The sequence below is a fragment of the Helianthus annuus genome, chromosome 3, assembly GCF_002127325.2.
Source record: "Helianthus annuus cultivar XRQ/B chromosome 3, HanXRQr2.0-SUNRISE, whole genome shotgun sequence".
Lineage (NCBI taxonomy): Eukaryota > Viridiplantae > Streptophyta > Magnoliopsida > Asterales > Asteraceae > Helianthus > Helianthus annuus.
In genome coordinates this window covers 176,426,210-176,490,873 of record NC_035435.2, presented here as the reverse complement: position 1 = coordinate 176,490,873, position 64,664 = coordinate 176,426,210, and the positions used below count along the sequence as shown (strand labels likewise).

General features: G+C 41.4%; 1 protein-coding gene across 1 annotated transcript; it reads right to left on the bottom strand.

Annotated features, from left to right (window-relative positions):
- Positions 1–16,128: 16,128 nt before the first annotated feature.
- On the bottom strand, positions 16,129–18,633 carry LOC110932668. The gene is made up of 3 exons (XM_035988290.1): positions 16,899–18,633; positions 16,769–16,827; positions 16,129–16,638 (listed from the first exon to the last, which is right to left on the bottom strand). Exons 1-3 carry the CDS (start codon positions 18,631–18,633, stop codon positions 16,129–16,131), a joined length of 2,304 nt encoding a protein of 767 aa, XP_035844183.1.
- Between the last annotated feature and the right edge of the window lie 46,031 nt (positions 18,634–64,664).

Sequence of the window (64,664 nt, the reverse complement as noted above, 5' to 3'; positions counted from 1 at the left end):
ATTACTCGTTTAGGGCTGGATTTTTATAATACATGATCCTTACATATGATCCTAACCAGTGATCCTTGTTTCTTTGGCAGATAGTGATCCTCAACAGAGCTCCAGGATCAGGATCACGGACCATCATAGGATCCTCATGCTAACAGTTGCTTTCATTGAACTTAATGTCATTTTGCAGGAATGTCTAGCAGGATCCGCTCTTAGCATCACAATCAAGGGACGCGTCTTTACAACTTTGGCATATGCTTAATCAGAGATGAACGTTGTGAAGGATATGGAAACTTGGCATGATTTAAGGGCGATAATTTAGGCTAGATTTACTTTTATTTCTAAAGGGGTAATGAGCTGATTATTAGTTTGTTTACCTAAAATAGGCCACTCATACTTGTATATATAACACTCTTCCCCATTCGGAAGACACGACACAATTCTCACACGCTTAGACACTCGAAACTATAGGGATCCTTGTACTCAGCTCATTATCATCCGAAGTTGTAACCATTTTTCTTATATTGAAGTTTGGTGATCGGTAGTTGCCATCACCCGAGGTTTTTTATGCCGGAGATCATACATTGATCAAGGGCTTTTTCCTCGTATAAATCCTTGTGTCACTTGCATATTTCTTACTAAAGTGATCCTTTACTTTTTCTACAAACCAAGCATCATTCCCCGTTTACTTAGAGTTTGGTTGCATTATCCTTGTGTGATTTTTGACCAAAACAGTTTGGCGCCCACCGTGGGGCAATTGGTGCTTCATTCATAAGAAAACTTTCTGTTCGAAATCATTTCAAAGAGTTACATGGCTTCATCATTGAAGAATACATCCACAGCGATGTCGGCAGTCAATTCATCGCTGGATCTCAGAAAAATGCTGAGAAGAGACCAACTTCTATCTCCTCTAAACCATCATCTTCTGCTCTAACTTCTTCTGTTCCCAGTACTAGTGATATATTTACTTTGATTTTGCAGATGAGGGATCGTATGCAGCAGCAGGATGAAACTAATGACAGGATCCTCAGAGAAATCGGAGATCTCAAAAGGCAAAAGAAAACGGCAGAGGATCATTCCCCACTAATGCCCAAATCTTTGAATTTTGATACTCCAATGATTACTTCTCAGCCATCAGAGGTCCCAGACATTCAATATATGGGTGGATCAAGAGGAGTGCATTTCAGCCCAGCAACAATGACTCAGGCATCAGGATCATATTTCCAACCGGCGGGATCCTACGCCCAGCATTTGGGATCCTTCATGAGCTTAGGATCCTCCTTCGTCCCAGGATCATCCCAGGTTCAAGGATCCTCCTTCGTTCCGGGAACATCCCAGGTTCAAGGATCCTCCTTTGTTCCAGGATCATCCCAGGTTCAAGGATCCTCCTTCGTCCCAGGATCATCCCAGATTCAAGAATCCCTACAGATAGCAGGATCCTTGAAGAATTTGCAAACAGGAAGCCTAGATGTCCATCAAGGAGATTTTATTCCAATGCAGAGCATTGCTTCCACTGGTCCATCCATTATCCCAAAATCCCAGCAATATGGATTCACACCCAATGTTCCTGACTTGAACCCGATGGGAGGTAACACCTTAAATAATTATCTTACCACTAACCATGGATTCGTGCAGGATACAGGTATCAATCATGCTATGGCCAGGGAGTTACAGAAGCTGAAGGATATGATCTCAAGTGTTCCAGGGGTAGTCAAGCCTATCCCGGAGATTGCAGATGGAAGCCATAAGGTATCTCGTTTTGCACCACCAATTTGTGATGCAGAGGTACCCAAAAGGTTCCATATCCCTACTATGAAGCTGTATGATGGTACAACGGATCCTGAGGAGCGCATAGCACAATACAGGGAGAGGATGGAGATCAATCCAATCCCAGAAAAGTTAAAGGAAGCATGCCTATGTAAAGGATTTGGATCCACCCTTACTGGATCAGCTCTTAAATGGCTGCTAAGTCTTCCCCCTTACTCTATCACTTCATTTGCTAAATTAGTTAATTTATTCAATAACCAATTCTCTTGTAGTAGAAAATTTGAAAGATTAACTAGTGATTTATATAGGGTAACTCAAAGTCATAATGAATCATTAAGGGATTATATAACTAAATTCAGTAAAGAATCCTTGGACATTCCCAACTTGGATATGGCCACGGCTGTTGAGACCTTCAAAATGGGACTGCTTAAGGATTCATTGTTCTATGATGATCTTGTTATGACACCATGCAGGAACCTAGATGAAGTAAGAACTCGGGCACTCAGGTTCATCCGGCTAGAGGATGACAAGAGGATCCAGGAGAGGCAAGTAGGATCCTCAAAACAGGAAAAACAAGGATCCTCTTTCAAGAACAATAAGTTCAAATCCTACCATAGAAATGACAACCAGAACGTGCATGCTGTTGACCAAGAAGAGGATGACGAGGATTATCCTCCGATTTCTGAATATTGTTTTTCTGTTGACAATCATGAATTAATCCTTGCAATGCAGAATCTAGGAGAGAAAGCCAGATGGCCCAGAAAGAATGACAAACCATCCGGGACTAAAGACAAGTCAAAGTGGTGTGCATACCACGAGGATTTCGGGCATCTAACTGAAGAATGCATATCATTACGAAAAGAAATTGGATATCTGTTAAGCAAGGGGCATCTAAAAGAATTGTTGGGAAGAAAAAAAGCAAAGGACTCAGGATCTTGAAAGGATCCCTAAAAAGGCTCCAGCCCCTCCGGCGAATGCACAAGTGATCAACTTTATTTCCGGAGGATCAGATATTTGTGGTACATCCTTCTCGGCAGCCAAAAGGCATGCAAAGGAAGCAAAAATGGATAATGGAGAAAGACCTATTCGAACATCAAGTGTCTCGGAAGGAAAGACGATAACGTTTGATGAGGATGATCGCATTAACATCCAGGATCCTCATCATGATAGTTTAGTTATTACTCTCTTTATTTCTAACCATTTTGTCCGCAGGATCCTTATCGACGGAGGAAGCTCTGTAAACATTATCCAGCTTGATGTTCTAAAGAAAATGGGTATCCCAGAATCAGACATCACACCAAGATCCTCCGTGCTTGTGGGATTCAGTGGAGAAACGAAGAAAACTCTGGGGGACATCAAACTCCCAATCTACGTGGAAGGATTACATAATTATCAAAAATTTTGTGTTATTGACTGTTTATCTTGTTGCAATGTTATCCTTGGCAGGCCCTGGATACATGATATGAAAGCAGTCCCATCCACCTACCATCAATGTGTGAAACTCCCTAGCCCATGGGGGATAATCAAGATCGACAGTGATCAGCAGGAGGCTAAGGATTGTTATACCTCATCCATGAAGCCAACCTCGAAGCCAAGGGAACAATAGCAATTACAGATTCCTCCAAGGAATGTCTTGGAGGCAAGGGAACAAGATGTGGACGAAATCCTCTTGGATCCTAGTGATACTGAATCAAAAATCTATATCGGATCAGGGATCCTTGGCAAGATGAAAGAAGACATAATATCCTTCCTCAAAAGAAGAAAATATACCTTTGCATGGAAACATGAAGATATGACAGGTATATCTAAGGATATTATCACTCATAAACTTGGCATTGACAGGTCTATCAAACCAATCCATCAAAAAAGGAGGAAGTTTGCACCAGAAAGGAATGCCATTATCCAAGAAGAAGTAGAGAGACTACTTCGAGCAGGTATGATCAGAGAGGTAAAATATCCAAAATGGTTAGCCAATGTGGTTGTTGTCCAAAAGAAAAACGGAAAGTGGAGGGTATGTGTCGATTTCACTGATCTGAATAAGGCATGTCCCAAGGATCCTTTCCCACTACCCCACATTGACTCCATGGTGGATGCAACGGCGGGGCATGAACTGTTGACCTTTATGGATGCATCATCTGGATTCCAACAAATTCAGATGGAACCATCTGACCAAGAGGATACAGCCTTTATGACCCCAACCGGTTTATATTGTTATATTGCTATGCCTTTTGGACTAAGAAATGCAGGTGCAACATATCAAAGACTGGTGAATATGATGTTCAAAGATCAAATAGGACAAACTATGGAAGTATACATAGATGATATGGTAATCAAGTCAAAGAAGGCTGAGGATCACCTAAGGGACTTGGAGGAAGCATTTGATATCCTTGATGATTATAACATGAAGCTTAATCCTTCAAAATGCCACTTTGGTGTTAAAGCAGGTAAATTTCTAGGATATATGGTAACTCAGAGGGGCATCGAAGCAAGCCCGGAGCAAATTAAAGCACTAGTGAATATCAAGTCCCCTGCCAATGCTAAGGATGTGCAAAGGCTAACAGGCAGGATAGCAGCTCTAAACAGGTTCATATCAAAATCCTTAGAGAGATGTAAAGAATTTTATGATATCCTAAGGAAAAACAAAAAATTTGAACGGACTGAAAAGCATGAGAATGCTTTACAAGCCCTTAAAGAATATATGTCCTCAGCACCAGCGTTAATGAAACCCGGAAAAGGAGATGTGTTATCCTTGTATCTGGCGGTATCCTCAACCGCTGTAAGTGCAGTCCTTGTTAAGGATCACGAAGGTACACAACATCCTATCTACTATGTAAGTAAGAGTTTACTTGATGCCGAATCCAGGTACTCGCACCTTGAAAAACTTATTCTTGCATTAATTATGGCATCAACTAAGTTAAGACATTATTTTGAAACCCACACTATTGTTGTTAGAACTAATTTTCCAATCAAGAATGTCCTCGGGAAACCAGAGATGTCCGGAAGAATGGCTAAGTGGGCAGTAAAGCTTAGTGCCCATGATATAAGATATGAGCCTAGAACAGCCATTAAATCCCAAGCACTAGCTGACTTTGTGGTTGATTTCAGTAGTGATCTACAAAAGGAAGCAGAATTGGAAGTCCAGCAGCTGGATGAGACCAAGGATCCTTGGATACTACACACTGATGGATCCTCAAATGTCAAGGGCACAGGGCTCGGGATACTACTAAAATCGCCACAGGGGGACATAATACCCCACTCCATAGCCTGTGAGTTCCAAGCAACTAACAATGAGGCTGAATATGAAGCCTTAATTGCTGGCTTGCAAATTGCTAAGGATATGGGGGTGAAATATCTTAAAGTATATGTAGACTCATTATTGATCACCAATCACTTTAATGGATCCTATGCTGTTAAAGGTGAAAAACTAACCAAATATTTACAGATAGTCAAAGAATTGGCACTCTCTTTTGTCTCTTTCAGCTTAACACAGGTACCAAGGGAGGAAAACACAGAAGCTGATGCATTGGCCAACCTAGGATCATCCTTGAAGATTCCAGAAGATATAAGTATCCCCATCATCCATATCCTGGCTCCTGCTATTGAAAATCAGGTGGCCATGGAAATAGAAGAGGATACTGCAGTGATCCCTAGTGAAGAAGCTCAATCTTATTCAGGATCATGGATCTCACCAATTATGAGATACTTGCAACACGGGGAGATTCCTATGGGAGAAAATCCTAAAGCTTTCAGGATTAAGGTATCTCAATTCACAATCTTAAATAATATGCTATATAAACGATCTCTTGCAGGACCATATTTAAGATGTATCAAGGATCCTGAAATTCAAGAAGTATTGAGAGACTTCCATGAAGGAGATTGTGGAAACCACACTGGGGGCAGGGCATTGTTCTCAAGGATCCTTAGAACAGGATACTACTGGCCAACTATGAAAAGGGATGCTGTAGAATATGCTAAGAAATGTGATCCTTGTCAAAGACACAGCAATATCCTTCATCAGCCAGCTGAATTTTTGCATCCAATACCATCCTCTTGGCCATTCATGAGATGGGGGATGGATATAGTTGGCAAGCTCCCTAAAGCACCTGGTGGAAAAGTATTTATGCTTGCCATGACCGACTACTTCTCCAAGTGGATAGAAGCTGAAGCTTTTGCTCAAGTCAGAGAAAAGGAAGTTATATCCTTTATTAAGAGAAACATTATAACCAGATTTGGCATTCCCTCTGAAATTATATGTGATAATGGTTCCCAATTCATTGGGAGCAGAACCACTAACTTTTGTGACAGTTGGGGAATTAAGATGATAACGTCAACACTAGTCCATCCACAAGCCAATGGTCAAGCAAAATCATCCAACAAGATCATCATCAACAACCTGAAGAAGAAATTAGGATCCAAGAAGGGGAAATGGGCAGAGGAATTGCCTTATGTGCTGTGGGCTGATAGGACAACTCCCAAGAATGCCACTGGTCAAACACCCTTCTCTTTAGTATTTGGGGCAGAAGCAGTGATCCCAACAGAAATGGTGATTCCAACTGCTAGAACAAGTACTCGTGATCCTGAAGAAAATGCTGCAAACCTAGCTCAAGACTTGGATACTATTGAGGAAATCAGGGATCTGGCTAGGATGAGGATGGCAAGCTACCAACAAAGAATGGCTGGTGCCTACAACAAAAATGTCAGGATAAGGAAGTTCCAAGTCGGGGATATGGTGTTGAGAAAAGCATTCCAAAACACCATCAATCCTGCTGACGGAAAATTGGCACCAAAATGGGAAGGCCCTTACTTGATTGAAGCCGAAGCAGGAAAGGGGGCATACAGATTGCTAACCATGGAAGGAAATTTGTTACCAAGAGCCTGGAATGCTATTCACTTAAAGAAGTATTTCATGTGAACAGGATCCTCCAAGCATATGATCCTTACATTGGAAGCATCCTCGAAGGATCCCGGCGATATCAGTGATCCTTACTCTGGTAAAGTCCTTATCTCAAAATTTTTCCGTTTCCTTATTTTTACCTAAGGATAAGGATCATGCATCCTTCATCCTCTTCTCACGAGAATTTGAGTTATGATAGCCCAGGTATCCTCAGCATATCGTTAAAGATCTTCAAAAGCACCTCAGATCCTTGGGTCCAACCCCAGTTATCCTTGGGCTTGTCCCCAGTTTTCGCCAGTAGCGCACGATGATCCTGGTATTGTTCACGTCTTTGGGACCAGTACCCACTTTCGGGGCTGACAACCTCATCGTACTGGCTATACCCGGGATCCTACGTATAATGGTAGACGTACCATACATCCGTTCCTAAGGTTTCTAACGTTTTCACGTTAGCTAAGGTTTTGACATTTTCATGTCACCAAGTTTGGATAGTCGCCAGTAAGGGCCATACTCCAGTTTACATACGATCCTTGGGCTTGTCCCCAGTTATCCTTTGGGCTTGTCCCCAGTGATCCTTTGGGCTTGTCCCCAGTTATCCTTTGGGCATGTCCCCAGCTATTAATTCATCTTTTATATTGGCTTAGTCCCAAGTTATGTTCCATTTTCCAGGTTTTCGAAGTTAAACAAATAAGGATCCTTAATCCTTATTATCCGTTAAAATTTCACTTATGGTTATCTTGATTAAAGGTTAGGATCCTAACTTGGATTCTCAGGTATGATCCTTGACTATTTTGATTATACTTGTTATTTTGAATAACCCTTACACTTTGACAACTAAACCTATGATCCTCGATCATAAACTATTTCTGAAAATTTTCAATGATAGGATATTTGATCTAGGATCATATCCTAAATTTCTTAAACATGATTTGCTCAGCTTTTGTCACTTCGACAAATATGTTTCTAAAATAATTGGACAACAAGAGGATAAATAAAGGATAACAACACGAGATAAGCCAAAAAAGATTAGAGTTATTTTATTAACAAAGGATTTTAAACCCTTTAAAGTTGTCAAAATTGCCAACCCACGTTTCTACCAGCAAAACGTGGCCCGTCCACATGGGTTGGCAAAGGGTGTCCATTGTCTATGCGGTCATAGCAGGTGCAGGTAATTAAAAGCGGCAGGATCACAAAGGCTTCATCCCCCAAACAGAGGATCCCTCCACCATTTGCGATCCTACCTATTGTTCAAAGGATCCATGATCCTTAATCCTAGAAACTATTGTTTAAGTACAGACCATCATTATTTGAAAACATCACAACCACAAAAACCACTACCAAATTTTAAAAATTGGGCTCCGGCCTAGTCTCGAAATATCCATCATCGCCCAATCCTGCAGCTCAAACCATTGCTGCTCCGTCTCCACCCTGATCCTTGCCAGCCTCACCACCTTCCAGCATTGGGATCTCCTCAGCTTCGTCCTCATCCTCCAGCTCTGCCAATCTTGCCTTCCAACCCTCCACGTCCCATGAGCTTTTATCAAAGGCAGGATCCTAAGCCTCCGCAGCCATCTGCAGTTGTATCTTATACATAGCTATTGCGGCAGAGACCTTGGCATCCTGGGTGATCTCCTGCTTCTCACCATCCATGTTGACCAGCATTTGAGCAGCTTCATCCTTTGTAGCCCGGAGTTCCTTCTCAAGATCAGCTATCTTGAGATCCTTCAACACGCCCATTTGTTGGAGGTCGGTGATTTGTTGATCCTGATCCTCGACGTGGCCAAGGTAGGTTTCTATTTCAGCAAGTTTCTGCAGAAAGGGAAAAAGGTAAGTTCAGGACCAGGTGATCCTCAAAGAAGCAGGATATACAGGCAGGATATTCAAGCAGGATATTCAAGTAGGATAACCAACAGGGGCAATGATCCTTACTTCATTAACATAATCAAGAAACTGCTGGCGGAGCAGGGGAAATCCTTGAAGATCCTCAGAAGCCTTCCTCTTCTTTCCCTTACCCCTAATAGGAGCTTTAGGGGCTGAAGCAGAGGGACTAGCAGCAGGGGTCTTCTTCCTTGTAGACTTGACATTGGCAAGCTCGTCAATACCAAACTTGGAGGCAGACTTGACAGATTTCCCAGCACCTACACAATCAAAATAAGATAAGTACTTTAACTAATTTAAAAATCCTACATAGAACTACTTTTTAATGAGGATACTTACTTGACATTGTGGCAGATGCGGAGGATACTTCCTGTGAATCTTGAATGGCAACTTGAAAACTTCTGGTCTCAGGATCAAGCTTTTTGAAGGCTAGAACTCTCTCTCTTGCAGCAGGAGTCAACTTGAGATGAGCAACGGATATAGCTACACAAAAGACAAAGAAGACATTAGTAATCATCATCATAAGGAACAAGTCTGATGGTGATCCTTCCAGGATCCTCTATCCTACCATGAGTAGCCCACTCCTTGGGCAGATCCTCCCCATTAGGGATGGTATCCCTCCTAACAAAGAAGAATCGTCGCTTCCAGTTCGTATCATTTTTGGTAACCTTAAGAACAGGGTGATCCTCCCCAGCTTTCCGTTTCAACAAATATCGACAGGATCCAAACGTTGTGAGATCATACATCTCAGCCAGCTCCGCCATTCCCAAATCAATCCCTTCTTGCTCAATGATCCTTTCCAGGGTATACAAAACCCTCCAGATCATCGGCATGGCTTGAATATAAGACATGCAGGTCAGGGAAAAGAAAGATTGGGTGAAAGCTGGAAAGGGATACGAATATCCTATGGTGAATGGAGTTGCAGGAAAAGCTACCCATGTGTCAGAAACAAAATCGCTTAAAGCAGTGGGAGTGAAAGACTTGAAGATAGCATCCGCCGGAAAACAGTGACGGATCCTATCGATGTGAGCATCGGTGAAGCAGCACCTCTCGGTGGGAGAGTCTTTAATGATCCCTTGACCTTTCAAAGGGCTATTCTTCTTGTGATCCTTATGAGGAGAATTCCGGAGCAACATATTCACGGTGGAATGAAAAGAGAAAGAAAAACAGAGAAAGAGAAGGAAAGAAGAGAGGAAGAATACCTTATCGATCTTTTGGACGAGATTATAAAGGGAGTAGCTCTTGAATTTAAATGCAAATTGATCCTAACTCTATCTCCTATTTATAATGATGATCTGCAGGATTGTCACTTCAATGACGTAAAGGTTGCAACGGCTAGTCCGACTTTAACGGCTAGTTATCCGAGTCGCCCGTTGCAGATAAGATCAAAGCAAAATATAACTCATCAATTTACAATATAACTCCTTATATTTTGGGGGCAATTGTTAGGGCTGGATTTTTATAATACATGATCCTTACATATGATCCTAACCAGTGATCCTTGTTTCTTTGGCAGATAGTGATCCTCAACAGAGCTCCAGGATCAGGATCACGGACCATCATAGGATCCTCATGCTAACAGTTGCTTTCATTGAACTTAATGTCATTTTGCAGGAATGTCTAGCAGGATCCGCTCTTAGCATCACAATCAAGGGACGCGTCTTTACAACTTTGGCATATGCTTAATCAGAGATGAACGTTGTGAAGGATATGGAAACTTGGCATGATTTAAGGGCGATAATTTAGGCTAGATTTACTTTTATTTCTAAAGGGGTAATGAGCTGATTATTAGTTTGTTTACCTAAAATAGGCCACTCACACTTGTATATATAACACTCTTCCCCATTCGGAAGACACGACACAATTCTCACACGCTTAGACACTCGAAACTATAGGGATCCTTGTACTCAGCTCATTATCATCCGAAGTTGTAACCATTTTTCTTATATTGAAGTTTGGTGATCGGTAGTTGCCATCACCCGAGGTTTTTTATGCCGGAGATCATACATTGATCAAGGGCTTTTTCCTCGTATAAATCCTTGTGTCACTTGCATATTTCTTACTAAAGTGATCCTTTACTTTTTCTACAAACCAAGCATCATTCCCCGTTTACTTAGAGTTTGGTTGCATTATCCTTGTGTGATTTTTGACCCAAAACAACTCGGTCTACAACGTTCACATTGGAATATTCGGGGCATCCCATGTTTATAGGAATTTTAGTTTGTAATTCGTTACTATAAATAGTGGGTATATCAGATCAACTAGGACATCACAATCACACTCTCTACACTCTCAACACTTGCTCTCTCGCAACTTTCACAAAATTCATTGTAACACTTAGCGATCTGATCCATATCCTGCACTGTATCCTGAAGTTTAAAGCAATAAGAAGAACTAGGCAACTGCGATTGTCAGCTCCCGAGGTTTTATGCCGGCGATCTAGATTGATCAAGGGCTTTCCTCGTACATCTCGTGTCATTTACTTTACTTTATTGCTCATTGTTTGATCGTAGATACAGCTCAATATCCTGAGCCGTATCCTGAACACTGTCTTTCCAACAAACCTAACAAGCATATTTTCAACATACTTTTTAGCACACTACCTCACTCAACTAATTTGATCACTTAATTGCTTCGGTAATTTTTGACCAAAATAGGAATATTCCATAGTAACGTTGCCAAGACCAAGTCAAGCCTATTACTCCTGCAAAACAATACGAAACATAAACAAACAATCGTTAGTATGAGGATCCTTAGGGTGATCCATAATCCTGATCCTGAAGGTCTTCTGAGGATCACTATTTGTCACAGAAGTAAGGATCACTATTAGGATAACAAGTAAGGATCACTAATTATTAGAAAATCCTCCCCTAACAACGTCTACCATTATACGTAGGATCCTAGGTGTAGCCAGTACAATGGAATTATCAGCCCCTAAAGCGAGTACTGGTCCCACTGCCTTGAACTATACTAGGATCATCATGCGCTACAGGCGGAACTAGGGTCAAGCCCAAATAACTGGGGTTAAACCCAAGGAACTGGATTGCTTTTGTAGATAATAAACGCTTTGCTAAGGATACCTGAACTTTCAAAACTCAGAATCATGTGAGATAAGGATAAAGGACACATGATCCTTATCCTTTTATGATTAAATAAGGAAATGAAATAGTTCAAGATTAGGACGTTACCAGAGTAAGGATCATTGATGCTTTAAGGATCCTTCCAGGATACCCCTAATGTAAGGATCATCTGTGCCATGAGGATCCTGCTCACATGAAATATTTCTTCAAATGGACAGCATTCCAAGCTCTTGGTAACAAATCACCTTCCATGGTCTGCAATCTATATGCCCCCTTTCCTGCTTCAGCTTCAATCAAATAAGGGCCTTCCCATTTTGGTGCCAATTTTCCATCAGCAGGATTGGTGGTATTCTGAAATGCTTTCCTTAATACCATATCACCAATCTGAAATTTCCTGATCCTGACATTTTTGTTGTAAGCACCAGCCATTCTTTGTTGATAACTGGCCATCCTTATCCTAGCCAGATCCCTGATTTCCTCAATAGTACCCAGGTCTTGAGCCAAGTTCTCATCATTTTCCTCAGGATCACGGGTACTTGTTCTAGCAGTTGGAACCACCATTTCTGTTGGGATCACTGATTCTGCCCCAAATACCAAAGAGAATGGTGTTTGACCAGTAGCATTCTTAGGGGTTGTCCTATCAGCCCAAAGCACATAAGGTAATTCTTCTGCCCATTTCCCTTTCTTGGATCCAAGCTTCTTCTTCAAATTGTTGATGATGATCTTGTTGGATGATTCTGCTTGACCATTAGCTTGTGGGTGGACTGGTGTTGATGTTATCATCTTAATCCCCCAGCTGTCACAAAAGTTAGTAGTTCTGCCCGCAATAAATTGGGAACCATTATAGCATATAATTTTAGAAGGAATACCAAATCTAGTTATAATATTTCTTTTAATGAAGGATATAATTTCCTTTTCTCTGACTTGGGCAAAAGCTTCAGCTTCTATCCACTTGGAGAAGTAATCCGTCATGGCTAGCATGAACACTTTTCCACCAGGTGCCTTAGGGAGCTTACCAACTATATCCATGCCCCATCTCATAAATGGCCAAGAGGAGGATATAGGATGTAGGAATTCAGCCGGCTGATGAAGGATATTGCTGTGTATCTGACAAGGATCACTCTTCTTAGCATATTCCACATCATCCCTTTTCATAGTTGGCCAGTAGTATCCTGTCCTTAGGATCCTTGAGAACAATGCCCTGCCCCCAGTGTGGTTTCCACAATCTCCTTCATGGATGTCTTTTAAAACTTCTTGGACTTCAGGATCCTCAATGCATCTTAAATATGGTCCTGCAAGAGATCGCTTATACAACATATTATTTAAGATTGTGAATTGAGATACCTTAATTTTGAAAGCCCTAGGATTTTCTCCCGTAGGAATCTCTCCGTGTTGTAAGTATCTCATGATTGGTGAGATCCATGATCCTGATCCTGATCCTGAATAAGATTGAGTATCCTCACTAGGGATAATTGCAGAATCCTCCCCTATTTCCATGGCCACATGATCCTCAATGGCAGGAGCCAAGATATGGATAATGGGGATACTTATATCCTCCGGGATCTTCAAGGATGATCCTAAGTTAGCCAATGCATCAGCTTCTGTATTTCTTCCCTTGGTACCTGTGTTAAACTAAAGGAAACAAAAGAGAGTGCCAACTCTTTGACTATCTCTAAATATTTGGTTAGCTTTTCACCTTTAACAGTATAGGATCCATTAAAGTGATTTGTAATTAATAATGAATCTACATGTACCTCAAGGTACCTGATCCCCATATGCTTAGCAATTTGCAAACCAGCAATTAAGGCTTCATACTCGGCGTCATTATTAGTGGTTTGGAACTCACAAGCTATAGAGTGGGGTATTATGTCCCCCTGTGGCGATTTTAGTAGTATACCAAGCCCTGTGCCTTTGACGTTTGAGGATCCATCAGTATAGAGTATCCAAGGATCCTTGGTCTCCTCTAGCTGCTGGACTTCTAACTCAGCTTCTTTTTGTAAATCACTACTGAAATCAGCCACAAAGTCGGCCAATGCTTGGGATTTGATGGCTGTCCTAGGCTCATATCTTATATCATAGGCACTAAGCTTCACTTCCCACTAAGCCATCCTTCCTGACATCTCTGGTTTCCTAAGGACATTCTTAATTGGAAAATTAGTTTTAACAACAATAACATGAGTTTCAAAATAATGTCTCAACTTAGTAGATGCCATAATTAATGCAAGAACAAGCTTTTCAAGGTGTGAATACCTGGATTCGGCATCAAGTAAACTCTTACTTACATAATAGACAGGATGTTGTGTACCTTCGTGATCCTTAACAAGGACCGCACTTACTGCTTTTGAGGATACTGCTAGATACAAGTATAGCACATCGCCTTTTTCTGGTTTCATCAAGGCCGGGGCTGAGGATAGGTAATCTTTGAGAGCTCTTAAGGCATTTTCATGCTTCTCAGTCCACTCAAATTTCTTGTTCTTCCTCAGGATATCATAGAATTCTTTGCACTTCTCTGAGGATTTGGATATAAATCTGTTCAAAGCTGCTATCCTGCCTGTTAGCCTTTGGACATCCTTAGCATTGGCAGGAGATTTGATATTCACTACGGCTTTGATCTATTTCGGGCTAGCTTCAATGCCTCTCTTGGTCACCATGTATCCTAAGAATTTACCTACTTTAACAACAAAGTGACACTTTGAAGGATTAAGTTTCATGTTATATCTGTCAAGGATATCAAATGCTTCCTCCAAGTCCCTTAGGTGATCCTCTGCTTTTATGGACTTTACCACCATATCATCTATGTAAACCTCCATAGTTTGTCCAATCTGACCCTTGAACATCATATTCACCAGCCTTTGATATGTTGCACCTGCATTCCTTAATCCAAACGGCATAGCAATATAACAATATATACCGGTTGGAGTCATAAAAGCCGTATCCTCTTGATCAGATGATTCCATCTGAATTTGTTGAAATCCAGATGAAGCATCCATAAAAGTCAACAGTTCATGACCCGCCGTTGCATCCACCATGGAGTCAATGTGGGGTAATGGGAAAGGATCCTTGGGACATGCCTTATTTAAATCTGTGAAATCGACACATACCCTCCACTTTCCATTTTTCTTTTGAACAACAACCACATTGGCCAACCATCTTGGATACTTGACCTCTCTAATCATACCTGCCCGGAGCAATTTCTCTACCTCTTCCTGGATAATGGCATTTCTTTCCGGTGCAAACTTCCTCCTTTTTTGATGGATTGGTTTGAATGACCTGTCAATGCCAAGTTTATGAGTGATAATATCCTTAGATATACCTGTCATATCCTCATGCTTCCATGCAAAGGTAGCTTTCCTCCTTTTGAGGAAGGATACGAGGTCTTCTTTCATTTTGCCAAGGATCCCTGATCCGATATAGATTTTGGATTCAGGATCATCAGGATCCATGAGGATTTCTACCACATCCTGCTCTCTTGCCTCCAAGACATCCCTTGGAGGATACTTTGATTGGTATTGCTCCCTTGACTTCGAGGCTGGTTACATCGATGAAGTGTAGCAGTTCTTAGCCTCCTGCTGATCACTGTCAATCTTGACTATTCCCCAAGGACTAGGGAACTTCACACATTGATGGTAGGTAGATGGGACTGCCTTCATATCGTGTATCCAAGGCCTGCCAAGGATAACGTTACAACAAGATAAACAGTCAATAACACAAATTTTTTGATAAGAATGTAGGCCTTCTATGTATATTGGGAGTTTAATGTCCCCCAGGGTATTCTTAGTTTCGCCACTAAATCCCACGAGCACGGAGGATCTTGGTATGATATCTGATTCAGGGATACCCATTTTCTTTAGAACATCAAGTTGGATATTGTTCACTGAGCTTCCTCCGTCAATAAGGATCCTGCGGACAAAATGGTTAGAAATGAAAAGAGTAATAACTAAACCATCGTGATGAGGATCCTGGATATCAACACGATCATCCTCATCAAAGGTTATGACTTTTCCTTCAGAGACACTTGATGTTCGAACAGGTCTTTCTCCACTATCCATTTTAGTTTCCTTTGCATGCCTTTTAGCTGCTGAGAAGGATGTACCACAGTTGTCTAATCCTCCAGAAATAAAGTTTATTACTTGTGCATCTGCTGGAGGGGCCGGAGCTTTCTCAGGGATCCTTTCAGGATCCTAAGTCCTTGACTTTTTTCTACCCAACAGTTCTTTTAGATGCCCATTGCTCAACAAGTATCCAATTTCCTTTCTCAATGCAATGCATTCTTCTGTTAGATGCCCAAAATCTTCATTGTATGCACACCATAGTTATCGATAGCGAATAGCGACAAATAGCGACAAGTCACATATATGCTACATAGCGATAGCGATAGAATAGTGCCCGCTATTCTGTAAATAGCGATAAGGTAGTAGAAAATTTCAAAAATATTTCATATCAAGCATTAAAATATTGTAGCAACTATAATCCAAAAAAAAAAAAAACCTTCCCATACCAAAATAGCTAATAATACTATGACTAATAAGCTAAATCATCTAAATCTTCATATTCCGGCTCATCATCATCGTCAACAACGGCATCCAATGTCGGCACAAATTGTTTATAAGGCGCAACATCATTTTCTTCGACTTCCACATCATATTCATCTTCATCTATTAAAGTTCTTCTCTTAGGCTTAGGCTTAGGCCTTGAGCTTGACGTCGATGTTGACGTTCCCTCACCCCTTTTACTAGCATTTGCACTTCTTCTAGTATAATGCAATGGCTCTCTCGCCCCGACAGCCGTTGCAACATCACCGTATGTCAAATCTTCACCCTCATGAACAAGTGCATTTTCTTCATCCTCTTCTAACCCCTCTAAAGCTCCCTTCAACCACTCATTTGGATCTTGTACATTTCCATCATCTAAGATAATCGGGTCAATCGTATCACGCATATCATATCTTCTTCGTAAAGCCCGATTATACTTGATGTACACAAGATCATTAAGCTTGCTTTGCTCAAGTCGGTTTCTCTTTTTGGAATGAAGCTACATAAATAAAATTTAATAAGTAAATAACTATTACGAAATGTTAAATACTAAACAAATAGCTTCTTACATGTTCAAATACGCTCCAATTGCGTTCACACCCCGACGAGCTACACGTCAAACTAAGCACCTTGATTGCAAACTTTTTTAGAGCCGGTGCCGTTGCTCCATATTGCATCCACCACTCCACTAATTTAATAGCAAAATAAACAAAAAGTAAGTTAAACTTTCGTTTAAGTTATATTTTATAAAAGATATACCTGGCGCAAGCTTTGCTCGCATTTTCTTTGCCATTGGATATCCGAAAATCCCATCAGCACGTCGATATAGCGGGAGCTCAGTGTTAATCTGTATCTGCTCATCTTCGTTTAATATCAACTTCATAATGCATGCTTGTAACCCACTTATCACCTCAGTATCATCCTCCACCTCTGGATTGTTGTAATACAAACCAGGATTCAAATAATATCCCGCTGCATGCAAAGGTTGATGTAACTGACAATCCCACCTTTTATCAATTATTTTGAAAATGTCTCTATACTTTGCTTCTTTATTTTTGAAAGAGGAAGCAATCAACTCCTTTGCCTTTTTCATAGCATTATAAATATAACCCATAGGAGGCTTTTTCTCTCCATCAACTAAACGAAGCACTCCTAACAATAGATACCCAATTTTCACCGCAAAGTTTACGTGGTTCCAAAAGGTTGGCAACAATATAGTATTCGCTATACGTGCACCTCCAGTCTCCATTGCGAACTTGCTTGTGCTCCACTTTTCGGAGGTGAACATTTTTTTTAGGTTTTGTTTGTTTACCTTGAAACAATTTAGAGTGATAAAAGCGGTCGCAAATCTGGTCTTCGCGGGCCTAACCATATCTTTCTGCCCGGTGAACTCTCTCATCATGTTGAGTAGCAATGTGCGGTTATATATGTATGTGTTCACCGCAATTGCCCTTTCAAGACAACCCTTTAAGTCGGGTAACTTGAAGATGTCTTCAAACATCAAATCAATGCAATGGGCCGCACATGGAGTCCAATATATGTGCGGGTATTTTTCTTCCACAAGTTTACCCGCAGCTACATTGTTACTTGCGCTATCAGTCACAAGTTGAATAATATCCTTTGGCCCAACCTCCTGAATTAATCGGTCAAACAACTTGAACATGTTGTTACCGGTGTGAGAATAGCTAGAAGCATCGACTGATTCAACGAACATACTCCCTCGAGGAGTGTTAACTAGGAAGTTGATTAACGCCCTTCCTTTCCGATCCCTCCAACCATCAGCCATCAACGAACACCCATAGGTTGACTTTTCAACCTCATTATCACGCAAAAGTTTTTTGGTGTGTTCCATCTCTAACTTCAGCATAGGAACACGTACCTCGTGATACGTAGGGGGTTTCATACCGCACCCATATCTACCAATTGCTTCAATTGCGGGCCCCAAACTATCGTACGTCACCGCATTGAAAGAAAGCCCCGCATCATACATCCAACGAGAAAACTTTTGAACTGCATCAAGTCTTAGTTTCTTTTGTGTTTCATTGTGCTCTACGCTTCCTACCAAGTTTCCCCCTTTCTTCCCCGATGTAAGCGATGGCTTAAACATTGCATACAAAGGGCCTTTTGCTTTTTTATTAGCATCACTAGCACCGGCTGATGAAGCCACTCTCTTTCCCTTTGATTGAGATTGAGCCGCTTCTTCATCTTCATCATTTTCTTCTACCTCGACCACTTCATCAAAATGTGGTATGCTGTTTGCCGTCTCTTTTACACGTTTCTTCTTCTCAAAAAGTTCTATGAATAGCTTTTTCACGTCATCGGGAACCTTGGGACATCTCGCCACATCGGGGGAATCCCAAGCAAGGTGATGTTTATGCCTTGTTATCCCGCCAGTTGAGACAAAACCACAAAAATTGCACCTTACTGAGGTCTTGCTTCCTTCTACCAGCGTCCCGTAAGTCCAACCAGGATCAGCTGACCTTTTACTACCCATTCTGTTGTGCAGATTGGATATATATACATCAGAGTATCAGACTAACAGATTCAATAATTGATATATACACATCATATTAACAAACGAAACAGTGAATGCAGATTCAATATATATACAATATATATTAGACTAACATATTCAATAATCGATATATACAATTATTTATTATACACATCAGATTAACATCGGAATTCATATATATACAATATATATTAGACTAACAGATTCAATATATATTAACCTGATAAGTGATTTGATACAATTATACATCAGAATTCATATATAATTATATATACAATATACTTATATGTTATATACATCAGAATTCAGATCAGAAGTCCTCAAGCAGTCAAGCATGATATTTATACTATACTGTGGACTCGACTTGTGGTTTAAATAAGTGTAATAAATAACATTCAATATTGTGGACTTGTGGTTTAAAAAATTCATGCATGATACTATACTGCTGATAGTAAATTACTATTACTGATCATTGAAAATTTTAAAGAAATAACTAAGAATCTTGCTGAAGAAAGAAGAAAGAATCAACAATCAAAGGAAAATCGAGATTAAAGATCATACCTTTAAAGCTGAAACTTAATTGAGACTTGAAAGAAAGAATCGGCAGTAGATCACCAGTTGAAGAGAAGAGACGGTGTTTGTATTACGTGAATAGTTGAATGGCAATTGGCGAATATAAATATACAATTAAACCTAATACGTATATAAGGTAACAAATAAAAAAAATCCTATAATGTCGCTATTTTCCATCTTGACAGCCGCTACAGCAACTTAGCGAGAAGTTTCCTATACGCATCGCTATTCGCAATTGCGGGCGCTATGAGCGCAATTGATAACTATGATGCACACCACTTTGATTTATCTTTGGTTGCAGCTGGTCTGTCATTTTTTCTAGGCCATCTGGCTTTATCACCTAGGTTCTGCATCGCAAGGATTAGTTCATTGTTATCAACGGAAAAACAATATTCAGAAATTGGAGGATAATCCTCATCATCCTCTTCCTGATCAACAGCATGCACGTTCTGGTTATCAGATCTGTTATAGGATCTGAACTTGTTATTCTTGAACGAGGATCCTTGCTTCTCTTGCTTTGAGGATCCTGCTAATCTCTCCTGGATCCTCTTGTCATCTTCTAGCCGGATGAACCTGAGTGCCCGGGTTCTTACCTCATCTAAGTTCCTGCATGGTGTCATAACAAGATCATCATAGAACAATGAATCCCTAAGCAATCCCATTTTGAAGGCCTCAACAGCCGTGGCTATATCCAAGTTGGGAATGTCTAAGGATTCTTTACTAAATTTGGTAATGTAATCCCTTAATGATTCATTATGACCCTGGGTTATCCTATATAGATCACTAGTTAATCTTTCAAATTTTCTACTACAAGAAAACTGATTATTGAATAAGTTAACTAGATTAGCAAATGAGGTAATAGAGTAAGGGGGAAGACTTAGCAGCCATTTGAGAGCTGATCCAGTAAGAGTGGATCCGAATCCCTTGCATAGGCATGCTTCCTTTAACCTTTCTGGAATTGGATTGATCTCCATCCTCTCCTTGTACTGTGCTATGTGCTCTTCAGGATCCGTCGAACCATCATACAGCTTCATGATTGGCACATGGAACCTCTTGGGTATCTCAGCATCACAAATTGGTGGTGCAAAACGAGATATCTTATGACTTCCATCTGCAATCTCTGGGATAGGTTTGACCACTCCTGGAACACTTGATATCATATCCTTTAACTTTTATAATTCTCTGGCCATGGCATGGTTGATACCTGTATCCTGCATGAATCCATGGTTAGTTGTAAGAGAATTATTAAGAGTGTTACCTCCCGCCGGGTTCAAAATAGGAACACCAAATGTGAACCCATATTGTTGAGACTCTGGAATGACCGAAGGGCCAGTAGAAGCAATGGTCTGCATCGGAATAAAATCTCCCTGATGGACATCTGAACTTCCTGTTTGCAAACTCCTCAAGGATCCTGGCATCTGGAAGGATCCCTGAAACTGGGACGATCCTGGAACAAAGGAGGATCCTTGAACCTGGGATGATCCTGGAACAAAGGAGGATCCTTGAACCTGGGATGATCCTGGAACAAAGGAGGATCCTTGAACCTGGGATGATCCTGGAACAAAGGAGGATCCTTGAACCTGGGATGATCCTGGAACAAAGGAGGATCCTTGAACCTGGGATGATCCTGGAACAAAGGACGATCCTTGAATCTGGGATGATCCTGGAACAAAGGAAGATCCTTGATTCTGCTGCGCTCCTGAGTATCCTCCTGAATTCATGAAGGATCCCATATGCTGAGGATAGAATCCTGCTGGCTGGAAATATGAACCTGATGCCTGAGTCACTATTGCTGATCCGTGGTGCACTCCTTTTGGTCCACCCACATATTGAACATCTGGAACCACCGATGGCTGAGAAGTAATCACCGGAGTATCAAAATTCAAAGATCTGGGCACCAGTGGAGAATGATCCTCTGCCGCTTTCTTTTGTTTCTTGAGATCTCCGATTTCTTTGAGAATCTTTTCATTGGTCTTATCCTGTTGCTGTATATGATCCTTCATCTGCAAAATCAAAGTAAACATGTCACTAGTAGTGGGAGTGTAAGAAACAGAAGAAGTTGGAGGTTTGGAGAAAATGGGAGTTGGTTTCTTCTCAGCATTTTTCTGAGATCCAGCAGGTGGTGGAGGCAAAGGTGGAATGCCCTGAGACAAATTGACCGCAGACATTGCAGTAGAGGTATTCTTCAATGATGAAGCCATGTACTTGTATGCAATGAACCGGAATGATCACCAACAAAAAAGTTTCTTAGGAATGAAGCACCAATTGCCCCACGGTGGGCGCCAAACTGTTTTGGTCAAAATCTAATGAGGATAATGCAACCAAACTCTTAGTTACGGGGAATGATGCTTGAAATGAAGAACAATAATAAGGATCACTTCGATGTAAATTGCACAAACAACACAAGGATTTATACGAGGAAAAAGCCCTTGATAAATGAATGATCTCCGGCATAAAAAACCTCGGGTGACGGAAACTACCGATCACCAAGCTCAAATAAATCAATAAATGTTTACAACTTTGGATAGTGACGAGCTAGGTACAAGGATCTCTATGGTTAATTGTGTAAAAGTGTGTGAAAACTGTTAAGTGTTTGCTGAAAGCTTCGAGAGTGCAGTTGTATTAGAGTGTATGTAGCTGAAAATGGCTAAGTGTTCTAAAAATAGCTCGTCACCCCTTTAAAAATAAAAGCCAACTAAGCTAACAAACTGTCCAACTTTTGTGCCATGCTCCCACGTTCTCCACAACGTCCATTTCCATTCAAACGTGTGCGAATACCCGTGGAATATTCCATAGTAACGTTGCCAAGACCAAGTCAAGCTTATTACTCCTGCAAAACAATACGAAACATAAACAAACAATCGTTAGTATGAGGATCCTTAGGGTGATCCATGATCCTGATCCTGAAGGTCTTCTGAGGATCACTATCTGTCACAGAAGTAAGGATCACTATTAGGATGACAAGTAAGGATCACTAATTGTTAGAAAATCCTCCCCTAACACCTATACCTCGCTGTATCAGGGAATGCTGTAAGTGTCGTTCTTATAAAAGACCATGAAGGTCAACAATATCCTGTATATTATGTTAGTAAAAGTTTGTTAGATGCTGAAACTAGGTATTCTCATTTAGAAAAATTGATATTAGCTCTAGTCATGGCATCGACAAAGCTTAGACATTATTTTGAAACACATAGGATCCATGTTAAAACGAATTATCCTGTCAAAAATGTGCTTAGGAAACCAGAGATGTCAGGCAGGATGGCCAAGTGGTCAGTAAAGTTGAGTGCTTATGATTTAGTATATGAACCTAGAAATGCCATAAAGTCTCAGGCTTTAGCTGACTTTGTGGCTGATTTAAGTAGTGATATTCAGGATGAGGTAGACCTAGAAGTTCAACAGTTAGGAGAATCTTCAGGATCCTGGACATTATATACTGATGGTGCATCCAATATAAGAGGTGTAGGTTTAGGTATACTACTAAAATCGCCACAGGGGGACATATTACCCCAGGCCATTAGGTGTGAATTTCTTGCTACTAATAATGAGGCAGAATATGAAGCTTTAATTGCAGGATTAGAATTGGCTAAGAGTATGAGTATCAAGAATTTGCGAGTATATGTTGACTCCTTGTTAATTACTAACCATTTTAATGGATCCTATGCAGTTAAGGGTGAGAAATTAATCGAATACCTCGATATTCTCAAAAAGTTAGCAGAGTATTTCGATGTTTTTACACTTGAACAGGTACCAAGAGAGGATAACGCCGAAGTAGATGCCTTAGCAAATCTGGGATCATCGATCAGGATACCAGAAGGAACCCAAATACCAATAATACATGTCTTGTATCCTGCAACGAATCCTCGGGGTAAAGAAGTAGCGGCTATTCAGGATCCTGGAGCAGAGTATCCTGAAGAGGATCCTTAATCTTGGACGGCTCCAATTGTGAGATATCTCAAAGAAGGACACATCCCCGGAAATGAAAATCCTAAGGCATTTAGGATGAAGGTATCACGATTCACTATTATAAATAATGTTTTATACAAGAAATATCTTGCAGGACCGTATTTGAGGTGCTTGGAGGATCCTGAAGCTAAAGAAGTACTTCAGGATATACATGAAGGGGATTGTGGTAACCATACTGGGGGCAGGTCGTTATTCTCAAAAGTGTTAAGGACAGAATATTATTGGCCAACAATGAGAAAAGATGCCGCAGATTATGCTCGAAGATGTGACGCATGTCAAAGACATAGTAACATATTGCATCAGCCTGCTTAACCATTATATCTGTGACAACTCGAACTTTTGACTTTCAATTTGTATTTAATGCACGTTGACCTTGACCATTGACTTTGACTGTTTGACTTGTAACTGCACACGTTGTGTTATTATGAAACGAATTGTGTTTGCTTGGTTTTGTGTTTGATTGTATATGTATAACCTGTGACTTATCAGAAAACTTAGTCTTAAAACTGTTAACAATTGAACAACCTGACGAAACACAAGTGTGTTTCGCCAAGCATTACTCGACGAATCAGAGTTATGATTCGCCAAGGACCACTCAACGAAACAAGTCTGTTTCGCGAACTCAATTTCGGCGAAACAGATTAAACTCGCCGGCCCAGATTCGTTGAGGCCCAGTTACGGCCCAAAACGTTTAGACGCGTATAAGTTATACGTAACCTCTTCATTTGTCACACTTTAGCAAAAATCAGAAACCCTAGAACTCCCTTTCTCTGTGACGGCGATCTCGCATACCCGAAGCCCTGAACCGATCTAGTTGCTTCCTTGTTCTTTACGGTTAGTGTTTTTCTATGTGTGATTGCTTGTCTATATCATCCATTACTATTCTTGTTTGTAACCATGAAGGATCATGCTAGATTATGATCGTGTTCATGTTTTGGTTGATGGTTTTGACTAGGCTATGGTCTATAGTGTTGATTTAGTGTTGCAAAACTTATTGATGTATACGGAATGAATACGCGTTACATGTTACGAATCTGTTACATAGTTATACCCTGCTGATTATGTGTTAAATGGATGATGATGTGCGGTATTGATCGATTTCTATATGATAATGATTTCGTATGTTTCTGGGTAATGATTGCTGTATGATGATTAGATGATGATTATGTGATTAACGATTGTATGGTTGAACGTTGATAACGGCTGTTAGAATGATTAGGGTTTTCTGTGATGATTGCGTAACTGACATGTTGATGTAACTGCTGCTTGACGAATTAGAATGTTTGGCGAAATAGAATGTTGACGAATTTGGATGTTTGACGAAATAGGAGCTTGGCGAAACAGAGAATGTGTTTCGCCAAGGGATAATCGACGAAATAAAATTTTTGATTCGCCAAAGGGTAGTTGACGAAACATGTGTTTCGCCAAACATGTGTTTCGCCAATAATGTGATTCGCCAATTTGTATCCTTGGCACAGTAACATGGTTCAACTCTTTCAAATGATAACTGGATTATTTAACTACTGTTAAGTGATGTACATAACTTATGTGGTAACGAATACATGCTGGTACTTGTATGATTACCTATACGTGCACAACTTGGATATAAACTGATTTGAATACGTACGTATTTAGGACGTGATTGATTTACTTCGAGCACATACTTAGCATACCGAGCAAACCCAAGGTGAGTTCACACAGCCAAAGCATGGGGTTCCCGGGTGGGAATGGGATTTGTTGAATTATTGTACATACTCAGCTGATAGAACCGAACGATATGACACGACTAGACTAGTAACACTTACTGAACTGATCTTCGCACACCTGCCAAGGGTTGGCCGCGATATTATGACTGGCTTCGCACACCTGCCTTAGGAAGGCCGCGAACTAAACATACTAACCTTCGCACACCTGCCTGGTAGGCCGCGATACAAATAAACCTAGTCTAGAATACTTGGGAGGAACATCCCCTAATATCTTCGCATACCTGCCTGGGAGGCCGCGATGGAAATACGATATATGCTATAACGAACGAACTTACTACTCACACTATACTATTACTGAACTGTTAACTGTGAACTCGCTCAACTAGTTGTTGACTCTCTGCTGCATGCCTTGCAGGACCTTAGGTACATACGGAGCTTGCACAAGGAAGGAGCAGGTCGTTGTGGACAAAGATTCGTGAATGCTTGTTAAACATTTATGACATTTCAAGCTATTAATCATGTTGGGTTTATTTACATGCTTCCGCTACTTAAACAAAGTTTGGTTTTGAACATCAATCATGTTGTGATGAATTACATTATTTACTTTCATTTTTAAATGCTATGTTCGATATGATTGGTGGCTTGATCCTGGTCACGTCACGCCTCCAAGCGGTGGTACTCCGCGTGTGGGTTTTGGGGGTGTGACAGATTGGTATCAGAGCCATTGGTTATAGAGAACTTGGTTTTAATATGGGAAAAACGTTTTTATTAAAACCAGACTATAACCAGTACAGTGCTCTCAACGATCCACAACGACGCTTCGCTCCACGTGCAAGACTCGACATCCTAGGTAATAAGGTTTATGTTTATTACCTGGTTGCTAGAACTACATAGAACTTTGCTCGTAGTATGCTAGATCACATTGCTTACTATACGTCGTTACATGAGAACCCCTATGTGCTTACACTCTTCTGTCATCGCCCTATTTGCGAACCTCTCTAACTCACGTTGCATTTGCTATGAAGATCATGTCTGGACGAATTAACATGACTCAAGCCCAGTTAGAGGCTCTCGTTCAAGCTCAAGTTGCTGCGGCACTTGCAGCTGCTCAAGCAGGTAGTATACCCTGCAGTATAGACTCACACTAGGATCTTTAGATCCTACATTAACTCTCGTATTTAACTTTGTCCTATTCGTACACAATAGGTCAACACGCGCAGCAACCTGTCTGCACTTTCAAGAACTTCATGGACTGTCGTCCAAGCTCATTCAGTGGCACCGAGGGGGCAGTGGGACTCCTCCATTGGTTTGAGAAGCTAGAATCTGTGTTTGAGATGTGTGAATGCCCTGAGGCTCGCAGGGTCAAGTATGCCACTGGCACGTTGGAAGGGATTGCGCTTACCTAGTGGAACGCGCAAGTACAGATCCTAGGGTTGGCAGCTGCTAACGCCACACCTTGGGAGGATTTCAAGGAATTGATTAAACGTGAGTACTGCACACGAGACGGCATTCACAAGTTGGAGAATGAGCTATACCACTTGAAGATGACGGGGTCAGAGATTGAGGCTTACACGAAACGGTCAAATGAACTGGCCATCTTATGTCCAACGATGGTGGACCCTCCAGTTAAGCGCATTGAGTTGTATCTCAAGCGGCTTGCGCCAGAAATTCAGAGCCACGTGACGTCGGCTAACCTCAACAATATCCAAGACATTCAGCGTCTTGCCCACTGACTCACCGATCAGGCAGTAGATCAGAACAAGTTGCCAAAACGCATCAGTGCTACCACTACTGCCACTACTACTCCAGCTACTACTTCTGCCACACCCAGCGAGAACAAAAGAAAGTGGGATGGGGATTCCAGCAAGGGATCAGTTTCTGTTCAGTCCCAAACACAGCAGCGCCGCACCAACGACTACCAGAGTCCGAATCAGCAATCGTCGGGCAGTCAGGGGCAGAGTGGATATCGGGGAATTCACCCGTGGTGTAATAGGTGCAACAAACACCACAGTGGAAGATGTCGCAGGGAACGTTGTCAAAGATGCCTCAAGCCGGGTCATGAGGCTAAGGATTGTAGAAGCTCACGGCCAGCAAATCAGAACCAGCAACTCCCACCGCCAGCGCCACAGAACCAGCAGCAGCAGCCACAGCGTGGAAATCGGGGATGTTTCCAGTGTGGGGCTGAAAGCCACTACAAACGCGATTGCCCTCAATTGAACCAGAACCAGAATCGCAATCACAACAATCAGGGCAATGGCAACAACAACAACGGGGGAAACAACAACGGCAACGAGGCAAGGGGTCGTGCGTTTGTGTTGGGGCAGGGTGATGCCAGGAATGATCCCAACGTCGTTATGGGTAAGTTTCTTCTCGACAACATTTATGTTACTGCTTTGTTTGATTCGGGTGCGGATACAAGTTACATGTCTTTGAAAATGGGTAAATTGTTAAAACGTACATCAACACCCCTAAACACCAAACACGTCGTAGAACTAGCTAATGGTAAGAGTTTAGAAGCCACGCAAATAGTCAGGGGCTGTAGTATCGTCTTAGCCGGTCAAACCTTCTCGATCGACCTTATTCCCATAGTCTTGGGAAGTTTTGATATCGTTATTGGGATGGATTGGTTATCCCAGCATCAGGCAGAAATTTTATGCAGCGAGAAGATCATCCGCATTCCCCGTACTGGTCAAGAACCTCTTGAAGTTCAAGGTGACAAGAGTGGTGCTGTGGTTGGCATCATCTCTTTCTTAAAGGCGCAGAAATGTTTACGAAAGGGGCACACCGCAATTCTGGCACTTGTCACTGACGCATCAGCAAAGGAAAAGAAGCTGGAGGATATTCCAGTTGTACGTGACTTTCCTCAGGTGTTTCCTGAAGATTTACCCGGTTTAGCGCCTCACCGCCAAGTCGAATTCCAGATTGAGTTAGCTCCTGGAGCAGCACCAATAGCCCGTGCACCGTATCGTTTAGCTCCAACCGAACTGGAAGAGCTGTCGAAGCAGTTACAAGAGCTCTTGGAAAAAGGCTTTATTCGTCCAAGCTCATCGCCTTGGGGAGCTCCAGTACTTTTTGTGAAAAAGAAGGATGGCACTTTCAGGATGTGCATCGACTACCGCGAACTGAACAAGGTAACGGTGAAGAACCGTTATCCTCTTTCGCGTATAGATGACCTATTCGACCAGTTGCAGGGGTCGAGTTACTACTCCAAGATAGACTTGAGGTCAGGGTATCATCAGCTGAGAGTCCGGGATGAGGACGTCTCCAAAACCGCATTCAGAACTCGTTACGGTCACTACGAGTTTCTTGTCATGCCATTTGGGTTAACGAATGCGCCTGCCGTATTTATGGATCTGATGAACAGGGTGTGCAAGCCGTACTTAGACAAGTTTGTAATTGTCTTCATCGACGACATTCTGATTTACTCCAAGAGTCAGGAGGAGCACGAACATCATCTGCGGTTGATTCTGGAACTTCTTCGAAAGGAGCAATTGTACGCCAAGTTTTCTAAATGCGACTTCTGGCTTCGTGAAGTCCACTTCTTAGGCCATGTGGTGAACAGGGATGGGATTCATGTCGATCCATCCAAGGTAGATTCGATCAGAAACTGGCCTGCACCGCGTACACCAACAGAAATACGCCAATTCTTGGGTTTGGCGGGTTACTACAGACGATTCATAAAAGACTTCTCCAAGATCGCACAGCCGCTTACGCTACTGACACAGAAGGGTGTCACCTACCGTTGGGGGGATTCCCAGGAAACCGCTTTTCAGTACCTAAAGGATAGGCTTTGCAGCGCACCTACTCTCTCATTGCCAGAGGGCACGGAAGACTTTGTGGTTTTTTGTGACGCGTCGATACAGGGACTTGGGTGTGTATTGATGCAGCGGGATAAGGTTATTGCTTACGCTTCTCGTCAACTCAAGGTTCACGAACGTAACTACACGACGCACGATTTAGAGCTGGGAGTTGTTGTTTTCGCGCTTAAGATATGGCGACACTACCTGTACGGTACCAGGTGCACGATTTACACCGATCACAGGAGTCTCGAGCATATCCTTAAGCAAAAGGATTTGAACATGCATCAACGAAGATGGGTTGAACTTCTGAACGATTATGAATGCGCCATCAAGTATCATCCAGGTAAAGCCAATGTTGTGGCTGACGCTCTCAGTCGGAAAGACACTCTACCTAGGCGCGTACGAGCTTTGCAGCTCACTATTCAGTCCAGTCTTCCTGCACAGATACGAACTGCTCAGATAGAAGCTTTAAAACCCGAAAACGTCAAGGCTGAAGCCTTACGCGGCTCAAGGCAACGAATGGAACAAAAGGAAGACGGCGCCTACTATGTAAGGGGGCGTATTTGGGTCCCACTTTTTGGCGGTTTACGAGAGCTGGTAATGGACGAAGCTCACAAGTCCCGCTACTCGGTACATCCAGGGTCGGATAAAATGTACCATGACATCAGAACCACGTATTGGTGGCCTGGTATGAAGGCCCACATCGCTACTTACGTCGGCAAGTGTTTGACATGTGCAAGGGTCAAGGTGGAATATCAGAAACCAGCGGGCCTACTTCAACAGCCCAGGATACCACAGTGGAAATGGGAAGAGATTTCCATGGATTTTGTTACAGGCTTACCTAGATCCCAGTGAGGGAATGATACCATATGGGTGATCGTGGATCGACTCACCAAGTCTGCACACTTCCTGGCTATTAAGGAAACGGGTAAGTTCTCCACTCTCGCAGACGTTTATCTTAAAGAAGTTGTTTCGAGGCACGGGGTGCCCACCTCCATCATTTCGGATCGGGATGCACGATTCACGTCAGAGCTATGGCAAGCGATGCACAAATCTTTCGGCTCACAGTTAGATATGAGCACAGCGTATCACCCTCAGACGGATGGGCAGTCTGAGCGAACGATCCAAACTCTTGAAGACATGCTTCGGGCATGTGTTATTGATTTCGGCAACGGCTGGGAAAAGCACCTTCCTTTGGTGGAGTTCTCATACAATAACAGCTATCACACCAGCATACAAGCCGCTCCATTCGAGGCATTGTACGGGCGTAAATGTCGGTCACCTCTCTGTTGGGCAGAGGTGGGGGATAGTCAAATCACGGGTCCGGAGATTGTAGTGGACGCCACAGAAAAGATTGCACAAATACGACAACGCATGGCGGCAGCACGCGACCGTCAGAAAGCATACGCGGATAAGCGTAGGAAACCGTTGGAATTTCAGGTCGGGGACCGGGTTTTACTAAAAGTCTCACCCTGGAAGGGTGTGGTTCGTTTTGGCAAACGGGGCAAACTAAATCCGCGATATGTCGGACCGTTCGAGATCATTGAGAAAATAGGCAAGGTGGCCTACAAGCTAAACCTACCAGCTGAACTCGGTGCAGTTCACAATGTATTTCACGTGTCGAATCTGAAGAAGTGCCTGTCAGACGAGACCCTCATAGTTCCTTTTAAGGAACTCACTATCGATGAGCGGTTGCAGTTCGTCGAGGAGCAAGTTGAAATTACGGATCGGGATGTTAAGGTCCTCAAAAACAAGAGAATCCCTCTTGTTCGAGTTCGTTGGAACTCCCGTCGTGGCCCAGAGTACACATGGGAACGCGAAGACCAGATGACAGAAAAGTATCCCCAGTTATTCGAAACCAATATGTAACACCTCGAAAATTTACGTCCAATAATGTATTGACACGTGTCATAAGGTTCCGGTATGTGAAAACAAACTTTAGAGGGACTAAAGTTGACAAACGGTGAAAACTATGGAACGTAAGGGTCCAAAGTGTCAACAATGGATAAATAGACTCTACAATAACCCTACATAATGTTTATAACCTTAAACGGATGGATCATGGATCATACGAAGCGGAAATTGCACAAAAGTGAGGAATTACAAACTATAGGGGCTAAAAGTGTCAACATGTTGAATTTACACCTCTGAGTGAACTTTTGGCAGACCCGAAGCTTTGTAATGCTAAAATATACTCACTAGAATATGGTGGTAAAAATTTCATGAAGTTTCGTTATCGTATGAGAAAGTTATGGCCAAAACCGTACTTGAGGGGTTAAAAGCGTCAACGTCGAATTTCATGACTTTTCGGGCGAGCGCAAAGTTATCCGAGGACATTACCATGTTGGTAAATGTCCCAAGGTACTTAAAAACCAAGTTTGGGGGTTTACGAGTCAAAATAAATAGCCGAAACCTCGCGTGCAAAGACAGGGACCAAAGCTGCCATTTTTAATCAAAGTTTGGCAGCCCCAGGTGCAGCTTTTTGCGATCAGGGGCTGTTTGGTCCGAATTTTTAGTGCAAAACAGCTGGGATCACCTCCATTTCTCACCAATAGATGAGCATGCATGTCTTGGACACTTGTGAGGCTCCTACAACATCTGATTTCTCCATAAATTCTGATCAAAGCTCCATTTTATTGAGTTCTTGAATTGTAAACAAGAACACCAAACTATCAAAACTTCACAAGGCTTTTCCAGGAGCAATCTGATCGTCAAGGCAGCCTCCAAGTGTTATCTAGGCTTCATTAGGACCTTTGTAAGCATTCATATCATCCTCTAATCCGTTCTAGCATAGATTATTAGTTAAAAGTCAAACTGTTGTTCATATAGTTTGACTTTTCGATTAAACGAAATTGGCTCTGTCATTTCTCAAATTGAAACCACTTATAAGTTGGTATTTATGTGGGAAACAAACCCTCAAAAGGGTAGTCTCTGATTCCCACTCTAAGCATGCTATTTGTCGAGTCAAAGTTGTTCTTAAAAAGTCAACAGAAATGATTTTTGCGAAATATGGCATAAATGGTAATGTAGATGACATGCAATCAGTTTGACCATCAAAAATAACTTTATAATTGTTTTGGTCAAAAATCACACAAGGATAATGTAACCAAACTCTATGTAAACGGGGTATGATGCTTGGTTAATTATGAAAGTAAAGGATCACTTCTGTGATAAAAGATGCAAAGACACAATGATTTATACGAGGAAAAAGCCCTTGATCAATGTATGATCTCCGGCATAAAAAACCTCGGGTGATGGCAACTACCGATCACCAACTTCAATATAAGAAAAATATGATTACAACTTTGGATGATAATGAGCTGAGTACAAGGATCACTATTGTTTCGAGTGTCTAAGTGTGTGAGAGTTGCGTTGTATGTCGTGTGTGTTCTTCCGAATGAGGAAGAGTGGTATTTATACGTGTGTAGGTGACCTATTTTAGGTAGCTAAACTAATATTCAGCTCATTACCCCTTTAGAAATGAGATACAATCTAGCCTAAATAGCCGCCCATAAATCAAGCCAAGTTTCCATATCCTGTGCAATGTCTATCTTCAATTAAGCTCTTGCCATAATTGTGAAGACGCGTCCCTTGATCATGATGCCTAGAGCGTATCCTGCTAGATGTTCCTGCAAAACAATGTTGTATTAAGCGGAAGTGGCCGTTAGTATGAGGATCACTATAATGTCCCATGATCCTGATCCTGAAGTCCTGCTGAGGATCACTGTCTGCCAAAGAAACAAGGATCACTGGTTAGGATCACGTATAAGGATCACCTATAATAAAAATCCAGCCCTAACAATTGCCCCCAAAATATAAGGAGTTAATTGTAAATAGACGAGTTATATTTTGTTTCGATCTTATCTCTAACGGGCAACTCCAAGAAACTAGCCGTTACACCCGGACTTAGCCGTTGTGATCATTACGTCACAGATGTGACAATTCCTGCAGATCATGATTATAAATAGGAGATAGGGTGAGGATCAGTTTGTATTTAAATTCAAGATACACTCCCTTTATATTCTGCACCGAAGATTGATCAGGTATTCTTCTCTTTCTCTCTTTCTTTGCTCTGTTTTCTGCTTCTACTCTGTTTCCACCCCGTCACAAACATGTTGCTCCGGAATTCTCCACACAAGGATCCCAAGAAGGATAGTCCCTTAAAAAGCCAGGGGATTATCAAGGATTCTCCTACGGAGAGGTGTTGCTTTACTGATGTTCACATAGACAGAATTCGTCATTGCTTTCCGGCGAATGCTGTTTTCAAGTCCTTCACACCTACCGCTCTGAGTGACTCTGTTTCGGATACCTGGGTGGCTTTTCCTGCTACTCCATTCACCATAGGGTATTCATATCCTTTTCCATCCTTCACCCAATCCTTCTTTTCTTTAACCGGCATCTCTTATATCCAAGCTATGCCGATGATCTGGAGGGTTCTGTATACCTTCGAGAGGATCATTGAGCAGAAAGGGATTGATCTGGGGATGACGGAGTTGGCCGAGCTTTACGATCTTACCACTTTTGGTTCTTACCGGTATCTGCTGAAACGGAAAGCCGGGGAGGATCACCCTGTCTTCAAGGTCACCAAGAATGATGCAAACTGGAAGCGTCGTTTTTTCTTTGTTAGAAGGGATTCCATTCCGGATGGGAAGGATCTGCCCAAGGAATGGGCCACTCATGGTAGGGTAGAGGATCCTCGAAGGATCACTATCAGTCCTGTCTCATATGATGTGGATCACTAATGTCTTTTTTTCCTTTTTTTTTTTTTTTTTTGTCTTTTATGCAGCTGTTTCCGTTGCTCACTTAAAGTTGACCCCTGCTGCAAGAGAAAGAGTGTTAGCTTTTAAAAAGCTTGATCCTGAAGTTAGAAGCTTCCAAGTCACTATCCAAGATTCTCAAGAAATATCCTCTGCATCTGCCACAATGTCAAGTAAGTATCCTCATAGAAAGTAAGTTTTACGTAAGAGTATTTAATTTAATAAGGAAACTTATCTTGTTTTTGAATTGTGTAGGTGCTGGAAAGTCTGCCAGGTCTGTCAAATCTGCCTCCAAATTTGGGATAAGTGATCTTGCCAATGTCACATCTTCAAAGAAGAAGGCTCCTGCTGCCAGTCCTTCAGTATCAGCTCCCAAAGCACCTATCCGAGGCAAGGGGAAGAAGAGGAAGACTACTGAAGATCTACAAGGATTTCCCCTCCTCCATCAGCAATTCCTTGACTATGTGAATGAGGTAAGGATCACTGCCCCTGTTGGTTATCCGTCTCGCATATCCTGTTTGTGTATCCTGCTTTTCTTGAGGATCATCTGATCCTAAGCTTATCTTTTTTCTCCTGTTGCAGAAACTTGCCGAGATTGAGACCTATCTTGGCCATGTTGAGGACCAGGAGAGCCAAATTGCCGAGCTTCAACAAATGGGCGTGCTTAAGGATCTCAAAATAGCAGATCTTGAGAAGGAACTCCGGGCCACGAAGGATGAGGCTGCTCAGAGGTTGATCGATATGGATAATGAGAAGCAGGAGATCACCCAAGATGCAAAGGTCTCCGCGGCAATTGCTATGTACAAGATACAACTTCAGATGGCTGAGGAGGCTCAGGATCCTACCTTTGACAAAAGCTCGTGGGACGTTGAAGGTTGGAAGGCAAGGCTGGCGGACCTGGAGGACGAGGATGAGGCTGAGGAGATCCCCATGCTGGAAGGTGGTGATGCTGAGAAGGATCAAGGTGGAGATGCTGGTGGTGATGAAGCAGCGAAGGTGTAGGCTGCATGATTGGGCGATGATGGATATTTCGAGACTAGGCCGAAGCCCAATTTTTTAGGATTGGTAGTGGTTTTTTGTGGTAGTGGTGTTTGTGAACAATTATGGTCTGTAATTTCTGAACAATAGTTTCTTAGGGTTAAGGATCCTGGATCCTTTGAACAATAGGTAGGATTACAAAAGGTGGAGGGATCCTCTGTTTGGGGGATGAAGCCTTTGTGATCCTGCCGCTTTTAATTTCCTGCACAATGCTAAGACCGCATAGACAATGGACGCCCTTTGCCAACCCATGTGGACGGGCCACGTTTTGCTGGTAGAAATGTGGGTTGGCAATTTTGACAACTTTTTGAAAGGGTTAATGATCCTTTTGTTTAATAATATAACTTTAACTTTTCTGGCTTATCTCGCGTTGTTATCCTTATCTTCTTGTTTCTTAGTTGTTTTTGTAGTATGTTTGTTAAAGTGGCAAGAGTTGAAAATATGTTATCCAAATTTAGGATATGATCCCAGATCAAATATCCTGATATTGAAAATTTTCAAAGTACTTTAGTTCAAGGATCATAGGTTTAGTTGTCAAAGTGTAAGGGTCGGTTAGGATAATGAGTATAATCAAAATAGTCAAGGATCATACCTGAGGATCCAAGTTAGGATCCTAACCTTCAATCGGGATAACCACAAGTAAAACTTTAATGGATGATAAGGATTAAGGATCCTTATTTGTTTAACTTCGAGAACCTGAAAGATGGAACACATCTTGGGACTAAGCCAATGTAAGAGATAAATTAGTAGCTGGGGACATGCCCAAAGGATAACTGAGAATGATCCTGGAGGATCACTGGGGACAAGCCCATAGGATAACTGAGAATGATCCTGGAGGATCACTGGGGACAAGCCCATAGGATAACTGAGAATGATCCTGGAGGATCACTGGGGACAAGCCCATAGGATAACTGGGGACAAGCCCAAAGGATCGTATGTAAACTGGAGTATGGCCCTTTCTGGCGACTATCCAAACTTAGTGACATGAAAATGTCAAAACCTTAGCTAACGTGAAAACGTTAGAAACCTTAGGAACGGATGTATGGTACGTCTACCATTATACGTAGGATCCTAAATATAGCCAGTACGATGAGGTTGTCAGCCCCGGAAGTAGGTACTGGTCCCAAAGACGTGAACTATATCAGGATCATCGAGCGCTGCTGGCGGAAACCGGGGATAATCCCAAGGATAACTGGGGTTGGACCCAAGGATCTGCGGTGCTTTTGAAGATCTTTGACGATATGCTGAAGATACCTGAACTTATCATAACTCAAATGTTTCGTGAGTAGAGGATGAAGGATACATGATCCTTATCCTTAGGTAAAAAGTAAGAAAATGCAATAGTTTCTAGGATAAGCATATTACCAGAGTAGGGATCACTGATATCACCGGGATCCTTTAAGGATACTTCAATGTAAGGATCACGTGCACGGAGGATCATGTTCACATGAAATATTTCTCAGCATTCCAGGCTCTTGGCAACAAGTTTCCTTCCATGGTTAGCAACCTGTATGCCCCCTTTCCTACTTCAGCTTCAATCAAGTAGGGACCTTCCCATTTTGGTGCTAACTTCCCGTCAGCAGGATTGATAGTATTTTGAAATGCTTTTCTCAACACCATGTCTCCGACTTGGAACTTCCTTATTCTGACATTTTTGTTGTAGGCACCAGCCATTCTTTGTTGGTAGCTTGCCATCCTTATCCTAGCTAGATCCCTGATTTCCTCAATAGTATCCAAATCCTGAGCTAGGATTGTAGCATTTTCTTCAGGATCACGAGCACTTGTTCTAGCAGTTGGGATCACCATTTCTGTTGGGATCACTGCTTCTGCCCCAAATACTAAAGAGAAAGGTGTTTGACCAGTGGCATTCTTGGGAGTTGTCCTATCGGCCCATAGCACATAAGGTAACTCCTCTGCCCATTTCCCCTTCTTGGATCCTAGCTTCTTCTTCAGATTGTTGATGATGATCTTGTTGGATGATTCTGCTTGACCATTGGCTTGTGGGTGAACTGGTGTTGATGTGATCATCTTGATTCCCCAACTGTCACAAAAGTTAGTAGTTCTGCTTCCAATGAATTGGGAACCATTATCACATACAATTTCAGAGGGAATGCCAAATCTAGTTATAATGTTTCTTTTGATAAAGGATATAACTTCTTTTTCTCTGACTTGAGCAAAAGCTTCAGCTTCTATCCATTTAGAGAAGTAGTCAGTCATAGCAAGCATAAATACTTTTCCACCAGGTGCTTTAGGGAGCTTGCCAACTATATCCATCCCCCATCTCATGAATGGCCAAGAGGATGGTATTGGGTGTAAAAATTCAGCTGGCTGATGGAGGATATTGCTATGTCTTTGGCAAGGATCACACTTCTTAGCATACTCTACAGCATCCCTTTTCATGGTTGGCCAGTAGTATCCTGTTCTAAGGATCCTTGAGAATAATGCCCTGCCCCCAGTGTGGTTTCCACAATCTCCTTCATGGAAGTCTCTCAACACTTCTTCAATTTCAGGATCCTTAATACATCTTAAATATGGTCCTGCAAGGGATCGTTTATATAGCACATTATTTAAGATTGTAAATTGAGATACCTTGATCCTGAAAGCTCTAGGATTTTCTCCCATTGGAATCTCTCCGTTTTGCAAGTATTTCATGATTGGTGGGATCCATGATCCTGAATAAGATTGAGCTTCTCCACTAGGGATTACTGCAGTATCCTCTTCTATTTCCATGGCCACTTAATTTTCAATAGCAGGAGCCAGGATATGGATGATAGGGATACTTATGTCTTCTGGAATTTTTAAGGATGATCCTAAGTTGGCCAATGCATCAGCTTCCGTGTTATCCTCCCTTGGTACCTGTGTTAAGCTGAAAGAAACAAAAGAGAGTGCCAATTCTTTGACTATCTCTAAATATTTGGTTAGTTTTTCACCTTTAACAGCATAGGATCCATTAAAGTGATTGGTGATCAATAAAGAGTCTACATATACTTTAAGATATTTTACCCCCATATCCTTAGCAATTTGTAAGCCAGCAATCAAGGCTTCATACTCAGCCTCATTGTTAGTTGCTTGGAACTCACAGGCTATGGAGTGGGGTATTATGTCCCCCTGTGGCGATTTTAGTAGGATCCCGAGCCCTGTGCCCTTGACATTTGAGGATCCGTCAGTGTGTAGTATCCAAGGATCCTTGGTTTCATCCAGCTGCTGGACCTCCAATTCTGCTTCTTTTTGTAGATCACTACTGAAATCAGCCACAAAGTCGGCTAAGGCTTGTGATTTAATGGCTGTTCTTGGTTCGTATCTTATATCATGGGCACTAAGCTTCACTGCCCACTTAGCCATTCTCCCTGACATCTCCGGTTTCCTGAGGACATTCTTAATTGGAAAATTAGTTTTAACAACAATAGTATGTGTTTCAAAATAATGCCTTAACTTAGTGGATGCCATGATTAATGCAAGAATAAGTTTTTCGAGGTGTGAGTACCTGGATTCGGCATCAAGTAGACTTTTACTTACATAGTAGATAGGATATTGTGTACCTTCATGATCCTTGACAAGGACAGCACTTACAGCGGTTGAGGATACCGCCAGGTATAAGGATAACACATCTCCTTTTTCCGGTTTTGCTAATGTTGGGGCTGAGGACATATATTCTTTAAGGGCTTGTAAAGCGTTCTCATGTTTCTCAGTCCATTCAAACTTCTTATTCTTCCTTAGGATATCGTAGAATTCTTTGCATTTTTCTGAGGATTTCGATATGAACCTGTTCAAAGCTGCTATCCTGCCTGTCAGTCTTTGAACATCCTTGGCATTGGCAGGAGATTTGATATTTACTAATGCTTTGATTTGTTCCGGGCTTGCTTCAATGCCCCTCTGAGTTACCATGTATCCTAGGAACTTTCCTGCCTTAACACCAAAATGGCATTTTGAAGGATTAAGTTTCATGTTGTAATTATCAAGGATATCGAATGCTTCTTCCAAGTCCCTTAGGTGATCCTCAGCTTTCTTTGATTTGACCACCATATCATCTATGTACACCTCCATAATTTTTCCAATTTGATCTTTGAACATCATATTTACCAGCCTTTGATATGTTGCACCTGCATTTCTTAGTCCAAAAGGCATGGCAATATAACAATATAAACCGGTTGGGGTCATAAAGGCTGTATCCTCTTGGTCAGATGGTTCCATCTGAATTTGTTGGAATCCAGATGATGCATCTATAAAGGTCAACAGTTCATGCCCCGCCGTTGCATCCACCATGGAGTCAATGTGGGGTAATGGGAAAGGATCCTTGGGACATGCCTTATTCAAATCAGTGAAATCGACACATACCCTCCACTTTCCATTTTTCTTTTGGACAACGACCACATTGGCTAACCATTTTGGATATTTTACCTCTCTGATCATACCTGCTCGAAGTAGTCTCTCTACTTCTTCTTGGATAATGGCATTCCTTTCTGGTGCAAACTTCCTCCTTTTTTGATGGATTGGTTTGATAGTCCTGTCAATGCCGAGTTTGTGAGTAATAATATCCTTAGATATACCTGTCATGTCTTCATGTTTCCAAGCAAAGGTGGATTTTCGTCTTTTGAGGAAGGATAGTAAATCTTCTTTCATCTTGCCAAGGATCCCTGACCCGATATAGATTTTTGACTCAGGATCACTAGGATCCAAAAGGATTTCGTCCACATCCTGTTCCCTTGCCTCCAAGACGTTCCTCGGAGGATACTGTAATTGCTATTGCTCCCTTGGCTTCGAGGTTGGCTTCATAGATGAGGTATAACAATCCTTAGCCTCCTGCTGATCACTGTCGATCTTGATTATCCCCCATGGGCTAGGGAGCTTCACACATTGGTGGTAGGTGGATGGGACTGCTTTCATATCGTGTATCCAAGGCCTGCCAAGGATAACGTTGCAACAAGATAAACAGTCAATAACACAAAATTTCTGATAATTATGTAATCCTTCCACGTAGATTGGGAGTTTGATGTCCCCCAGAGTTTTCTTCGTTTCTCCACTGAATCCTACAAGCACGGAGGATCTCGGTGTGATGTCTGATTCTGGGATACCCATTTTCTTCAGAACATCAAGCTGGATAATGTTCACTGAGCTTCCTCCATCGATAAGGATCCTGCGTACAAAATGGTTAGAGATAAAGAGAGTAATAACTAAACTATCATGATGAGGATCCTGAATGTTGATGCGATCATCCTCATCAAATGTTATCATCTTCCCTTCTGAGACACTTGATGTTCTAATAGGCCTCTCTCCATTGTCCATTTTTGATTCTTTTGCATGTCTTTTGGCCGCCGAGAAGGATGTACCACAGATGTCTGATCCTCCGGATATAAAGTTGATCACTTGTGCATCTGTCGGAGGTGCTGGAGCTTTTTCAGGGATCCTTTCAGGATCCTGGGTCCTTTGCTTTTTTCTCCCCAACAATTCTTTTAGATGCCCCTTGCTTAGCAGGTATCCAATTTCTTTCCTTAAGGCTATGCAATCTTCAGTTAGATGCCCGAAATCCTCATGGTATGCACACCATTTGGACTTGTCTTTAGTCCCGGATGGTTTATCATTCTTCCTGGGCCATCTAGCTTTTTCACCTAGATTCTGCATTGCAAGGATCAGTTCATGATTATCAACGGAGAAACAATATTCTGAGATTGGAGGATAATCTTCATCATCCTCTTCCTGGTCAACAGCATGCACATTCTTGTTCTCATTTCTATGGTAGGATTTGAATTTGTTGTTCTTGAAGGAGGATCCTTGCTTCTCCGGTTTTGAGGATCCTACTTGTCTCTCCTGGATCCTCTTGTCATCCTCTAGCCGGATGAACCTGAGTGCTCGAGTTCTTACTTCATCTAGATTCCTGCATGGTGTCATAACAAGATCATCATAGAATAATGAATCCTTAAGCAGTCCCATTTTGAAGGCTTCAACAGCCGTAGCCATATCCAAGTTGGGAATGTCCAAGGATTCTTTACTAAATTTAGTTATATAATCCCTTAATGATTCATTATGATTTTGAGTTATCCTGTACAAATCACTAGTTAATTTTTCAAATTTTCTACTACAAGAGAATTGGTTATTGAATAAATTAACTAAATTGGCAAATGAAGTAATAGAGTAGGGGGGAAGACTTAGCAGCCACTTAAGAGCTGATCCCGTAAGAGTGGATCCAAATCCTTTACATAGGCATGCTTCCTTCAACTTTTCTGGGATAGGATTGATCTCCATCCTTTCCCTGTATTGTGCTATATGCTCCTCTGGATCCGTTGTGCCGTCATACAGCTTCATGGTAGGGATATGGAACCTTTTGGGTACCTCTGCATCACAAATTGGTGGTGCAAAGCGAGATACCTTGTGGCTTCCATCGGCAATCTCTGGGATAGGCTTGACTACCCCTGGAACACTTGAGATCATATCTTTTAGCTTCTGCAACTCCCTGGCCATAGCATGATTGGTACCTGTATCCTGCATGAATCCATGGTTAGTGGTAGGATAATTATTTAAAGTGTTACCTCCCATTGGGTTCAAGTTAGGGAACCCATATTGCTGGGATTCTGGAACAACGGAGGGACCAGTGGAAGCAATGGTCTGCATTGGAATGAAGTCCCCTTGATGGACATCTAGAGTTCCTGTTTGCAAACTTTTTAGGGATCCTGGTATCTGGAAGGATCCTGGTGTCTGGGATGATCCTGGAACGAAGGAGGATCCTTGAACCTGGGATGATCCTGGAACGAAGGAGGATCCTTGGCCCTGGAATGATCCTGGAACAAAGTAGGATCCTTGAAACTGCTGTGCCCCCGGATAGGCTCCTGAATTCATGAAGGATCCCATGTACTGAGGATAGGATCCTACTGGCTGAAAATGTGAGCCTGATGTCTGAGTCATTGCTGCCGAGTTGAGATGTGATCCTCTTGACTCCCCTATGATTTGCACGTCGGGGATCCCTGATGGCTGGGAAGTGATCATTGGAGTATCGAAGCTCAAGGATTTGGGCATCAGTGGGGAATGATCCTCTGCCGCTTTCTTTTGTCTTTTGAGGTCTCCAATTTCCCTGAGGATCCTGTCATTAGTCTCATCCTGCCGCTGCATACGATCCTTCATCTACAAAATTAAAGCAAATACATCACTAGTACTGGGAATAGAAGAATTCATAGCAGAAGAAGATAGAGGTTTTGAGAAAGTGTGAGTTGATCTTTTCTCAGTATTTTTCTGAGATCCTGCCGGTGGAGGAGGCAAAGTGGTCTGTGATGAGGTGACTGCAGACATCGCCGTGGACGTGTTCTTCAATGATGAAGCCATGTAACTCTTTGAAATGATTTCGAACAAAAGATTTTCTTATGAATGAAGCACCAATTGCCCCACGGTGGGCGCCAAACTGTTTTGGTCAAAAATCACACAAGGATAATGTAACCAAACTCTATGTAAACGGGGTATGATGCTTGGTTAATTATGAAAGTAAAGGATCACTTCTGTGATAAAAGATGCAAAGACACAATGATTTATACGAGGAAAAAGCCCTTGATCAATGTATGATCTCCGGCATAAAAAACCTCGGGTGATGGCAACTACCGATCACCAACTTCAATATAAGAAAAATATGATTACAACTTTGGATGATAATGAGCTGAGTACAAGGATCACTATTGTTTCGAGTGTCTAAGTGTGTGAGAGTTGCGTTGTATGTCGTGTGTGTTCTTCCGAATGAGGAAGAGTGGTATTTATACGTGTGTAGGTGACCTATTTTAGGTAGCTAAACTAATATTCAGCTCATTACCCCTTTAGAAATGAGATACAATCTAGCCTAAATAGCCGCCCATAAATCAAGCCAAGTTTCCATATCCTGTGCAATGTCTATCTTCAATTAAGCTCTTGCCATAATTGTGAAGACGCGTCCCTTGATCATGATGCCTAGAGCGTATCCTGCTAGATGTTCCTGCAAAACAATGTTGTATTAAGCGGAAGTGGCCGTTAGTATGAGGATCACTATAATGTCCCATGATCCTGATCCTGAAGTCCTGCTGAGGATCACTGTCTGCCAAAGAAACAAGGATCACTGGTTAGGATCACGTATAAGGATCACCTATAATAAAAATCCAGCCCTAACAATAATGAATATAGGAATATGTTTTATCATGATCAACTCGACAATCTTTAGTATAAACTCGGATCGGAACCGAAAGTCTTATAAAACGACTTTTTCGTTGACTCTCGATTCGGATCCATGCATGCATGTTTGAGATCTGTATTGGAGTTTATTTTTGACAAATTTTATTGTTAGGCCCTAAAGTGTGAGACTGACGCATCAAATTAGCACAACGGGCTATGGTTACGAACTGGGCTTTACCGGGTTAGTTTATATTAGGTTTTGGACCTTTATAGGTCACTTGGGCCAAGCTTTAGGCCATGTGGGCCAAGCAGGCCCAAGGGGAGCCCATGTAGGGACTTGGGCTTAGGTATGTATATAAACAAGTTTCTAACTTGTTTTAGGGTTGGATATTCATTGTTACAAAATTCCTCTAGAGAGAGAGAGGCAATTGGTGGTGAACTTGTACCAGACGATTTTGCTTGTTCAAGTAATAGAATCGTGTGCAAGTTTAAAGGTGATTCGGTTTGTTCTTCGTTTCCATATTTTCGGTTCGTAGTTTCATATTTTTCGATTCGTTCTTGAATCACATCAAGTTTGGATTCCGCACAAACTTGGTGTTGTTTGATATCATTGAAAGATCCGGTTAAAACGGGACTTACAAGTGGTATCAGAGCTATTAGAACCTATTTCTAGGCTCGGTGTGATATCAAATATTCAAGATTTTCGTAATTTTTGAGTTGGCGTTCTTCGTGTTCTTCGCGGTATTCAAAGTGTTCATCAAGTTTTTATTGAAAAATAGCCATAGTTTGGTGTTTCGATTTTTTTTTGGTGTTAAAGGATTAAATTTTCCTATTAAACTGATTTGGAAATATATTCTAATTTTGATAATATTTTAAATGTTTGAATAATTTCCAAAAGTTTCGGAACAAGTTGTTTCTAAAAGATATTTTCAAAAAGGGATTTCTTGGTTGACCAAATCCTGTTTTTCAACTTCATAAAAGATCTCGAGTCATCACTGTTTGAGTCGCAACCTTTCTGCTCAGGACAAGCCGCAACCACCATTACGACTCGTCACGTTCATCACTCTTCATCCTCATCAGCACTTCTTTCTGCTCAGGACTAGCCGCAACCACCATTACGAGTCGCAATCCTGTTCCGAGTCGCAACCGAGTTACCGAGTCGCAATCACCTCCACCTTCACCGAGTCGCAACCTCCAACCTCCATCATCATCCTCCATCTTTTCCGACCACATATCCGACTCGCAATCACCATTACGAGTCGCAACCGAGTTCAACACCAGTCGCAATCAACATCCTTAATCGTCTTCACCGTAAAACATTGGAAGCAGGTTGTTCATCGGTAATTACAGTTCATCATCTCCATTCATCACGTCCGTTCACATCATCGATACGGTTTCGAGTTCTCAAACTTCATCGGTCTCGAGTCATTCCGTTCCGAATCGCAACCATCGTTCATCATCCTCTCTCACCGATCACCATCGTTGCCAGCAACAATATTCCGATCACTGTGAAACGACCACCGTGAATCATCATATTTCCGATCACCTCCGGTTGTCTTCTCCGATCTATACTTCGTCTCCTTTCACGTTTCTGGTTACGAGTCACACCTGTTCGTCTCGACATCATCATCTCTTTCAGCGTTCATCAATCGTTCAGCATCTCCTCCTTGCACCACCACCTGCAACTCCGTCTTGGTCGCCGACGTTCATCACCGTCACCGGCGAGTGCATTATCACTGTCCCCGGCAACGTTCGACACTCATCACCATCTCCGGTGACCATAACACTCATCTCCATCCATCATAATCTTCATCGGTTTCGGTTCGGAGTTGTTGTCGAACGAAGAAGTCGAACACCGTCTGCATGTTAAGTAGGGTTGTTGGTTTGGGTTTTTGAACGAAGAAGACACAGAGATCTTTTAGGTTTTATTGTTTAATTATAATAATAATAATTATTAATCATTAGGTAATCATTACTTAATCATTAATAATAATAATAATAATATTAGTTATAATAATAATATTAATAATAATAATAATATTAGTTATAATAATAATAAATAGTTTTCTTATATATTAATTATAAAAAAAAAGGGGTGAGTTTGTTTGTGACAGGTTTTGACAGATTTTCGAGGTGCGATTCAGAAAGAGGGTTCGTTTAGTTCGGAAAGCGGTTCGTTTAGTTCGGAAAGCGGGGTTTGACAGGTTTTTGAGGTGTGATTTCGAAAGCGGGTTCGTTCCTTTGCGTTCAACGGGTTTGAGTTAGCGAGTACACGGGTTCTCGCTTTGAGCTTGTGTTGAGGAAATTGTTAAAAAGGATCACATTTTTGGGAGATAAAATCTTACAATGTCTTCTAAAAGAGAAATGCTTGAGCAGAAATTCGAAGGATTCAGTTACTCATACGGTGAATCTATAGATGCAGTGATTGGCCGGTTTGTTGAACTGCTTTCTGAAATGGAGAAGGCAGAAATGGTGGTGTCTCCTCGCATAATCAACAGAAAGCTTCTGGAGGCTATAAAAGGGATTCCAAATCAGGCAAACTGTAGTTGGTTTATGAATGTTAATCAGATAATAGTGACAACCGACGGCAACTGTTACAAAATGAAGTCAGATGAGCTGATCTCTCTTATCAAATCCTATGGCAATGCTGACTCACCACAAAATTCAGCATCTATGTTTAACAAACCCATGGCTCAAGAAGTTACTCGTGATCGTGAAGAGATACTTTCTGTATTTTGCACTCCTGAGTGTAGAAAAAGAAATGAGGCATATCGATTACACAACGCTGAGTTGGTTCAAGACTACAACGACATAAAAAATAAAAATTTTACTTTATCAAAGAATGAAAAGCTTTATAAAGATAAAATTGAAGCTCAGCGTAAGGACATCGTTCAACTCAAGGACGATGTCAGTGTAGCTACGGCCCAACTCATCATAGTCAAAGAAAAACTGTGTGAGGTGACTAAAGAACTGGAGAATGTTAGGGATAAATACCAAATAAATCAATTAAACATTAAGAAATTCGATTCCTCCAGTAAATTAGTCAAAAATCTGTGTGATCAACAATTAGCATATTCTAAAAAGAAAGGGTCAGGATTGGGTTATAATCAGACTCCTCCTCCGTACAATGATAATTACACTTATTTACCAATGATTGAGGAGGAGATACTGAACGAAAGTAAAATGACTTATGGTTCACATAACAACAAATCGTCTGTTCATGACAGACATGTTGAGCCACAAAAGTCTTCACCATTGAATTTTGTTCCTAAAGGCACAATTGATCCTAACGTTTCATTGTCATGTGCAGATGATAGCTCTGAAGTAAAGTGTGGTGATGTTCATGGGAGTGAACCAGTCGTTATTTCAAATGTTTCTGAACCAGATGCAAATTCAGATTTTTCTAAAAACTCAATGAATGAAACAGCTTCTGAATCTGTTTTTGGACCAAACTTTTTTACGTCATTATTTGGTTCTTTTTCAGTTGATAATAATTCTGATGTTTCCTGTTCAACAGCAACTGAAGCTGAACAAACAAATGAAAGTGAGAGTGAAGATCAACAATGTTCTGATTATTCTTCTGAAACTGTTTCTGTAAATGTCCCTGATAATGTATCATGTGGGACCACTGAAACACACTCTCAAACGGATCAGGAGATTTCTTTCAAAAACAAAGCTGCCAGTGAACCATTCTCGAACACAAATGGTTCATGTACTGATAACTCGTCAAATGATCCTGCTAAAGTTTCTGGTATTTCTTCCGACAAACCAGAACTCTCCGATTCTGTCAAAGCTGATGACATGAAGGATGAAGAGAAGACAGACGTGAAAAAGGCTCCAAATGCGCAAGCTGAACAATCTAAACCTTCTGTTAGTGGTGAAAAGGTTCAGATCAAGCAACAAGATCCGAAGCGAGCAAGTAAAGGACGCGGAAAGAAGAAGCCTAAACATCGACAAGCAGGCTCTCCACAGTCCTCAACGGGCAGCAATAGTCCTCAAAAGGCCCGTGTTGTGAAAAATACCTTTGTTAAGCCAGTCAGTAATGGCAAATGTGAAAAATATGCATTTGACTGTGCTAACAAAGCTTTCGGAAAGACTGGTGAGATTTCTAAACAAGACGTGCAGTCTACACGAAATAAGAAAACTCAGATGAATTCTCCACCACAGAAGGCCTCTGTAAACGACAAGTATAGGCATCCAAATTCATCGTCGTCTGCAAGAAATGTGCAACAAAATCAAGCACTGAAAGGACCGTTTCGTCCTTCAGGGTCTTCAAGAGCAAATCCAGCTGATCAGAATGCATTCTACGTAAAGAGACAAACATGCTTCAATTGCGGCATTGCTGGTCACATTGCTCGAAATTGCAAACATCGTCCCTATATACCCTACTATATGCAAAATCAGAGGGTTACATCAAAGGATAACTACCATTCTAAGCCGATGAAGGTATCTTCGCCTAAGGCAATGAAGAATGTGAATCCCAAGGTTAAACCTTCTGATGGGGATTGGAACGCTGCCAAAAACAAACGTAAAGCTTCTCAGGAACAAAAATGTTTTTCTAAAACTAACAAACCTGAAACAGCTAAAGTTGCTCAACCGAAGGCAACAAATGCGTTTGCTAGACCGAAACAGATTTGGAAACCCAAATCCAAAGCAGCAATGTCTCCAATCCTTGAGACAAAAGGGGACTTATGTTTAAAAGAAGTGTCTTATTTTGATGCTTCAGGAAATCCCAGGACCACGATGGCCTGGGTACCCATGTCTTACTAATCTCCTTACTTTTCAGGAACAACCAAGGAGGAGCTGTTGACAATCTCTGGAATGTTGATAGCGGTTGTTCCAGAGATAAAACGGGTAACATTTCACTGTTGCAAAAAGTTCAAATTTTTTTTTCAGATGATATGTTTCCTTTGGAGGAGATACAAGAAGTAAGAAATGATCAGCAAAAGGTACAGTTTAAATTCAGTACTTTAATTTGAATTTGATTAGTCTTCAATCTGATGACAGAACGGTTAAACAAAAATATTTTTTTTTCTTAGTTTATAACTTTGTATATAAAGTGTTCTTCCTCTAGTAAATGGTAAATTTGCGCAAAAATCCAAGATTTATGCACAAATTTAGGGGGAGAGAGAGACATATATAGTGTTTAGGGGGAGAAAATGAGAAAAATACAAAAACATTAGAAAAATGAAAAAGCCAAAAAGAAAAATTGCATGATATGGGAAGTGAAATAAATGTTTGTGTTAAAGGGTTTGACTAACACATGTAAGGTGCCATAGCTGAAATGACTAGGATCTACTGTGATATGTCGATAGGCTTGACGCTCAACATGATAAAAGATACTAAGTGATATAAACATAACGAACTATGTATCATGTGGGTAACATACCAACGGCGTATGATTTTATGGTCTTAAATCTTGCGTTGATAGATAGCCAACATATGAGGTTTCGGGTCTTTATATTGTTGAATCATCCGGGGATATCTTGGTTGTCCTTCTGCTTAGAACTAAAATTGTACAAGACCCCAGGAAAGAAAGTCACTTGGAATTAGCTCATTTCTATTTGAATGTCTGTATGTTGTCCCGATACACACAATTTTGATCTGGTTCTGAAATCTTCTCTAAAAAAACTCGTGTACCTCCTCTGCTGCATCCAGATACATGCTGACCTGGAGGTGCTAGGCAACGACAGCTTCTGCTGCATCCAGATACATGCTGACCTAGCTGTACGTTGTCGCGCTGTAGATCTAAACACCCGAAAGAGGCCCTCTAGTGCCCAAAAGAAACCCCAATAAACCTATATCAAATTGAGAAAAACTCATTTGATCTGTATATTATACCATCTCTGCAAAAGATCTATTATGTTCTCTTCTCAACCTACTCCCAGTTAAGATTTCAGAAATCTGGATTGGACTTGTGAAATATGTGGTAGGGAAGATACTTGCATGATAGAGTGTGCTGTTTACATTTCCGAGATTTGATTAGTATTAATTTGGGTGTTCATTGCTAAGAAATCAAAACATGATAAAACAGATTATATGCAGACTGCACAGTCAGGATATCTTAAAGGATGACATCAGTATACTCACTTGTTACGATGAATCGTTGTGCTTACCTTGATCGCGGGGGTATGCCTTGGAATGGGACACACGGGTATAATAGTATAATATTACCTTAAGCATATCACGAAGTTGAAAAATTGAAAGTTGAGCGTTAAAGTTTAAGTGGACAAACATATTGGCAATCGCATAGACCAGTTTGATTAGGCTCGTACTGAAAAGTGTTCCTTAGTCTGCCTGAGAACGAATTTTGATCCCATTGCAATTGTAATTGTATATTATGGTAGTTATTTATATTTTGAGTTTTTATTTGTTTTAGTTCTTGAAATTAAAAATTAAAAAAAATAGAAAAATTCAAAAAAATCCAAAAATAGTGTGTTTATTTGTTTCTCTTAAAAATTAAAATGTAACCGTTCTTGAAGATTTGACTGATCATCAAAAGTTAAAAGAATTTAAATCGTGAAATTTCATGTATCTAGTGTTCATGTGGTACTCTCCCTGTTGCATAAGAAATGTTTGCTTATGAGTTTGTGAGCATGTGCAGAACTTGATTTCAATCAAGAACAGGGATTGATGAAGACTGAGATGCTGTTAGCTGCTGAAGAAGCCTAAAAGCATCACAACAACAAAATGTACCTGAGTCAGAAGAACCGGATACGAGACGCCGTCTGACAATGAAAGTGCATTTGAAGAAGTACTGTGAACCTGCTTGAAAGACAAAGACTGAAGAAGAAAAGAGCTGTTGAGAATCCTCCTCTCACATTCTTTTTAACAAGATTTTCAAGCAAATGCTGATCATGATCCTGATATGAAGCTAACCACAGAATCTTAAGAAAGAGACCCAGTGCTGAGAGTTCAGAAATCAAGAACTTCCACAACATCTGCAGCTTAGAGACAACCATAGATTTCGTTGAAGACGTTGCTGAATTCAAGTTATGAAGACAATTTGATGGCATCAGTCTAGGGGGAGATTGTTAGGCCCTAAAGTGTGAGACTGACGCATCAAATTAGCACAACGGGCTATGGTTACGAACTGGGCTTTACCGGGTTAGTTTATATTAGGTTTTGGACCTTTATAGGTCACTTGGGCCAAGCTTTAGGCCATGTGGGCCAAGCAGGCCCAAGGGGAGCCCATGTAGGGACTTGGGCTTAGGTATGTATATAAACAAGTTTCTAACTTGTTTTAGGGTTGGATCTTCACAGTTACAAATTTCTCTAGAGAGAGAGGCGAGATTGGTGGTGAACTTGTACCAGACGATTTTGCTTGTTCAAGTAATAGAATCGTGTGCAAGTTTAAAGGTGATTCGTTGTGTTTTTCGTTTTTCATATTTTTCGGTTTTCTTGAATCATCTTGTGATTGGATTCCGCACTTTCACAAGATTAGGTTTGATATCATTGAAAGATCCGGTTAAACGGGACTTACATTTATTTAAGTGTAACTCTCTGAAATTTTTGCAACTTGAGTCTATGTTTAACCGATTCATATGCATGTTTCCGATTATGCTTAAAAGTTGACTATTTTGCCCTTTTTGATATAAAACATGATTTTTGGAAAAGTGAAAGAGTAGAAATCTTTATTACTAATTTATAAACTTGCACCGAAAATTTGAGATCAGTTGGTGGTCCAGATTTTGAGTTATGGCCGATATCGTAAAACTATATCTTTATGTTAAATAAACGGCGTATTTAGCGTATAACCTATTTAAGGCCACTTTTTGATATAAAACTTTTTACCCACTGATGTTATATAATATTTTGGGATTTTTGAAGATTTTTATTTAATTTTTGGCTGATCGTATCATAGGTCGCTAAGTTGATTCGGTTAATGCCGGTTTTGACCGTTTAAGCCATAAAATGAGTTTTATAAATCCTTTTGACCCCAAACCTTTTTCTACTGATTTTATTTGTTAAATAAAATATTTTGAGCATTCTGGAAATATAAAAATCTCAGCTTTCTTTTAAAAACCCGGAAACGGCTCTAAATCGCATTTTTAAGCGTTTTTAGCGCATAGTAAGCGTTATACTCATATTAAACATATAAGACTCATACCTACTGATGTATTTAGCATATTTTCATATAATAACAGTAAGTATAAGATTTCGAACTCAGATTTCCAGTTTTGGCATTTTTAGCCCTTGTAAAATTACCAAAATACCCCTACGGTGCATAGTTTGATTTTAAATGATAAGTTTTGTATAGGGGTCATACCCTACTGTTATAATATGTCAAACTAAGTATATTTACTGTATAAATCAGACCCGTAACGCTCTTTTAGCGCTCGGTTCGGTTTATGTAACTAGTTTGCATAAATTGACCGAAACGGGTCAAACGTTATCATTTTTGTCTCAAAATCCAGAATGTATTTAGTATACCCATATTATACAAGTATTCAAATTTGTCGGGTCTAAATCACATTCTATCCGGTCTTTCGCTTAATCGTGCGCTTGAACCGTATCGTCCTTAAAACTAACCGGTCTAAGCTTGGGCTTAAATAAAGACCCGTTAGGAATCTAATAGGTTATTATAAACCTTTGTTCCAGATTAGGAGGCCCAGTAAAAGCTATCTACACTTACCAATTGTGATTCATACTTACTCAGGTAAATACATTTTGACTTATTTTCCCTATACGGGCTTGGGGTACGGTATATAGAATGCCGCTTGATCGAGCGCACAAATCTTGCACCCTTGGGTATGCAATTGGAATAGTTTGTTCGGCTCGTTTAAACAGTCTTGTTTTACTTTAAGCCTTTGGGGGGTTAATGACCGTGTCCCGGATATCCTTGGCATTATCTTACGAGATGGCCACGACCAGAGCACGGGGTGTAGGCGTACACCCGTCGTGTATAACTCTTTAATGTGGTGTGTCAATTAATCTTTAACCCGGACAAGATCCCGGGCTACCAAACGTACGAGTAGCATGTAATTCGTTCACAAGTTTATATTGCATAATTATCCCAAGTTATAAAAATATTTATGCCATGTGCATTTAAATCAATTTTCAATCATTTTTAAAATGAGTCAGTTAATTTGTATTTACCAGTGTAAACTGACGTATTTTCCCAAAAGGTTAAGTGCAGGTACTATACGTACTAGGCTGGCTGTTTCCTAAAGAGCGTCCACAATAGTCTCGCAAGCTCGGACGACAATAAACTGTTGAACAATATATCTTATTTTATTTGATCCGCCTGTGGATCCGTTTCAACTACTTGTGATATTATTTATTACATTTTATTTAAAGTTGAAATGAATCTATTTCTGCTTCCGCTGTGCATTATTATGTTGTGTTGTTTGTCTATGACGATGCCAACTACGTCACTGTACCCCACACCGGGCCCACCGGTGACACGTGGAGATCGGGGTGTGACAGGTTGGTATCAGAGCCAACGCTGAGTGAATTAAACACTAGTCTTTTGTGTTTAATCTCAGTTACACAATTGCACATTCCTCGATTTTCGAGTCTAGACAAAGAACTTAGGAAATGTTCAAATTCCTTTTATTTTTATTTTCTAACTTTGTCTTATATATATTTTGTTGTGCCACTTGGTTGACTTTATTGACAGGTTCAAGATGCCGCCACGTGTACGAGGAAGGGGACGAGGAGCATTCGCCACCTCTCATGACCATGAGGCAGGGCCTTCGCATAGGAGAGCCCCATCAGCATCCCATAACGCGGATGCCCGTAACCTTTGGAGATCGTTCGCTGAACCCGCCAGGCACTCACTGAGTACCTCACCTTCCCTACCCCACTCTTTTGGGCCTCACTCTGAAAATGGGCCCCACGACTCCCATGGATCCTTCATCCCTCTACCCCAGTCACCTTATGACTACCCAGCACCCGTTTATCAGGGCCTGTACAACCCTGATGCCTACTTGGAAGAACCAGTGGGTCATAACCCACTCGGACCTGAAGACCACTTCTCGGGTGGCAATGAGATGGAGGTCGATGAGGACACCGATCCTTCCATGCCACCGTCTGGCACGCCGAACCACCCCATTGAGATATCTGATGGGTCACCGTTCAGGGGATCACCCTACAATGGTGTGGACAGCTACGAGGAGAGGTTCAAGCAGCACGACTGGGTTTATACCCCTAGCTACCATAACTCCCCCATGCACCAGTCCTACCACAACTCCCCCGTGCACCCGCAGCATCACTCCCAGCAGCAGCAGCTTCAGCAGCAGCCTCAGCAGCAGGATCCTTCTGAGGGATTCTGGCGCGACGTGGTCACTCCGCCGCCGCCACCACCACCGGTTTTGCCACCTCCGCCTCAGAGGCCAAGGAGGAACGCGCGTATGTCTACGCGAGGAGGGATTCGCATTGGCACCCCTCGATATTCAGGTAGCAGCCGCTACTCGCCGCTTCACGAGGAGTCAGAGATGGGAGAATCTCAGCATCCCGTCTCAGAGGTGACTTCTGCACCTATTGCGCCACCGCCGCCACAGAACTTTGGAGAGCCAATCCCTGCGTATGCTAGCGCAGCACAGTTCAACCCTTTCGAGCCGACTTTTCCCCCAGGTTATGACTATACAGGGGATCCTTACTGGTTAGCTTCAGGCTACAACCCTCTCAATCAGGAGAGTGCTTTTGGAGGTCCCTGGGCTACGGGACAATCAGCTTTTGGATACTTACCGCATGGCTACCAGCAGCCGCAGCCTTCTCAGCCACCGCAGTATCAGCCACCGCCACCGGCGCCGATGATGTCGCCACCGCAAGTCCAAGAAATCCTGCAAGGGATAAACGACGTGCGACGTGAGTTGCGACAGGAAATGCGGGAAGATCGCCGCCATAACCGCGGAATGTTTAAGAAGATGGTTGACTTGATCAAGGGTAAGGGTAAGAAGGATTATTAAATCCTTTGTTTGATAGCTCATTTACTCATGTCCCTGCGAGGACATTTATTCCTGTACTCTACCCCTGCGTGGGTATATTTCTCTTGTTCTACCCCTGCGTGGGTATGTTGTTTCTGTTTAACCCCTGCGTGGGTTTGTTTTGTTTGTTTGTTTTGGTTGTTTTGTTATTTGGTTTAGCCCCTGCGTGGGCATGCTATTTGAGAAAAGTCCCGTTTAGGGCAAAGTTGTACTAGTCTACTTTATTTAAAATGGTTAATTTAAGTATTTCATTTTATCTATGTGCATGAACATAATATACAAATAAATGAAAAATATCAATTATTATTTGATTTACCATTTTAATAAGAATCTTAAAAAGGTAAAACCTAGCTTGAATGTCTTATTAAAAGGCCTGGCCAATATGGTAAAACCTGGTTAAAAAGATTCAAATCTCTGTTAACATCTGTGAACATGTTAACATTCTTGGCTAAGCATGATCTGTAAAATCACACAAGCCACCCTTTTAATAAATTATCTACAGATTATATCTGTATACAAGTCTGGTAATGACTTGATACCTACGGGTTATGACTATGTCATATAAAACAAAAAGGCAGTTGTGGTTTATAACTCCCTGCTAAGCAAAGGATTATTTGTTTAATTATACAAATTTTAACCCTATAAAATTCTAAATTTAAAAATTTAGAAGTTGTCCGAAGTGACTAGGCCTATTGTGCCAATATATATATTTCATTCTATGATATAGTTGCTAATAAAAGTGCTGAATGAAATTAAATAAATTAACTATTATGGTTATTAATACCATGGTTAATAAATCGTCAAGAACGATAATACTGTTAGGTTTCTAAATAGACCTTGTCCTTACTTTTATGTAGCTTAAAGCTACATGGCAAAATCGGAAGAAACAAACAGTCGTTCTGGGGAACACCCTGATAACGCAAGGATTCACGTAACTGGTGCGGAACTGCAAGCACTGGTAGAAAACGCTGTTGCCAAAGCTATGGATAGGCAATTCAGAGAATCGAGCGGGACTCGGAGTAGGACCCGAACCGTATCGCACGTCAAGCCCAAGACTCATTCGGAGGCTCATAGTAAGCCGCCTTCTAAGAAAAATGAGCCGAAAAAGGATGCGGAGGATAATCACTCCTCCAACCACAGCAGTGTACCGAAGCAAGAAATCAAGCTGAAGCATGATACGCACAGCAAGACCTGTACGTACAAGTATTTCGTTTCATGCAAACCCAGGGATTTTACTGGGGAAAAAGGAGCAGTTGACTGCATGACGTGGTTAGATGAGATGGATACGGTCGTTGATATCAGCGGGTGTGCTGATAGGGACGTAGTAAAGTACGTGTCCCAGTCATTCAAGGGAGATGCTCTAGCATGGTGGAAATCTCTCCTACAAGCTGCCAGTAAGGCCACACTGTACGGTATGACATGGGATCAGTTTGTAGCCCTGATCAAAGAAAATTTCTGCCCACAACATGAGGTCGAGAGGATTGAGTCGGATTTCGTATCCCTAGTGATGAAGAACCTCGACTGTCAGGCATATCTCACCACATTCAACACTTTATCTCGATTAGTGCCGTATTTGGTGACCCCGGAGCCGCGAAGGATTGCCCGTTTTATTGGGGGTCTGGCACCAGAGATCAAGGCGAGCGTTAAGGCATCGAGGCCTACGACGTTCAGATCAGTAGCTGATCTATCTCTCTCCCTCACTCAAGATGTAGTCAGATTGAGAGCCCTTAAGAGCTCGGAGGAAAACAAAAGGAAACGTGAGGATGACACCTCACGAAGGTCGGAGAAACGACACGTAGGGAACAACGGCCATAGGAAAGGGTCGGGATTCAAGAAAGGAGATCATCAGTCGGGTGAGAAACCCAGGTGCAAGGTTTGTAGGAAGCATCATTTTGGGAGATGCAGGCAGGAGTCTAGATCCCAATCTCAGCAGAAATTATGTGGGATTTGTAAGTCCCCAGATCATAAAGCATTAGATTGTAAGAAACTTAAGGATGCAACTTGTTATGGTTGCAATGAGAAAGGGCACATCCGACCTAATTGCCCAAAGAATGCTAAGAAAGCCGAGGAGGGAAAGAAGACAAATGCGAGAGTCTTCAAAATGGACGCGAAGGAAGCAGTTCAGGACGACAACGTCATTACAGGTACTTTTCTTGTAAATGATGTTTTTGCTAGAGTTCTATTTGATTCAGGAGCTGATAAGTCATTTGTAGATGATAAGTTCTGTAAGTTGTTAAACCTACCTGTTAAAACTTTAAGTGTGAAGTATGAGGTGGAATTAGCCGATGGAACTATAGAAACCGCCTCGACTGTTCTAGATGGATGTGTTATATCCATTAGGAATCATTCTTTCCCATTATCGTTGCTTCCCTTTAAGCTAGCTGGATTCGATATAGTGATAGGCATGGATTGGTTATCGCGTAACCAAGCCCAGATTGTGTGCAACAGAAAGCAAGTGGTAGTTAAGACTCCGTCTGGAGAGTCACTTACTATCCAGGGAGATACCCAACATGGATTGCCTGAGCAAGTGTCCATGCTCAAAGCATCCAGATGCCTGCAGAAGGGTTGTGTCATTTATATGGCACAGGTCACTATTGATGAGCCAAAGCCGAAGATCGAAGATATCCCTGTTATCTCAGAATACCCTGAAGTATTCCCTGAAGAACTACCCGGTTTGCCACCGGATAGGCAAGTGGAGTTTCGAATAGACATCATTCCGGGTGCAGCGCCTGTAGCAAGAGCACCATATAGGTTGGCACCGACGGAAATGAAGGAGTTGAGGACGCAATTGGATGATCTGTTAGCTAAGGGTTTTATTAGACCTAGCTCGTCTCCTTGGGGAGCGCCAATCTTATTCGTTAAAAAGAAGGATGGATCGATGCGCCTGTGCATCGATTACCGTGAGCTTAATAAAGTCACTATCAAGAATAGGTATTCATTACCCAGGATCGACGATCTGTCCGATCAGTTGCAAGGAGCAAGCTATTTTTCGAAGATCGACTTGAGGTCAGGCTATCACCAGTTGAAGGTCAAGGAGGAAGATGTGCACAAGACAGCGTTTAGGACTCGTTATGGACATTACGAGTTCCTAGTAATGCCATTTGGGCTCACTAACGCACCAGCCGCATTCATGGATCTCATGAATCGTGTCTGCAAGCCTTATCTAGACAAATTCGTCATCGTCTTTATTGACGACATCCTTATCTACTCGAAGAACCAAGCTGACCACGAAAAACACCTTCGTTGTATTCTCAAACTTCTACATCGTGAGAAACTTTATGCCAAATTTTCGAAGTGTGAATTTTGGCTTCGAGAAGTCCAGTTCCTTGGACATGTGGTAAGCGAGCGTGGTATCCAAGTAGATCCCACTAAAGTAGAAGCAGTCATGAACTGGCAGGAGCCGAAGACTCCTACTGAGATTCGCAGTTTCCTTGGATTGGCAGGATACTATAGGCGATTCATTGAAAACTTTTCGAGGATTGCTGCGCCCCTAACTTCGTTGACTCGTAAGAAGATTAAGTTTGATTGGGGCCCTAAGCAGCAAGAATCCTTCGACATTCTGAAGAAGAAGTTGAGCAATGCGCCAGTGTTGACATTGCCTGATGGTATAGAAGAATTCGTGGTATATTGCGATGCGTCGCACACTGGTATGGGCTATGTACTCATGCAGAAAGGCAAGGTCATTGCCTACGCTTCTCGACAATTAAAGGTGCACGAAAAGAACTACACCACCCACGATTTGGAACTGGGTGCAGTTGTATTTGCATTGAAGCTATGGAGACATTACTTGTATGGAACCAAGTGTATAATTTATTCGGATCACAAGAGTCTTCAACACTTGTTCAATCAGAAGGAATTGAACATGCGACAAAGGCGTTGGATGGAAACTCTCAATGATTACGACTGCGAGATACGATACCATCCAGGCAAGGAGAATGTAGTTGCCGACGCCTTAAGCAGAAAAGAAAGAGTGAAACTGATCAGAATCAATGCCAAGCGCATTGAAATAAGGAATAATTTGAACGAAAGGGTGTTAGCTGCACAGAAGGAAGCTGTGTTGGAAGCTAACTATCCTAAAGAGAAGTTAGGAGTAACTGAGGAGCAGTTATCCTACGACAAGGATGGAATGCTACGACTAAACGGACGAATATGGGTTCCAGTTTATGGAGGACTTCGGAATGTTATCCTCCAGGAAGCCCACAGCTCTAAATATTCCGTTCATCCTGGAGCTGATAAGATGTACCAGGACCTAAAAGCAAACTACTGGTGGATTGGTTTGAAAAAGTCCGTAGCAGAGCATGTAGCTAAATGTTTGACTTGTGCTCAAGTCAAGGCTGAGCATCAGAAGCCGTCAGGTTTGCTTCAACAACCTGAAATTCCCAAGTGGAAATGGGAAATGGTGACAATGGATTTCATCACCAAGTTACCAAAGACGAGAAAAGGGAATGATACCATATGGGTCATAGTAGATAGACTGACGAAGTCAGCTCATTTTCTACCCATCAAGGATACGTATAGCTCCGATATGTTAGCTCAATTATACGTTGATAAGATTGTAGCACTACATGGTATACCTATATCTATTATCTCTGATAGAGATACTAGATATACGTCGCATTTTTGGAAGAGTTTCCAACAATCATTGGGCACTCGTTTGAATTTTAGTACGGCCTATCATCCTCAGACCGATGGTCAGAGTGAGCGTACCATTCAAACTTTGGAAGACATGCTGCGTGCATGTGCGATCGACTTGGGTGGTAGTTGGGATAAGAACCTACCACTAATTAAAATCTCCTACAACAATAGCTACCACTCCAGCATAAAAGCTGCGCCTTTTGAGGCCCTATACGGTAGAAAGTGTAGATCGCCCATCTGTTGGGCAGAAGTTGGAGATGTCCAACTATCAGGACCAGATATCGTTTTTGAGACGACGGACAAGATCGTTCAGATCCGCGATCGTTTGAAAGCTGCCAGGGATAGGCAGAAGAGTTATGCGGATCCTAAGCGCAAAGACTTTCACTTTGATGTAGGTGATAAAGTGTTGCTCAAAGTATCGCCCTGGAAGGGGGTGATGCGATTTGGTAAGAAAGGCAAGCTAAGCCCGAGATACATAGGACCTTTCGAGATCATCGAACGTGTCGGAGCAGTTGCTTACAAGTTAAACTTGCCTGAAGAACTTAGCGTTATTCATAATGTGTTCCACATCTGTAATTTGAAGAAGTGTTTCGCTGATGAATCACTGGTTATACCGCATACAGATATACACATAGATGAGAGTTTGAAGTTCGTGGAAAAACCAATGTCGATTGAGGATCGACAGGTTAAGAAGCTCCGGAGAAAGTACATACCTATTGTTAAGGTCAAGTGGGATGCCCGTAGAGGTCCCGAATATACGTGGGAAGTGGAATCCACGATGAAAGAGAAATATCCTCATTTGTTTCAGTAAATCTCGAGGTCGAGATTTCTTTTAAGGGGGTGAGGATGTAACACCTCGAAAATTTACGTCCAATAATGTATTGACACGTGTCATAAGGTTCCGGTATGTGAAAACAAACTTTAGAGGGACTAAAGTTGACAAACGGTGAAAACTATGGAACGTAAGGGTCCAAAGTGTCAACAATGGATAAATAGACTCTACAATAACCCTACATAATGTTTATCACCTTAAACGGATGGATCATGGATCATACGAAGCGGAAATTGCACAAAAGTGAGGAATTACAAACTATAGGGGCTAAAAGTGTCAACATGTTGAATTTACACCTCTGAGTGAACTTTTGGCAGACCCGAAGCTTTGTAATGCTAAAATATACTCACTAGAATATGTGGTAAAAATTTCATGAAGTTTCGTTATCGTATGAGAAAGTTATGGCCAAAACCGTACTTGAGGGGTTAAAAGCGTCAACGTCGAATTTCATGACTTTTCGGGCGAGCGCAAAGTTATCCGAGGACATTACCATGTTGGTAAATGTCCCAAGGTACTTAAAAACCAAGTTTGGGGGTTTACGAGTCAAAATAAATAGCCGAAACCTCGCGTGCAAAGACAGGGACCAAAGCTGCCATTTTTAATCAAAGTTTGGCAGCCCCAGGTGCAGCTTTTTGCGATCAGGGGCTGTTTGGTCCGAATTTTTAGTGCAAAACAGCTGGGATCACCTCCATTTCTCACCAATAGATGAGCATGCATGTCTTGGACACTTGTGAGGCTCCTACAACATCTGATTTCTCCATAAATTCTGATCAAAGCTCCATTTTATTGAGTTCTTGAATTGTAAACAAGAACACCAAACTATCAAAACTTCACAAGGCTTTTCCAGGAGCAATCTGATCGTCAAGGCAGCCTCCAAGTGTTATCTAGGCTTCATTAGGACCTTTGTAAGCATTCATATCATCCTCTAATCCGTTCTAGCATAGATTATTAGTTAAAAGTCAAACCGTTGTTCATATAGTTTGACTTTTCGATTAAACGAAATTGGCTCTGTCATTTCTCAAATTGAAACCACTTATAAGTTGGTATTTATGTGGGAAACAAACCCTCAAAAGGGTATTCTCGGATTCCCACTCTAAGCATGCTATTTGTCGAGTCAAAGTTGTTCTTAAAAAGTCAACAGAAATGATTTTTGCGAAATATGGCATAAATGGTAATGTAGATGACATGCAATCAGTTTGACCATCAAAAATAACTTTATAATGAATATAGGAATATGTTTTATCATGATCAACTCGACAATCTTTAGTATAAACTCGGATCGGAACCGAAAGTCTTATAAAACGACTTTTTCGTTGACTCTCGATTCGGATCCATGCATGCATGTTTGAGATCTGTATTGGAGTTTATTTTTGACAAATTTTATTTAAGTGTAACTCTCTGGAATTTTTGCAACTTGAGTCTATGTTTAACCGATTCATATGCATGTTTCCGATTATGCTTAAAAGTTGACTATTTTGCCCTTTTGATATAAAACATGATTTTTGGAAAAGTGAAAGAGTAGAAATCTTTATTATTAATTTATAAACTTGCACCGAAAATTTGAGATCAGTTGGTGGTCCAGATTTTGAGTTATGGCCGATATCGTAAAACTATATCTTTATGTTAAATAAACGGCGTATTTAGCGTATAACCTATTTAAGGCCACTTTTTGATATAAAACTTTTTACCCACTGATGTTATATAATATTTTGGGATTTTTGAAGATTTTTATTTAATTTTTGGCTGATCGTATCATAGGTCGCTAAGTTGATTCGGTTAATGCCGGTTTTGACCGTTTAAGCCATAAAATGAGTTTTATAAATCCTTTTGACCCCAAACCTTTTTCTACTGATTTTATTTGTTAAATAAAGTATTTTGAGCATTCTGGAAATATAAAAATCTCAGCTTTCTTTTAAAAACCCGGAAACGGCTCTAAATCGCATTTTTAAGCGTTTTTAGCGCATAGTAAGCGTTATACTCATATTAAACATATAAGACTCATACCTACTGATGTATTTAGCATATTTTCATATAATAACAGTAAGTATAAGATTTCGAACTCAGATTTCCAGTTTTGGCATTTTTAGCCCTTGTAAAATTACCAAAATACCCCTACGGTGCATAGTTTGATTTTAAATGATAAGTTTTGTATAGGGGTCATACCCTACTGTTATAACATGTCAAACTAAGTATATTTACTGTATAAATCAGACCCGTAACGCTCTTTTAGCGCTCGGTTCGGTTTATGTAACTAGTTTGCATAAATTGACCGAAACGGGTCAAACGTTATCATTTTTGTCTCAAAATCCAGAATGTATTTAGTATACCCATATTATACAAGTATTCAAACTTGTCGGGTCTAAATCACATTCTATCCGGTCTTTCACTTAATCGTGCGCTTGAACCGTATCGTCCTTAAAACTAACCGGTCTAAGCTTGGGCTTAAATAAAGACCCGTTAGAAATCTAATAGGTTATTATAAACCTTTGTTCCAGATTAGGAGGCCCAGTAAAAGCTATCTACACCTACCAATTGTGATTCATACTTACTCAGGTAAATACATTTTGACTTATTTTCCCTATACGGGCTTGGGGTACGGTATATAGAATGCCGCTTGATCGAGCGCACAAATCTTGCACCCTTGGGTATGCAATTGGAATAGTTTGTTCGGCTCGTTTAAACAGTCTTGTTTTACTTTAAGCCTTTGGGGGGTTAATGACCGTGTCCCGGATATCCTTGGCATTATCTTACGAGATGGCCACGACCAGAGCACGGGGTGTAGGCGTACACCCGTCGTGTATAACTCTTTAATGTGGTGTGTCAATTAATCTTTAACCCGGACAAGATCCCGGGCTACCAAACCTACGAGTAGCATGTAATTCGTTCACAAGTTTATATTGCATAATTATCCCAAGTTATAAAAATATTTATGCCATGTGCATTTAAATCAATTTTCAATCATTTTTAAAATGAGTCAGTTAATTTGTATTTACCAGTGTAAACTGACGTATTTTCCCAAAAGGTTAAGTGCAGGTACTATACGTACTAGGCTGGCTGTTTCCTAAAGAGCGTCCACAATAGTCTCGCAAGCTCGGACGACAATAAACTGTTGAACAATATATCTTATTTTATTTGATCCGCCTGTGGATCCGTTTCAACTACTTGTGATATTATTTATTACATTTTATTTAAAGTTGAAATGAATCTATTTCTGCTTCCGCTGTGCATTATTATGTTGTGTTGTTTGTCTATGACGATGCCAACTACGTCACTGTACCCCACACTGGGCCCACCGGTGACACGTGGAGATCGGGGTGTGACACAATACAACCACTGCTGAGGCTGAAGCTACTACCACGGAATTTCGGGACGAAATTCCAGATCAACGGGGGGAGGATGTGACACCCCAGGAAAACCAGTGAACGATGCAACCTATCTAGCTTCCTCAGTGAGTACGTACCAAATTTCGGGACGAAATTTCTTTTAAGTTGGGGATAATGTGACAACTAGAACTTTTGACTTTCATTTTGTATTTAATGCACGTTGACCTTGACCATTGACTTTGACTGTTCGACTTGTAACTGCACACGTTGTGTTTGCTTGGTTTTGTGTTTGATTGTATATGTATAACCTGTGACTTATCAGAAAACTTAGTCTTAAAACTGTTAACAATTGAACAACCTGACGAAACACAAGTGTGTTTCGCCAAGCATTACTCGACGAATCAGAGTTATGATTCGCCAAGGACCACTCAACGAAACAAGTCTGTTTCGCCAACTCAATTTCGGCGAAACAGATTAAACTCGCCGGCCCAGATTCGTTGAGGCCCAGTTACGGCCCAAAACGTTTAGACGCGTATAAGTTATACGTAACCTCTTCATTTGTCACACTTTAGCAAAAATCAGAAACCCTAGAACTCCCTTTCTCTGTGACGGCGATCTCGCATACCCGAAGCCCTGAACCGATCTAGTTGCTTCCTTGTTCTTTACGGTTAGTGTTTTTCTATGTGTGATTGCTTGTCTATATCATCCATTACTGTTCTTGTTTGTAACCGTGAAGGATCATGCTAGATTATGACTGTGTTCATGTTTTGGTTGATGGTTTTGACTAGGCTATGGTCTATAGTGTTGATTTAGTGTTGCAAAACTTATTGATGTATACGGAATGAATACGCGTTACATGTTACAAATCTGTTACATAGTTATACCCTGCTGCTTATGTGTTAAATGGATGATGATGTGCGGTATTGATCGATTTCTATATGATAATGATTTCGTATGTTTCTGGGTAATGATTGCTGTATGATGATTATGTGATTAACGATTGTATGGTTGAACGTTGATAACGGCTGTTAGAATGATTAGGGTTTTCTGTGATGATTGCGTAACTGACATGTTGATGTAACTGCTGCTTGACGAATTAGAATGTTTGGTAAAATAGAATGTTGACGAATTTGGATGTTTGACGAAATAGGAGCTTGGCGAAACAGAGAATGTGTTTCGCCAAGGGATAATCGACGAAATAAAATTTTTGATTCGCCAAAGGGTAGTTGACGAAACATGTGTTTCGCCAAACATGTGTTTCGCCAATAAGAGAATTATTAAGAGTGTTACCTCCCGCCGGGTTCAAAATAGGAACACCAAATGTGAACCCATATTGTTGAGACTCTGGAATGACCGAAGGGCCAGTAGAAGCAATGGTCTGCATCGGAATAAAATCTCCCTGATGGACATCTGAACTTCCTGTTTGCAAACTCCTCAAGGATCCTGGCATCTGGAAGGATCCCTGAAACTGGGACGATCCTGGAACAAAGGAGGATCCTTGAACCTGGGATGATCCTGGAACAAAGGAGGATCCTTGAACCTTGGATGATCCTGGAACAAAGGAGGATCCTTGAACCTGGGATGATCCTGGAACAAAGGAGGATCCTTGAACCTGGGATGATCCTGGAACAAAGGAGGATCCTTGAACCTGGGATGATCCTGGAACAAAGGACGATCCTTGAATCTGGGATGATCCTGGAACAAAGGAAGATCCTTGATTCTGCTGCGCTCCTGAGTATCCTCCTGAATTCATGAAGGATCCCATATGTTGAGGATAGAATCCTGCTGGATGGAAATATGAACCTGATGCCTGAGTCACTATTGCTGATCCGTAGTGCACTCCTTTTGGTCCACCCACATATTGAACATCTGGAACCACCGATGGCTGAGAAGTAATCACCGGAGTATCAAAATTCAAAGATCTGGGCACCAGTGGAGAATGATCCTCTGCCGCTTTCTTTTGTTTCTTGAGATCTCCGATTTCTTTGAGAATCTTTTCATTGGTCTTATCCTGTTGCTGTATATGATCCTTCATCTGCAAAATCAAAGTAAACATGTCACTAGTAGTGGGAGTGTAAGAAGCAGAAGAAGTTGGAGGTTTGGAGAAAATGGGAGTTGGTTTCTTCTCAGCATTTTTCTGAGATCCAGCAGGTGGTGGAGGCAAAGGTGGAATGCCCTGAGACGAATTGACCGCAGACATTGCAGTAGAGGTATTCTTCAATGATGAAGCCATGTACTTGTATGCAATGAACCGGAATGATCACCAACAAAAAAGTTTCTTAGGAATGAAGCACCAATTGCCCCACGGTGGGCGCCAAACTGTTTTGGTCAAAA

Excerpts from the sequence above, each read along its gene's own strand:
- LOC110932668 (XM_035988290.1), bottom strand. The coding sequence starts at position 18,633 with ATGGGTAGTAAAAGGTCAGCTGATCCTGGTTGGACTTACGGGACGCTG. Across the intron at positions 16,828-16,898 it reads GCGAGCAAAGCTTGCGCCAG|TGGAGTGGTGGATGCAATAT; the intron begins GTATATCTTTTA and ends CTATTAAATTAG. Across the intron at positions 16,639-16,768 it reads TAAAAAAGTTTGCAATCAAG|CTTCATTCCAAAAAGAGAAA; the intron begins GTGCTTAGTTTG and ends TTATTTATGTAG.